Source organism: Homo sapiens, chromosome 11 (genome assembly GCF_000001405.40).
Source record: "Homo sapiens chromosome 11, GRCh38.p14 Primary Assembly".
NCBI lineage: Eukaryota > Metazoa > Chordata > Mammalia > Primates > Hominidae > Homo > Homo sapiens.
Window position 1 is genome coordinate 97,717,279 of NC_000011.10, and position 72,089 is coordinate 97,789,367.

Consider the following 72,089-nt stretch of genomic DNA (forward strand, 5'->3'; position numbering starts at 1 on the left):
TGTATCCGGAGTTTCTTCCTTCTGGTGGGTTCGTGGTCTCGCTGACTTCAGGAGTGAAGCCATGCACCCCCGTGGTGAGTGTTACAGCTCTTAAAGGCAGCATGTCTGGAATTGTTCATTCCTTCCAGTGGGTTCATGGTCTCGCTGGCTTCATGAGTGAAGCTGCAAACCTTCTGGGTGAGTGTTACAGCTTTTAAAGGCCACACAGACCAAAGAATGAGCAGCAGCAAGATTTATTGCAAAGAGCGAAAGAACAAACCCTCCACAGCGTGGAAGGGGACCTGAGCGGGCTGCCGCTGCTGGCTCCGATGGCCTGCGTTTATTCCCTTATCTGGCCCCACCCACATCCTGCTGATTGGTCCATTTTACAGAGAGCTGATTGGTCCATATTATGGAGAGCTGATTAGTCCATTTTGAAAGTGCTGATTGGTGGGTTTACAAACCTTTAGCTAGACACAGAGTGCTGATTGGTGCATTTACAATGCTTTACCTAGACAGAAAAGTTCTCCAAGTCCCCACCCATCCCAGAAGCCCAGCCGGCTTCACCTCCCACTGACACTCGCCCCAGGACTTTGTGGCACCTAGCCTGGGCACTCTGGCAGCCCAGAGGGATCTCGTCCCAGACAACCAAGAGGAAAAGAGGGGAAGGGAGAAAGACACGGAGACCTGCCATCATGGCCAACGACCCCATGAAGAGGGAACGGTGGTCCATGCGCGGGACCCAGCCTGTAATCAAGCCCAGCAGGCTCCGGCCTGCCGCACCAAGGAGCCCGCCCCCACCGGAACCCGCGCCGGCCCACCATCGCGGCACTCAGCCTGGGCTCCCGCCCACACCTCTCCCTCCACACCTCCCTGCGAGCAGAGGGAGCCGGCTCCGGCCTTGGCCAGCCCCAGAGAGGGGTTCCCACAGTTCAGCAGCGGGCTGAAGGGCTCCTCGAGCATGGCCAGAGCAGACGCCGAGGCCGAGGAGGCCCTGACAGTGAGCGAGGGCTGCCGGCACGTTGTCACCTCTCAACACCACTGCACTCCAGCCTAGGTGACAGAGTGAGACTCCATCTCAAAAAAACAAAAATGTAGTAAAATACATATAACATATAATGAACTATTTTAACGGTACAGCTCAGGAGTGTTAAGTATATTTATATTGTTCTGCAACAAGTCTCCAGAAATATTTTATCTGGCAAAACCAGTTAGTCACCAATGAATGTGCAGAATAGTGATGCAGAAGGAAATAAGTAAGATAATTTTCTATATTAGGACAATTGAGTCATGTAAAGGCCCAAAATGAAATATGACTTTTTGTGCCTCTAGTGGTAAAAGGTGATAACTTTAACAATACAACAGGGTGAATTAACAGGCACTCATGGGAGTATACATTGGTACAATTGCTTTGATAAAAAATTGGCATCATATTGATATTGACAATATATACTTTCACAGACACCCCATTCTTAGTATGTATATACTCAACAAATCTCTTGCCTATAGACAGCTGATACTCACAACATCACTGTTTGAACTAGCAAAAACTTGAAAACAAATCATATACACTGAAAGTATAACGGATAGATAGTGGCATAGTCACACATTAGAATATTCCACAAAAGAAATGAAATAAAGCTACCAACGACGTCGATGATAAATCTTAGCACTGAGTGAATCCTAGCACTGTGTAAGTAAATACATAAGTCTTAGTAAAATATAAATGCCATGTACATTTTAAAAAATTAAAGGAAAACCAAAACAACAGAGAAAAATTTTTCTTAGAATTAAACATATGATAAATTAAAGAGTAAGACTATGATGTAAGATTAATGATATTAATATATACCTTTAAAATATGATATTATTAAAATGTAATAAGGGATAAAAGATGGGAAAAGAGGTATCATACAAACAATAACCATAAATGACCTGCAATAGTTCACAGCTGAAAATAGCCACACAAATAGACTTGAAAGTGAATAAATGTTGAAAAAATAAAGCAAAATTTTATATTGATAAAAGGGACTGCCAAAGATGCAGATATAGCAATTATAAACATAATATGCACCCAACAGCAGAGCCTCAAAATATTTGAAATAAAAGTGACAGAATTAAAGGGAAAATTAGGTGTTTCTCTATTAATAGTTAGAAATTTCAGTACCCCACTGTCAATGCTAGATAGAAAAACTAGGCAGTATATTAAAAAGGAAATATAAGACTTGTACAATACTGTAAATTAACTAGATCTAATCTATAGAAAACTCCACCACTAAAAGCAGAATATACATTTTTTTCAAGTGTACAGAAAACCTTCTTAAAGATGAGCCATATACCAGACCAAAACACAAGCCTCACTAAATTTAAAACGGATGAAAAAATACAGAATATGTCCTTTGATCATAATAAAATAATTATACATCAATAATAAGAGGGAATTGGAAAATTAACAAATATGTGGGAATTGAATAAGATACTCTATCAAGAAAGTGAGAAGACAATCCATGGAATGGAAAAAACTACTTGCAAATCATACTTATAAAAAGGTACTTGTATCTAGAATATATGAATACCTCTTACAACTCAATAATAAAAGACAAAAATAATCCCATTAAATAATGAACAAAGAATCTGACTAGGCATTTAGCAAGGATGACATAAAAATGGCCAATATACACATACAAAAAAGATGTGCAACATAATCACCAGGCAAATGTAAATGAAAACCACAATATTGTAACACTTTACACACATGAGGATTTGAAAAATAAAAACATCAATTAACAAGTATTAAAAAGGATATAGAGAAATTGAAATATCCATCACTCCTAGTATAAATTTAAAATGGTACAGCCATTTTGGAACACAGTTTGGCAGTTTCTCAAGTGATTAAACATAGAGTTACTATGTGATTCAGTAATTCCACTCCCAGGTAAACACACAAGAGAAATGAAAACATATATCTAGACAAAAGCTTGTACATTAATATTTTAACAACACAATTAATAATAGCCAAAAAGTAGAAGCAATGCAAATGTCCATCAATAGATAAAAGGATAGACAAAATGTAGTATGTCTATAGATGAAATATTATTCAGCCATAAAATATAAAAGTACTGATATTGCTAGAGCATGAATAAATCTTGAAACATTATGCTAACTGAAAGTAACCAGACACAAAACACTTTACATTATATTATTTCACTCATTTGAAAGGCAAAAATAGGAAACGATATTATATAGACAGAAAACATACTAGTGGGTGCTTAGAACTGTGAAGGAGTGTTGGGGAGAGCTAGTGGGTATGACGTTAGTTTTTGAAATGATGACAGTGTTGTAAAATTGCCTATGGTAACCATTGCACATATCTCTAAACACACTAAAAACAATTGAATTGTATAATTTAAATATGTGAGATATACGATATGTCAATTATATCTTAAAAAACTGAAAAAAAATAATGACTATTACTAACATATATGTTTTGCTGTTCTGAATCCAGAGTTTCCCACAAAAGCTAATTACTCCACTTACAATGAGAAACTTCACACTTGACATAAATATGTGTAAGACAGGTGAAGAAAGGGAGTCCCTTGGGTATAATGTAGCTTATTAATAATAAATGAAAGTATCTTCACCCAACATGTATATAGTTAGAAAGCAAAATTTTCATTATGAAATAAAAGAGATGGAAGATGTTAAGAAAGAACCTATAATTTTCAGTCTTATATTTGAATTAGGATTAACAATATGATGTTATTGGGTTTTCTCTAAATATTATGTATTTTGAGGAGACCTTTGGAAAATGGCAGATAGGAAACAGGGCTAACATGCATCTCCCACTTGGATGGACAGAATAGTGTGTGGCAACTCACACTATGAACTTTTGCTCCAAGAGCTATTGCAGGAATGTACCAGGAAAACTGTAAGAATTTACAGATCCTTTGAAAAAAGCAGCACACCGCTTCAAATTCCATGAAGCAGGTGAAAAACTGTGTGTTCCCAAAGTGTGAGTGGGGGAAAACCTGCTTCTGAATGCACATTCCCGCTGGGGAATTGGAAAATTTAGACCACAGAAGAATTTAACCTTATCTAGAGCTGAAATGGATTTAAGGAGTTGTCTGAAATATACAAGTAGAAGCATCAGCAGGAAGAGCCTCAGAGGCACTTCCATTTTCCAGCTTAAGCCCAGGGAAGCCATTCCTGACTATATCTCACAGGGGCCCTCAGGGAAGGCAAACAATGGGATTAGGGAGTGTTAACAGGGTGAAAAAAGCTTCCAACTGAATTTTGTAATAATTTTGAATGTGCACAAACTTTTTGTGAGCAGAATCTGGGGGCAAAGGAGAAGTCCTGCAGATATGAGTGCAGGAGCCACCGCGAACATTGTGGACAGACAGGGAGGGGCAAGGCTGAAAACCTAGCTTGCTTGTTCAGTGGGGAAGCTTATAGTCTGGGACAAGGTCTGAGTTCCTCATGCAGGCTGCCTGCATCTAAACTTGATGCTGTTAGCGGGGCACTGTGGGAGCCAGAACAGCCTCACCAACTGCATGGGAACTGGGTGAGACCTTTTGCTACTGGCTATCCCCCACTTCCCTGGAGAACTATACAGCACAGCAGATTATTATTAACTATATAATCTTCTCTGGAACCTAATCCCATTGACCCGAGAATCACAACACCATCCCCCACAATGGTCATAGCAAGCCCTGCCCAAGGAGAGTTCAGACCTGCCTAACCCTGCCCCTACCTGATGGTTTTTTTCTACCCACCCTGGTAGCCAAACACAAAATACATATACTCTTGGGAGTTTTGTGGCCCCGCACATTGCCTGAGAAACCAGAATACCTACTCTGGCCAACTTAGGGCAAGTTTATATTACATTGCTAATACCAGACCTGGTGTTCTCTTGAAAGTACCACCTCCTGGCTGGAGGCCAATCATCTCAGGCCATTATAGCAACTCAAGACAGAATAATCCTGCTCCCAGGAAAAAGAAAACAATGACTAATACCACCAGCTGCAACATCCTGGCTAACCAAAGGTCCTGAGTCTGTCCATGTAACAACTTCACTGCTAGCATAGCCAGCATTTGATAAAGCCAGCACACTAAACAATCTACTACCAAGGACTCTGAATGAGTCTACTTCATTCCTCTGCCACCTCCACCAGAGCCAGTGCTGGTATCTATGGCTGGAAAACCTGAAGACAGGTCACATCACATGACTCTTTGCAGATATTCCCCAGCACCAGCTTGGAGCCTGGTAGCCCTGCTGGGTGGCTAGACCCAGAACAGCAATAAAGATCACTGCAGTCTGGCTCTCAGAAAGCCCCATTCCTAGAGGAAGCAGGAGAGCACCACATCAAAAGATCACCCTGTGGGATAAAAGAATCTGAACACCAGGCCTTGAGTTACAGATCTTTGCACTGGTGGGTAGTTCTTCACAGCAGAGACACAATTACAGGGCTGGGCACAGTAGAGAAAGTCTGCATCTATACCCCAACAGCAGGCAGCTTCTCTGATCATGAAGGGCCTTGGAGAAGGGATCCTTGTTCCCCTCTGACACTCCACCGCAGATACAGCTGGGGCTTCCCCCACAGGAATGCAGCCTGGAGGCACCTATAGTCAGACTTTCTGGAACAATTCAGGGTGAGTGCAGCCCCACAGGAGGAGCACACTCCAGATTCAGGCCTGCATGAGAGGCAGAGACACAATTCCCTCCTACTTGGAACATCAACATTCCTATAGATGAAAAGAGGTGCCTGTCTGATCTGAATAGCTGAAACAGTAGGACAGGAATGAGGCTGGGAGGTGAATAGCTTTCCTGCTGACCTGGCAAGGGAGCTGAGGTAGCTCCCACTCTTCACCCTGATAAAACCTTAGCACAGCTACTTGAGAGCTCCCCCAGCTACCATCATCAAGGCCGGGACGTTGGCCCACCATTCGGTATTACATCTACCCACCTCCCTTAGCCACAACTGAGCCAGCTAAAGAATTTATAAGGTTTGTTATTAAGCTACTCAAAGAGATACCAGAGGAAGGTGAAACCAACTTCTAAAAATTAAAAAAAATATATACAGGGTATGGATGCAAAATTTTCCAGAGAAATAGATATCATGAAGGAAAAACAGTCACAACTTCTGGAAATAACAGACACAATTAGAGAAATACAAAATGCACAGGAAAGTTTCAACAATAGACTAGAACAAGTAGAAAAGAGAAATCAGAGCTTGAAGACAAGGCTTTCAGATTAACCCAATCAGACCAAGACAAATAAACTTTTTTTTTTAATAACAAAGCCTGCAACTAATTTGGGATTACGTAAAGCAGTCAAATCTAAGAATAATTGGTATTCCTGAGGAAGAAGAGAAATCTAAAAGTTTGGAAAAATTATTTGAGGAAATAATTATGCTAAACTTCCCTGGCCTTGTTATAGATCTAGACATTCAAATACAAAAAGCTCAAAAAATTTCTGGGAAATTCATCACAAGAAGATCATCACCTAAGCACGCAGTCATCAGTCTAAAGTCAAGGTGAAGGAAAGAATCTTAAGAGCTGTGAGACAAAAGCATCAGGCAAACAATAAAGAAAACCTATCACATTAACAGCAGTTTTCTCAGCAGAAACGTTATAAGCCAGAAGGATTGAGGTCCAATCTTTAGCCTCTTTAAACAAGATATTTGGCAGCCAAGAATTTTGTATCTAATGAAACTAAGCTTCATAAAGGAAGGAAAAGCAGTCTTTTTCAGACAAATAAATGCTAAGAGAATGTGCCATTACCAAGCCAGGAGTACAAGTAATGCTAAAAAGAGTTCTACATCTTGAAACAAAACCTCAAAATACACCAAAATAGAACCTCTTTAAAGTGTAAATGTCACAAGGCCTATAAAACAATAATCCAATGGGAAAAACAAGGTATTTAGAAGGCAACTACCATGGTGAATAGAAAAGTACCTCACATCTCAATATTAACGTTGAATGCAAGTGGCCTAAATTCTCCACTTAAAAGATGCAGAATGACAGAATGGATAAAAATCCACCAACTAAGTAACTGCTATCTCCAAGAAACTCACCTAACACATAAGGACTCACATAAACTTAAAGTAAAAAGGTGGAAAACAATATCCCATGCAAACAGAAACCAAAAGTGAGCAGGAGTGCCTATTCTTATATCAGACAAAACAGACTTAAAGCAAAATCAGAAAAAAATAAAATAAAATAAAAAGATTAGTCCTACAGAAAAATATCACAATCCTAAATATATTAGGTTGGTACAAAAACAATTGCAATTTTTGCCATGACTTTTAATGACAGAAACTGCAATTACTTTTGCACCAACCTAAGTATATGCACCTAACACTGGAGCTCCCACATTTACAAAACAATTACTACCAGACCTTAGAAATTAGATGGACAGCAACACAAAAAGAGGGGAAGAATTCAGTAGTCTACTGACAGCACTAGACTGGTCATCAAGACAGAAAGTCAACAAAGAAACAATGAACTTAAACTACACCCCAGAACAAATAGACTTAAAAGATATTTACAGAACATTCTACCCAACAACTGCAGAATATGCACACTTTTTATCTGCACATGGAACATTCTAGAAGCTAGATCATGTTGGCCACCAACATGTCTCAACAAATTTAAGAAAGTGGAAATCACATCAAGTATCCTCTCAATCCAGAGTGGAATAAAACTGGAAATGAATTTCAAAAGGAACCCTCAAAATTATTAAAATATATGAAAATTAAATAATCTGCTCTTGAATGATCTTTGGGTTAACAATGAAATCAAGATGGAAATTTAGAAATTCTTTGAACTGAACAACAGTGACACAACTTATCAAAACCACTGGGACACAGCAAAAACAGTGCTAAGAGGAGAGTTCATAGCATTACATGCCTACATGAAAAAGTCTGAAAGAGCACAAATAGGCAATTCAAGGTCACACCTCAAGGAACTAGAGGAACAAGAACAAACCAAACCCAAACCCAGCAGAAGAAGAGAAATAACAATGATCAGAGCAGAACTAAATGAAACTGAAACAACAAAACAATACAAAAGATAAACAAAAAGCTGGTTCTTCAAAAAATAAAACTGATAGACTATTAGTGAGATTAATAAAATAAGAAGAGAGACGAACCTAATACGCTCAATTAGAAATGAAACAGGAGACATTACAACCGATACTATAGAAATGCAAAAGATCGTACAAGGCTACAATGAACACCTTCATACATACAAACTAGAAACTCTAGAGAAGGTAGATAAATTTCTGGTAATATACACCCCTTCTGGATTAAATCAGGAAGAAACAGATACTCTGAACTAACCAATAATAAGTAGTGAAATTAAAACAGTAATAACAAAATTGCCAGCAAAAAAAGTGCAGGACCTGATAGATTCACAAGTGAATTCTGTGTGGCATTCAAATAATTGGTACCAATACTGCTGAAACTATTCCAAAGGATAGATGAAGAGGGAATCCTCCCTAAAGCATTCTATGATGCCAGTATCACCCTAATACCTCAACCAAGAAAGGACATAACAAAAAGAGAACTCCAGACCAATATCCCTATTGAATATAGATTCAGAAATTCTCAACAAAATATTAGCTAACTGAGTCCAACAGCATATTAAAAAGATAATACATCATGATCAAGTCGGTTTTATGCCATGGATGCATGGATTATTTAAGACATGCAAGTAAATAAACATGACACATCACATAAACAGAATTAAAAACAAAAATCATATGATCATCTCAATAGACACAGAAAAAGTTATCTTACAAAATCTAGCATTGCTTTATGATTAAAACCCTCAGCAGGCTGGGCATGGTGGCTCACGCCTATAATCCAAGCACTTTGGGAGGCCGAGGCAGGTGGATTATGAGGTCAGATGGAGACCACCCTGGCTAACACGGTGAAACCTTGTCTCTAATGAAAATCCAAAAAATTAGCCAGGCATGGTAGCATGCGCCTGTAGTCCCAGCTACTTGGGAGGTTGAAGCAGGAGAATCGCTTGAACCCAGGAAGTGGAGGCTCCGGTGAGCTGAGATTGCACCACTGCACTCCAGCCTGGGTGACAGAGTGAGACTCTGTCTCAAACAAACAAACAAAAAAAACAAGTCCTCAGCAAAATTGACATAGAAGGGACATACTTCAAGGTAATAAAAGCCATCTATGACAAACCCGCAGCTAACATTATACTAAATGGGGAAAAGTTGAAATCATTCTCCCTGAGAACTGGAAAAAGAATTCCTACTTTCACTACTTCTATTCAACATAGTCCTGGAATTCCTAGCTAGAGCAATCAGACAACAGAAAAAAAATAAAAGGCATCCAAATTAGTAAAGATGAAGTCAAACCGTTGCTGTTTGCTGATCATATACCTAGAAAACCCTGAAGAATCATCCAAAAAGCTCCTAGATCTGATAAATGAATTCAATAAAGTCTCAGTTTACAAAATTAATGTACACAAATCAGTAGCACTGCTATACACCAACAATGACCAATCTGAGAAAAAAATCAAGAACTCAATACTTTTTACAACAGCTGCAAATAAGATGACATAAAATACTTAGGAATATACTTAACCAAGGAGGTAAAATACCTCTACAGGGAAAACTATGAAATGCTGCTGAAAGAAATCATGGATGAGACAAACAAATGGAAACACACCCCATGCTCATGGATGGGTAGAATCAATATTGTGAAAATAACCATACTGCCAAAAGCAATCTTCAGATTCAATGCAATTCCCATCAAAATAGCACCATCATTCTTCACAGAACTAGAAAAATAAATCCAAAAATTCATACAGAACCAAAAGAAAGCCTGTATACACAAAGCAAGACTAATCAAAAAGAACAAATCTGGAGGCATTACACTACCTAATTTCAAACTATACTATAAGGCCATAGTCACAATAACAACATGGTAGTGGTATCAAAAGAGGCACATAGACCAATGGAACAGAATAGAGAACTCAGAAATAAAGCCGAATACTTACAGCCAACTGATCTTTCATAAAGCAAACAAAAACATAGAGTGGGGAAAGGACACCAGGTTCAATAAATGGTGCTGGGATAATTGGCAAACCACCTGTAAAAGAATGAAACTGGATCCTCATCTCTTACCTTATACAAAAATCAACTCAAAATGGATCAAAGGCTTAAATCTAAGACCTGAAACCATAAAAATTCTAGAAGATAACATTGGATAAATTCATCTAGACATTGGCTTAGGCAAAGAGTTCGTGATGAAGAGCCCAAAAGCAAATCGCAACAAAAACAAAAATAAATAGATGGGACCTAATTAAACTAAAAAGCTTCTGCACAGCAAAAGAAATGATCAGCAGAGTAAATAGACAACCCACAGAGTGGGAGAAAATATTCACAAACTATGTATCTAACAAAGGACTAATATCCAGAATCTTCAAGGAACTCAAACAAATCACAAGAAAAAAAATCCCATCAAAAAGTGAGCTAAGGACATAAATAGACAATTCTCAAAAGAAAATATACAGATGGCCAAAAAAATATGAAAAAATGCTCAATATTACTAATTATCAGGGAAATGCAAATCAAAACCACAATGAAATACCCCCTTACTTCTGCAAAAATGGCCATAATTAAAAAATTAAAAAAAATAGATATTTGCATGGATTTGGTGAAAAGAGAACACTTTTACACTGAAGCCATAAAAATTCTAGAAGATAAAATTTACCTGAATGTTTGTTGGGAATGTAAACTAGTACAACCACTAGGGAAAACAGTATGGAGATTCGATAAGGAATTAAAAGTTGAACTACCATTCAATCCAGCAATCCCACTACTAGGTATCTACCCAAAGGAAAAGAAGTCATTGTATAAAAAAGACATTTGCACATGCATGTCTATAGCAGCACAATTCACTATTGCAAAAATATGGAACCAGCCTAAATGCCCATTAACCAATGAGTGGATTAAAAAAATGTAGTATATATACACCATGGGATATACACACCACACTCAGCCCTTAAAAGGAATGAAAGAATGGCCTTTGCAGCAACCTGGATGGGGCTGGAGAAGATTATTCTAACTGAAGTAATGAAGGAATAGAAAACCAAATATCATATGTTCTCACTTATAAGTGGCAGCTAAGCTATGGGGATGCAAATGCCTAAGAATGATATAATGGACTTTGGGGACTTGGGAGGAAGGGTGGGAGAGGGGTGAGGGATAAATACTACACATTAGGTATAGTGTACACTACTCAGTTGACAGGTGCTCCAAAATCTCAGAAATCACCACTAAAGAACTTATCCATGTAACCAAAAACCACTTGTTCCCCCAAAATTATTAAAATATAATAAAATAAAAATATACTATGTGTTTTCTAGCTCTGCCATTGAAAAGGCTTGGAATGAAATAATCAAGTGGCAGTGTTGGAGCATGAAAGAGACATTAACAGTGAATATAACCTGTGAGAATGCTTTGCATCCTGATGCAAACAATAGTAAAATAACAGTAAAAAGTTTCAAGGCAGAGAAATTTGGATTTGAATTAAGTGATATTGGAAATAGTTATTATTTTCAGGTGTTATGGAGACATCTTAGTTTATTAAAAGCACACACATATTTTCATATACATACATATTCACAAACACATTAACATATACATACTATGTGTGGGTATATATATATATATATATATATATGCAATTGTGTATGTGCACACTCACATACAAATTTGGAGAGAGAAAAATGAAGCCTAATTTACAAGGATTAATACTAATATTTGAAGCTGGGCCATGAATACAAGTTTAGTATATCTCTCTACTTTTGTCAACGTTTAACATTTTTCGCAATAAAATATTTTTAAATAATGTGCCACTAGTTTTTTGTCAATTTCAAACAGTATTTAAATGTTATTATTAAGTGATAAACAGCATTATTATTAATGTAGCAAGTTAAAAAGCATGAGATAAATTCAAATGCTGTGCAATTATGGGTTAAGAGTGCAAAATGGTCCTGAATCTCATCACAACCTGTGCATTTCTCTTTGTAACTATTTTTAAAAATACAGTAATCATTTATATGAACTTTTTTTGCATAAAACAGTAGCTGCCTTATTTTTGCCCATTCCTCCTATATTACTGTGGAAGAGGGATAAAAGTTGGTCAGCTCTGGGTAAAAATAAAATTGTTTTGTTATTAATTAACCAGTCTACGTATATTCATAACAGTGTACTTTTAGTTGCACTTCTAGCTTTGTAATTGCCTTTGAAATGTCAAGGACCTGACTAACACTATTTGGCAGACATATTATAGCCCATCTTATCCCTCTCCTATCACAGCTCATTTTTTCTTCCTTTGCTTTCTGAATATGAACCATGGAAATCTAACTCTAGATAATCCATAATACTTTGTTTCTCAGAGTATTGCAATGCATTTCTTCATCCTAGATATGAGTGTTACACAAAGTTTTCCAGTCAGCAAGACATAGCAAGATATCTGCGATTTCTCATATCCTGCACTGCCAAATTGAAGAACAATTATAATGATTTGAAATGTATTACACGTGGTTACCCATTCCCCAAAACATCTCTCAAATGACAAAACAAAGCTATGTTCTGGAAGCACAGAATGCTGATAAAGATTACCCAGACCTTTTATGGCTGTGGTTAAATTAAAAGTGAAATAAAATGCTGTAATCTAAGCTGCTGAATTTAAATTAATACAATGTTTTCTATGGCTCTATGCCTCTCTTTATGAAGAGGGTTTTCCCCCAGGGTTTGCAAAACAATGGGATAAATCAGGCATTACCCTGTGGTGGTAAAGAGCACGTGCATTTGATTTGGGAGAATCCTTACTTTCCACTTTAAGAGCCAAATGGCCTTGGGAAACTAACTGCTAAGCCTTTCTATGTTAATATGTTTGATCAGTAAAAGCAGACCTTATGATACTTCTAATAACAGGTTTTGAATAACGTCACTTCATAGCTTCCTCACATCCATTTGCATTTTCTAATGTGCAAGGGGCCTTTTGTTTTTGCTAAAAGGGTAGTGAAAAAATGCTTACGGATCAGAGGAAAAGACATGTATTAGTTAACACTCATTGCTGTATCAAACGATACCAAAAATACAAAATTGTTAAAACATATATTTATTATTTGCACTGTGAAAGTTGAAAAGGTGTTCTGTATCAATTAAAAGCTCCTTTCTAAGAGGTGATTCAGATATTATCCATTCTGCTTTCACCTGTTGGTTGCACCAACTGATGGTCCTCATAGTTGCCTAAGGTGATAGTATCCAGTTGGAGGATGAGAGAAAATAGTGCGGAAAAGGTTAAACTTTGTTTTAATTACATAAGCCAAAAAGTAATATAGAGCACTTTTGTTCACATAATATTTGTGAAGACTTGTAGGGCCCTACAAGGGAATTGGATAATATAATCTTTAGCTAGACTCTAGCTGCTTCTGAGCAATAACTCTACAATACGAAAGGTAATCACAAATATTTGATAGTCAGCTAGTTATTTCTGACACAAGAACATTTGAGGAAAACAACGAAGTGTGTTGGTTGATGTAAGTACTAGGATAGGGAACATATCTTATTTAGCAATGACTATTCTACGTGATTCACTTAATATAATATTTGAAAAGAAACAAATGAATTTCTCATTAAAGAAATCAGTATGTTTTTTACTTTTGAGAAGGTAGCTTCTGAGATGGAACATGAGAAGGGACGTTTAGGGTCTTGGCTAAATATATATATAAATATATATATATATATATAAATAAATATATATATATAAATATATATATATATAAATATATATATATATATATACACACACACACACATACACACACACACACAAATATATATATATCTCTTTTTTAAAAAACAGGGTATTAGTTAAGTGGGTGTGATCACCAAAATTCGTCTGCTATATATTTCAGGTTGTGTGTTTAATATATAAAATACTTCATTAACACATTTTCTTTCAAAATTAAATGCTTAAAAAATAAAGAATACTGAGAGCGTATTAATACTGATTACAGTAACAAAATGCAGTATGGTATAATACACTTTGAGCCAAGCTTTACCAGATCCCAGCCATTCACCTGAAGGCACTTGTGATAGCATTTCTAGTTGAATGTAAAAAGAATTCAAGTAGTTTGGGAAAGAACATTGTAATCTGGACCCTGGTTAAGTGGTTCATTAATTAGTCCTGGAAAGCAACACATTTTTGAAAGAACATAGAAAGCTGATAAAACGGGAGGGGATGATTTACTCCTAGTAAGAAAAAAAATGTTTTAAGTGTATCCTCTGTCTTTACCCTCATTTTTTCACTATATTAAACATATGCTGTCAAGTTAAAAACTGTCATTTAGTGAAATGATGTAACTGTCAAATGTTGCAGCACTACCTTGGCCTATCCTTAGATAGTTCAATAGTAGAATTGCATTTACTGTTATATCATTTGCAAATTCTTGAAAAATCTTGTGCATATGTACTATCAATTATGCACTAAAGGAAATGATAACTATTGTTCAAGGTCAAAACAAAGTTTTTATTTATAGTCAATCAACACTTTTATTTTAATTATTTTTTTTCTTCTGTGGTTTAGTCACCTCAGCCATTCCAGCCTTCTGGCTCTGGAGAGTCCAGGCAGTCCGGATAAGGAAGGGTCACCCCTAATTCAGCACATCTGCACTAACAAAATGCAGCCAGACAGCTTCTTTAAATGAGTCCCTGATCCCATTCCTTCTGACTGGGTGAAACCTCCCTACAGGAGTTTTCAGAGGGTTTGGGGTGGGCCAGCAACAGGGTAGTACCCCCCTGGGATGGAACTTCCAGAGAAAGGAGCAGGCTGCCATCTTTGCTGTTTTGTAGCCTTTACCTCCAGGTATGGGAAAAACTGAGGCAACCAGGATCTGGAGTGGATCCCCAGCCAACTGTAGCAGCCCTAAGGAAGAGTGGCCAGACTGTTCAGAGAAAAACAGATGAACAGAAAGCAACAAGAGCAATAACATTAACAAAAAAGACCTCACAAAAACCGCATTCAAAGGTCAGTAACCTCAAAGATTGAGGTAGATAAGCCCATAAAGATGAGAAAGGATCAAAGCAAAAATGCTGAAAACTCAAAAAGCCAGAGTGCCTCTTCTCCTCCACAACATCTCTCCAGCAAGGGCACAGAGCTAGGCTGAGGCTTAGATAGCTGAACTGACAGAAACTGGCTTCAAAAGGTGGGTAATAATTAACTGAACTAAAGGAGCATGTTGTAACCCAATGCATAGAATTGGGTTACATGAATCATGATAAAACAATAGAGGAGCTTGTAACCAGAATAGTCAGTTTAGAGAGGAACATAACCAACCTGATGGCATTGAAAAACACAACATAAGAACATTACAATACAATCACAAGTATCAATAGCAAGATAGACCAGGAGGAGAAAAGAGTGTCAGATCATGAAGACTGTTTTTCTGAAATAAGACAGGCAGACAAGATTAGAGAAAAAGGAACGAACAAAACCTCTGAGAAATGTGGGATTATGTAGAAAAACTGAACCTATGACTGACTGGGGTATCTGAAAGGGATGGGGAGAATAAAACCAAGTTGGAAAACACACTGCAGAATATCATCCAGGAGAACTACCCTAACCTAGCAAGACTGGCCAAAATTAAAATTCAGGAAATGCAGAGAACTCCAGTAAGTTACTCCATGAGAAGATCAACCCCCAGACATATAATTAGATTCTCCAAGGTCAAAATGAAAGGAAAAGTGGTAAGGGCAGCCAGAGAGAAAGGCCAGGTCACTTATAAAGGGAAGTCCATCAGACTAACAGTGGAACTCTCAGAGGAAACCCTACAAACCAGAAAAAGTTGGGAGCTAATATTCAACATTCTTGAAGAAAAGAATTTCCAAACCAGATTTTCATATTCAACCAAACAAAGCTTCATAAACAAAGGAGAAATAAGATCCTTTTCAGATAAGCAAATGCTAAGGGAATTTGTCTAGTATTGCCTTGCAAGAGCTCCTGAAGAAATCACTAAATATGGAAAGGAAAAGCCATTACCAGCCACTACAAAAACACACTGAAGTACACAGACCAGTGACACTATGAAACAACCATTTAAACAAGTCTGCAAAATAACCAGTTAGCATCATAATGATAGGATCAAATTCACACATAAGAATACTAACCTTAAACGTAAATTGGGCTACATGCCCAAATTAAAAGTAGCAGAATAGCAAGCTGGATAAACAGCCAAGACCCATCAGTATGCTGTCCTCAACAGACCCAACTCACATGAAAGGACATTCATGGACTCAAAATAAAGAGATGTAAGTAAATTAACCAAGCAAATGAAAAGCAGAAAAAAGCAGGGATTGCAATCCTAGTTTCTGGCAAAACAGACTATAAACCAACAAAGATAAAAAAAGACAAAGAAGGCTATTACATAATGGTAAAGGGTTCAATTCAACAAGAGGAGCTAAATATCCTAAATATATACGCACCCAATATAGGAACACTCAAATTCATAAAGCAAGTTCTTAGAGACCTACAAAGAGACTTACACTCCCACACAATAATAGTGGGAGGGTTTTATACCCCACTGACAATATTAGACAGATCATGGAGACAAAAAATTAATAAAGATATTCAGGACCTGAGCTCAGCTCTGGATCAAGCAGCCCTGATCTACAGAACTGTGTACCCCCTAAAAACAGAATATACATTTTTCTCATCACCCCACATCAGTTACTCTAAAATTGATCACATAATGGGAAGTAAAACACCCCTCAGCAAATGCAAAAGAACTGAAATCATAACAGTCTATCAGACCACAGCACAATAAAATTAGAACTCAAGATTAAGAAATTCACTTGAAAATGCATAACTACATGGAAATTGAACAACCTGCTCTTGAATGACTTGGGTAAATAATGAAATTATGGCAGAAACTAAAGAGAATAAAAGAGACAACATACCAGAATCTCTGGGACACAGCTAAAGCAGTGTTAGGAGGAAATTTATAGCACTAAATGCCCACAGCCAAAAACTAGAAAGATCTCAAGTTAACAGCCTAACATCACAACTGAAAGAACTAGAGAACCAAAAACAAACAAACCCCAAAGCTAGCAGAAGATAAGAAATAACCACGATCAGAGCTGAACTGAAAGAGACAGAGACATAAACAACCCTACAAAAAAATCAACAAATCCAGAAAATGATTTTTTTTTTGAAAAAAGTAATAAAATAGATAGGCCATCAACTAAACAAATAAGAAAAGAGAGAAGAATCAAATAAACACAATCAGAAATGATAAGGGGGATATCATCACTGACCCCACAGAAATAAAAAACAACCATCAGAGAACCCAACAAATACCTCTATGCACATAAACTAGAAAGTCTAGAAGAAATGAATAAATTCCTTGACACATACACCCTCCCAAGATGGAATCAGGAAAAAACTGAATCCCTGAATAAACCAATGACAAGTTCTGAAATTGAGGAAGTAATAAATAGCCTACCAAACAATAAAAGCCCAGAACCAGAGAGACTCACAGCTGAATTCTACCAGAGGCACAAAGAAGACCTCCTACCATTTCTACTGAAATTATTCAAAAAAATTGAAAAGAAGGGACTCCTCTCTAACACATCTTATGAGGTCAGCATCACCTTAATGCCAAAACCTGGCAGAGACACAACAAAAAATAAGAAAACTTCAGACCAGTATCTCTGATGAACATTGATGCAAAAATCCTCAATAAAATACTGGCAAACTGAATCCAGCAGCACATCAAAATGCTTATCCACCACAGTGAATTTGGCTTCATCCCTGGGATGCAAGGTTGGTTCAACATACACAAATCAATAACTGTGATTCACCGCATAAACAGAAATAAAGACATAAACCATAAACCACATGATTATCTCAATAGATGCAGAAAAGTCCTTCAATAAAATTCAACATCCCTTCATGTTAAAAACTCTTAATAAACTAGGTATTGAGGAACATACCACAAAATAATAGGAGCCACATATGACAAACCCACAGCATATATCATACTAATTGGACAAAAGCTGGAAGCACTCCCCTTGAAAACCAGGACAAGACAAGGATGCCCTCTCTCACCACTCCTATTTAATGTAGTATTGGAAGTTCTGTCCAGGGCAATCAAGCAAGAGAAAGAAACAAACTGTATCTGAATAGGAAGATAAAAAGTCAAATTGTCTTTGTTTGCAGATGACATGTTCTCATATCTAGAAAACCCCATTGTCTCAGCCCAAAAGCTTCTTAAACTGAGAAACAAATACAGCAAAGTCTCAGTAGACAAAATCAATGTTCAAATAATGCTAGCATTCCTACACACCAAAAATAGGCAAGCACAAAGCCAAATAATGAATGAACTCCAATTCACAATTGCTACAAAGACAATAAAATACCAGCCTGGCATGGTGGCTCATGCCTGTAATCCCAGCACTTTGGGAGGCCAAGGTGGGCAGATCACCTGAGGTCAGGAGTTTGAGACCAGCCTAATCAACATGGCGAAACCCCGTCTCCCCATCTCTACTAAAAATACAAAATTAGCCAGCTTGCTGGTGCATGACTGTAATCCCAGCTGCTTGGGAGGCTGAGGCAGGAGAATCATTTGAACCCAGGAGGCAGAGGTTGCAGTGAGCTGAGATTGAGCCACTGCACTCCAGCCTGGGCAACAAGAATAAACTCTCTCTCTCAAAAAAAAAAAAAAAAAAAAAGAAAGAAAAAAAGAAAGAAAGAAAAAAAAAAGAATAAAATACCTAAGAATTAAGAATACAGCTAACAAGTGAAGTGAAGGGCCTCTTCAAGGAGAACAAACCACTTCTCAAATAAATCAGAGAACACAAACAAATGGAAAAGCATTCCATGTTCATGGATAGAATCAATATCGTGAAAATGGCCATACTGCACAAAGTAATTTATAGGCTCAATGCTATTCCCATTAAACTACCATGACATTCTTCACAGAATTAGAAAAAAAAACTATTTCCTAATTTATATGTAACCATAAAAGAGCCCATATAGCCAAGAAAGTTCTAAGCAAAAAGAACAAAGTTGGAGGCATCATGCTACCCATCTTCAAATAATACTACAAGGCTCCAGTAACGAATTAGCATGACACTGCTACAAAAACAGACACGTAGACAAATGGAACAGAAGAGAGAACTCAGAAATAAGATTGCACACCTACAACCATCCGATCTTTGATAAACCCCACAAAAACAAGCAATGAAAAATGGACTTTCTATTTAATAAATGGTGCCAGGAGAACTGGTTAGCTATATGCAGAAAGTTGAAACTGAACCCCTACCTTACACCTTACACAAAAATTAACTCAAGATGGATTAAAGATTTAAATGTAAAACTCAAATCTATAAATACCATTCAGGACATAGGCAAGGGCAAAAATTTCATAATGAAAACACCAAAAGCAATAGCAACAAAAGCCAAAATTGACAAGTGGGATCTAATTAAACTAAAGAGCTTCTGCACAGCAAAAGAAACTATCATTGGAGTGAACAGATAACCTACAGAATGGGAGAAAAATTTTGCAATCTATCCATCTGACAAAGATCTAATATCCAGGCTCTACAAGGAACTTAAACAAACTTACAAGAAAAATCAACCCCATTAAAAAGTGGGCAAAGGACATGAACAGACACTTCTCAAAATAAGACATTCATGCAATTAAGAAACATGAAAAAATGCTCAACATCACTGATCATTAGAGAAATGAAAATCAAAACCACAATGAGATACCATCTCATGCCAGTCAGAATGGTGATTATTAAGAGTCAAGAAACAACAGATGTTGGTGAGGCTGCAGAGAAAAAACAGATGCTTTTATACTGTTGGTGCAAGCGTAAATTAGTTCAACCATTGTGGAAGACAGCATGGTGATTCCTCAAAGACCTAAAGGCAGAAATACCATTTGACTGAGAAATCCCATTGCTGGGTATATACCCAAAGGAATATAAATCATTCTATTATAAAGATACATGCACGCATATGTTCATGGCAGCACCATTCATAATAGCAAAGACATGGAATCAACCTAAATGCCTATTAATGATAGACCGGATTTAAAAAATGTGGTACACAAACACCATGGAATACTATGCAGCTGTAAAAAAGAATGAGATCATGTCCTTTTTAGGGACATGGATAAAGCTGAAAACTGTTATCCTCAGTAAACTAACACAGGAGCAGAAAACCAATTATCATAAGTCCTTCCTTATAAGTGTGAGCTGAAAGATAAGAACACATAAACATTGGGGGAACAACACAAACTGGGACCTGTCAGGGGTATGAAAGGAAGGAGAGCATCGGGGAAAATAGCTAATGGATGTTGAGCTTAATACCTAGGTGATGGGATGATCTATGCAACAAATCACTGTGGCGCACGTTTACCTATGTAACAAACCTACACATCCTGCACATGTACCACTGAACTTAAAAGTTGAAGAAAAAAATATTTTTAAAATTGTGTATATTTAAAGTGTACAATGTGATGTTTTGATATGTGCATGTATTGTTAAATTATTATCACAATTAAGCTACCATATAGTTACCATTTTTCATGTGTGTAATGAGAACAGTTAAGGCCTACTCTCAGCAAATTTCAAGTAAACAATATAATATTACTATCATTACTATGTTGTACATGAAATCTTCAAAACTTACTTATTATACATATTTGAAACTTCGTACAATTTGCCAAGAAAGCTTACAAATATGTATTTTTGTGTGTTTTATAATTACATAATTACCTTTATTTTTGCTTTTTTTCCATTTCAATAGGTTTTTGGGGAACCGGTGGCATTTGGTAACATGAATATGTTCTTTAGTAGTGATTTCTGAGATTTCTGTGCACCCATCACCCAGTGTACACTGTACCCAGTGTGTTGTCTTTTATCCCTCACCCTCTCCCACACTTTCCCCAAGTCCCCAAAGTCCATTGTATCATTCTTATGCCTTTGCATCCTCATAGCTTAGTTCCCACTTACGAGTGAGAACATACCATGTTTTGTTTTCCATTCCTGAGTTATTTCACTAAGAATAATTGTCAAAAGTTCCATCCAGGTTGCTACAACTGACATCATTTTGTTCCTTTTTATGGCTGAGTAGTTTGCTGAATCAAATGTTAATTCTGCTCTCTGTTTCTTTGTGTAGGTCACTTTCCTGCATTCAGAAGAAATTCTTTTGGTATTTATTGTATAACACATTTGCTAGTAACAATTTCTGTTAGTGTTTATTTTTCTAGAAAAGTCTTTATTTCCCCTTCATTTTTCATAGATAGCTTTGTTGGATGTAGGAGTCTTAGTTGACAGGAATTTTATGTTTGTTTGTTTTTTGTTTCTCTTAGCTTTTAAAATATTTTATCGTACTACCTTCTGACATCTTTTTAAAAAAATTTTTTCTGCCAAGAATTCAGCTTTAAACCTTATTGGGTTTTCCTTGTAAGTGATTCATTGTTTTTCTCTTGTTGCTTCCAAGATTTTTTTTTTTTTTTTTGCTGTTAACTTTCAATATTTTTACTATAATGTGTCTGTTCGTAGATCTCTTTGCATTTATTCCACTAAGAGTTTTTTCAGCCCTCCCTTTTTTTGAGACAGTGTTTCACTTTCACCCAGGCTGGAGTGCAGTGGTACATTCACAGCATACTGCATCCTTGACTTCCCAGGCTCAAGCAGTCCTCCCACATCAGCCTCCTCAGTAGCTGGAACTAAAGGTGCATGCTACCATGCCCAGCTAATTTCTTATTTTTTGTAGAGATGAGGCCTCACTCACTTGCCAAGGCTGCTCTCACACTCCTGTGCTTGAGCAGTCTTCCCGCTTCAGCTTCCCAAAGTGCTGGGATTACAGATATGAACCACCACATCCTTATTTGTTTGAATATTTTTTCTTCTCCTTTGTCTTCTCTCCTGGTAACTCTCATTACATGTGTGTTGATGCTCTCAATGGTGTTCCACATTTCTTTGAGGCTTTGTCTATTTTCTTTTATTCTTTTAATTTCTTTAATATGCATAATGTCTATTGAAATATCTTCAATGTTGGTAATTTTTTCTGCCAACAGAAGAAAAATTTCTTTTTCTTCTATCAATTCTACTACCAAGTCCCTCTTATGAATTCTTAGTTGTTTTACTTTTCAGCTACATTCAGCTACATGGTTTTTATTTAATTTTTTTTTGTTGGGGGGAGACAGGGTCTTACTCTGTCACCCAGCCTGGAGTGCAGTGGCACGATTTCAGCTCACCACAACCTCCACCTCCCAGGTTCAAGCAATTCTCCTGCCTCAGCCTCCAGAGTAGTTGAGATTACAGGCACATGTCACTACTGCCTGGCTAATGTTTGTATTTTTAGTAGAGATGGGGTTTCACCATGTTGAGCAGGCTGGTCTCAAACTCCTGACCTCAAATGATCCGCCTACCTCGGCCTCCCCAAGTGCTGGGATTGCAGGCATGAGCCACCGTGCTAGGCCTTAAATTTTTAAAACACAATTTCTATCTCTTTATTGATATTCTCTACTTGATACAACATTGTCATCACACTTTCTTCTAATTTTAATTATAGTTTTCTTTAATTCCATGAACATATTCATAATAGCTACTTTGAAGTCTTTTCTGTTAAACCTGACATCTGGTTTCTCTCTTACAGGCAGTTGCTGTTACTTCTTGTTTTCATTGTATGGGTCATGATTTCCTGCTTTTTGTTTGTTTTTGGAGTCTAGTAGTCTTTTTTACTGGAAACCAGCCAATTTAGATAATATATTGCAGCAACTCTATGTTTAGTCTCCCAGTGCTGGGGATTGTTGTTTTTATTTTCTTGTTCATTCACTTAATACCTGGCTAGATTATTTTAGTTTATCTCTCCTCCTCCAACAGTGTTAAGCCTCTGATGTTGATCTACAGATTGGTACAGTTTTAGGTATGTCCACGATCACTCTGGGACGACTCTCGTACTAGTAGGACCCTCTTTCACTCCTTCTCTGACAACATCCAGCTGTTAAGCTCCACTAATTACTACCAGATTGCTATGTTGTTTTTAACAATGTCTGGGACATAAATTCCTCTAGAAATTAACCCAATCACATTATGTCTCCTATTACAGGGTAGATTCTGGGGTCAGTGTCCAATGTTTGTTCTGATTCCAGGAAGTTTTTTTCCCAGTTGTCTTATTCCCCAGATATTTCCTGCAAACTAATTGACTTACAGTCTAAGTTGTATCATCCACAAATTTCCTCCCAACTGTCCTTTGCCACAACCTCCACTGATCCACACCTCCACTTAGTACCCATAGACTTAAACTTTTCTAAGCTCTGTTGCAAATGGAGTCAGTTCAATTGGGAAAAGACTGGGAGCTGTTTTATGGCCTGCTTCTTCTCTGTGGCAAAATTTCTGGAGCTGGATGTGGGAAGAATGGCAAGCTTATGTTGAGTGCTACCACCTCTCCTGGAGCGAAGCCCTTAGTGGGGAAGGGGGAGTGCATTAGCCTGAGGTCCTCCCCTGTGGCCATTCCTGACAGACACCTCATGAGCCAGACAAAGGCTATTAGACCCCCAGTGTTCTCAGTGGGTCATGTCCAAGGTAGAGCCACTGTTCCAAGAGTGGGAATTAGGCAGAAGGAAGCTCTCATCTCTTAATTATGCTTGTCAAGCACACAGCCTCAGCAAGAGACCACTGGGTACATCATAAGAATGCGAAATTCTTGCTTATCTCAGAAAGAGATATTTCTGGCTGGGAGCTGGGGGTACAGTTTTGATAATTCTTTCTTGCAGGAATATGGAATAGAACCTCCACCTCCTTGAGTTGGGTTAGGAGAGAGTAGTCTCAGTGCAAATACCAGTCCCTTGCCTTTCTCACTGAATTTTCATAGATTTTTAAAAATAGATATTTCTCTGTTTGTTGTTTGTCCTTGGGACAATTTGCAGAGACTGAATTTTTTTTTTTCAGTAAATTTTACCAGTTATAGTGGGAAGCTGGTTGGCAGAACTCTTCATATAGTTATGCCTGAAGTCAATCTCAGATAATGATCAATTTCTAAAAATATTCAACGTAATAATTTATATTTTCTTTTAGTATCACTCTAATAGAAATGAAATAAAAATACCAGTGTTAAGACTAATTTTATAACATTTTCAAATTGTTCTTCAACAGTAAAATTACCAGACATAGCCTATCATTCATTTGCAAGCTTTTTCTATTCTTAAATTATCACACTAGAGATGTAAAGAAAAAAACCCAACCTCTTTTTTTTATTATTATTATACTTTAAGTTCTAGGGTACATGTGCACAGTGTGCAGGTTTGTTACATATGTATACTTGTGCCATGTTGGTGTGCTGCACCCATTAACTCATCATTTACATTAGGTATATCTCCTAATGCTATCCCTCCCCCAGCCCCCCCACCCCATAACAGGCCCCCATGTGATGTTCCCCACCCTGTGTCCAAGTGTTCTCATTGTTCAATTCCCACCTATGAGCGAGAACATGCAGTGTTTGGTTTTCGGTCCTTGTGATAGTTTGCGCAGAATAACGGTTTCCAGCTTCATCCATGTCCCTGCAAAGGACAAGAACTCATCCTTTTTTATGGCTGCATAGTATTCCATGGTGTACATGTGCCACATTTTCTTAATCCAGTCTATCATTGATGGACATTTGGGTTGGTTCCAAGTCTTTGCTGTTGTGAATAGTGCCACAAGAAACATACATGTGCATGTCTCTTTATAGCAGCATGATTTATAATCCTTTGGGTATATATCCAGTAATGGGATGGCTGGGTCAAATGGTATTTCTAGTTCTAGATCTTTGAGGAATCGCCACACTGTCTTCCACAATGAAAAAAACCATTCTTTAAAAAATTAAAGTAATTATTTTATCTGTGAGGTTATGCCTTTAACTTGACATGCAGTTAAATTTGTCTCATTTTGTGACTTTTTAGTCTTTAGAGTTGGCAATTTTGTCATTCTTTAGAGTTAAGTTTATGCTTTTTAACTATTTAAAAGACATACCAATATTAGAAAATTGAAATAATGTGAATATGCACACGCACATTCTTTTTATTTGTGTCCTTTTTCCTAATCCCTCTTTACTGATAGAATAACATTTTTTTTTTTTTTTGGAGATGGAGTCTCACTCTATTGCCCAGCCTGAACTAAAGTGTAGTGGTGCAATCTCGGCTCACTGCAACCTACGCCTCCTGGGTTCAAATGATTCTCCTTTCTCAGCCTCCTGAGTAGCTGGGATCACAGAAACCTGCCACCACGCCTGGGTAATTTTTGTGTTTTTAGTAGAGACGGGGTTTCGCTGGCCAGGCTGGTCTCAAACACCTGACCTCAAGTGATCGCCCACCTCAGCCTCCCAAAATGCTGGGATTACAGACATGAGCCACCGCACCCGGCCAACATATCTTTTAGTTTTAAATTTAAATATGTGCATACACGTTTCTTTCCTCCCTTGTATGACATAAGGGAGCGTAACATAAACTCTTGTGAATACAATTTTTTAAACTTAACAATATATGGAGATCACTTATTATCATAATATGGCAATAAAACCTTTCTCATAACTCTGTATCACTTTGTTACATGTGCTATGACATCATCAACCAGTACTCTGGATATTTCTGTTGCAATAGTATAATACTATAAACAATATTGCAGTGAATAGTTTCACATATCTCATTTCCTTCCTTCCTCTCTCCCTGCCTGCCTTTATCTCTTTCTTCCTCTCTCCCGTTTTTTCTTGCTTCTTTTTCCTTCTTTCTGTCTTTATTTTTCCCCCTTTCTTTTTTTTTCTTTTTTCTGGTAGCTCTAGTAACATCAAAAGCTAGAAGTCATTCCTAGTTAGGTTATTTCTTAATATAAAACAGTGTTAGCCTTCTGAAAATTCCTACTGTAGAAAATAGAAAAGTTCCTCTTCAAAGTTTGTTTTAGTTTAAAAATAATAGACACTAGCAATTATAGCTTCTTACTCTAAAGCCTCCTATCGACTGTTAGTTCTTACACTTTAGCCCAATTAGTTGCTTTGGCTTACTCAGGCATGTCTAGACAGGCCCAGGCAACTCTTAGCTCATACCTTATGCCCCTTCCTTATTTGGAAATGTTCTTGCTTCCTTAAACCTTTCATAAGCAACTTCCTCTTCTTCTTTGTTTTCCCTTGCACTTACCTATTTAGGAAAGTTTTAGGTTGTTAGCAAATCCGGTATCAGTTTAGACTGTGAGGTCTGGCTCCAGCCAATGGATGCACAACACATCAGTAAGGATGACCCAAATGCATAAGGGATAAATATGTATGCTTTACCTTTGTTAAGATGTGCTCTTGCCATTGTTCCATCTGCGATGAACACCCTTTCTGAAAAAAGTAAAGATTGCCTTGCTGGGAGAATTAAATTCATGTTTGAGTGCTATTTCTTTGTGGTACTGGGGAACAAGCATTTCTAAAACCTACTTTAATGTAGCCTTGGTTTTTTTTGTTGTTGTTTTGTTTGTTTTTTGAGTTTCCTCTGTTGCCCAGGCTATGGCGTGATAATTTTTGCAAATTTTTTTTGGTAGAGACAGGGTTTTGCTGTGTTGCCAGTCTGGTCTTGAACTCCTATTCCTGGGCTCAAGAGATCCACCCACCTTGGCCATCCAAAGTGCTAGGACTTCAGGCATGAGCCACTGTGCCCATCTTTGGTCTTGAGTTTTAATAGACTGTTAAAGTTTAATAATTAATCATTCTAACTTAAAGACTTCATACTACCAGTACTAGCAAGAGGCAGCCTGTATAAGTGGTAATTACTAGGGGACAAGGGAGAGAAAGTATTGCTAGGATATGAAATGAAAAGACAGAATTAGAAGAAAAACCTTTGAGCAACCAAGAAGCTATATAGGGAAAGGATATTTAGAAGGAAAAAGGAGGACCACAAGAATAAAGGCCCTAATTATTTAACCCATAGTGTGCAAAATATTCTGATCAGTGGACTGAACAATCTAAGATCCAGCTACCTCATTCTCATTTTCTTTTTTATTTTGTGATGTTTAAAAACTTATGTGTATGTTTTTACTTTCTTGAATTAATTTACACTGGGCCAGCTACTCTAGAACTCTAGGCCACTCAAATTTTTTATTTGAGATTTCAGAGATTATTTGTAATAGTCATAATATTGTGTCCGGAATTGGGTTCTTGGTCTCACTGACTTCAAGAATGAAGCCACAGGCCCTTGCCGTGAGTGTTACAGTTCTTAAAGGCGGTGTGTCTGGAGTTTGTTCCTTCTGATGTTCAGATGTGTTTGGAGTTTCTTCCTTCTGGTGGGTTCGTGGTCTTCCTGGCTCAGGAGTGAAGCTGCAGACCTGAAATGTGAGTATTACAGCTCTAAAGGCGGCTGTCTGGAGTTGTTTGTTCCTCCCAGTGGGTTCGTGGTCTCGCTGGCTTCAGGAGTGAAGCTGAAGACCTTAGCGGTGTTACTGTTCATAAAAGCAGTGTGGACACAAAGAGTGACCAGTAGCAAGATTTAGAGTGAAAGAACAAAGCTTCCACAACGTGGAAGGGGACCCCAGCAGGTTGCTACTGCTGGCTCAGGCAGCCTGCTTTTATTCTCTTATCTGGCCCCACCCACATCCTGCTGATTGGTCCATTTTACTGAGAGCTGATTGGTCTGTTTTACAGAGAGAGCTGATTGGTCTGTTTTGACAGAGTGCTGATTGGTTCATTTACAATCCCTGAGCTAGACATAAAAGTTCTCCACGTCCCCACTAGATTAGCTAGATACAGAGTGTCGACTGGTGTATTTACAAACCATGAGCTAGACACAGAGTGCTGATTGGTGCATTTACAAACCTTGAGCTAGATACAGAGTGCCGACTGGTGCATTCACAATCCCTTAGCTAGACATAAAGATTCTCCAAGTCCCCACCAGATTAGCTACATACAGAGTGCTGATTGGTGCATCCACAAACCCCAAGCTAGACCCAGGGTGCTGATTGGTGTGTTTACAAACCTTGAGCTAGATACAGAGTGCTGATTGGTGTATTCACAATCCCTTAGCTAGACATAAAGATTCTCCAAGTCCCCACCAGATTAGGTAGATACAGAGTGTCAATTGGTGCATTCCACAAACCCTGAGCTAGACACAGGGTGCTGATTGGTGTGTTCACAAACCTTGAGCTAGACACAGAGTGCTGATTGGTGCACTCACAATCCCTTAGCTAGACACAAAGGTTCTCTAAGTCCCCACTAGACTCAGGAGCCCAGCTGGCCTCACCCAGTGGATCTCCCACCAGGGCCACAGGTGGAGCTGCCCGCCAGTGCAGTGCCATGCACCGGCACTCCTCAGCCCTTGGGCGGTCCATGGGACTAGGCGCAGCGGAGCAGGGGGCAGCGCTCGTCGGGGAGGCTCAGGCTGCACCAGAGCCCACCGCGGAGGCAGGGGGAGACTCAGGCATGGAGGGCTGCAGGTCCGGAGCCCTGCCCCGTGGGGAGGCAGCTAAGGCCCGGCGAGAAATCGAGCGCAGCGCTGGTGGGCCAGCACTGCTGGGGGACCCGGCGCACCCTCCGCAGATGCTGGCCTGGGTGCTAAGCCCCTCACTGCCCGGGGCCGGCAGGGCCAGCTGGCGCTCTGAGTGCGGGGCCGCCAAGCTCACGCCCACCTGGAACTCTACCTGGCCCGCAAACGCGGCAGACAGCCCCAGTTCCACCGTTGCCTCTCCCTCCACACCTCCCTGCAAGCCGAGAGAGCCATCTCCGGCCTCAGCCAGCCCAGAGAAGGGCTCCCACGGTGCAGCAGTGGGCCGAAGGGCTCCTCCAGCGTGGCCAGAATGGGTACTGAGGCCGAGGAGGCACCGAGAGCGAGCCAGGGCTGAGAGGGCTGCCAGCACGCTGTCACCTCTCAATATGAGGTAGATAGGTTTTATAAATATGACATTTGGTTCTTGCTTTGAGATGTTGAAAGAGATACTGTAAATGGGACGACTGATTGCCAGCATCAATTTAAAGGAGAGGGGCTACCTGAGAGATAATCAGAGATTACTGACTTTTTCTTCATTATTCATTATTTCATTTTGTTCACAAATTAATGGCTCTTACTATGTGGCGGGGTAGCCCAATTAAAAAAAAATCTGTTTGCATTGATTCTACCTTTCTGTTTCTTATAATTTCCTAGATGCACTTTGTATTCATTTTCTTTACAGACTTCTCTTTTAAAAAAAAACTCTACATCAAAACAACATAGCATACATAGGTAGAAAATTTAGTTGGAAGGTGGGTTACTGGATGTTGATTTTTATCCCTTGGTGTATCAATTCTGTGGAATATTCCTAGAGGTGCATCGTTGTTTTCTTCAAAATATTTTCCTGGCTGTTACCTTTTCTCAGCAGCCTCACTCCTGCTATGTGACTGTTTGAACATATGAGTCTCAGTGCTCTTTTCTTATGCCAAATAGAGTAAAAAGTGACTGAAAAATCATTCTAAAGAGACAAGCACACAATGTCCTAGGTTAAACGAGTTTAGTGATTTGTAATGCCATTTCTATTATATTGAAATAGGTTTGGCACGGGGGACATTCTTTGCCTAGAAAAGACAGAGAATGGGGATTTCTGTGCATTTTTATCTCAGCAGAGGGATCCCACTGAATGCAGAGCAAAATCAGAGAAAACTGCTAACTGGAGATTAAGCTCTGACAATTAAGCTGCTTGCCAATAAATTTCAAACCCATCTATGCAAGTCATTCAATAACAGCAGACTTGCAAAGCAATTAAAGTCAGCCCTTCCTGTTTAATTTCTGCAAAACTGGGCTGGACTGCCTGAGCTTTCATTTGCTGTGTAAAATGGTAAATGAAATGAGCCAGGGACATACAAAATCCTGGTGAACACCTGTGCCTTTTCACAGATTCTTTTGACAAAAACCTTCCCAGCAGAAAAATTAAAACAAGAAAACCCACCTTAAGTATAGCTTCTGTTTTAAACAAAATCAAATATTTGTTTTATCATCTACAGCCACTTTCTTTTGGGCAATTGTACTTCTGTTTTGGGGTTTTTTTTTTTGTTTGCTTGTTTTTTTTTTTTAACTAATTTCAAAGTAACGTTGCAGACATTTTAATATATGGAAGATAAATAAATAAACTATTTTGACAGACAGAATCTAAGTTTACCTGCATAAACCTCTATCTTCTCCTCTCTCTACCCCAATGTATCTATGCCTATTTCTAGTACTTCTTGCAATTATTAACTTTCTGGAGAAACTGGGGTTGAAGTGAGTGTAGAATAGGGAAAATTGGTTTTAAGGCTTTAATTCAGAACCTGATGATATACTGACCAATTTAGTGGATAAATTATTCCACAAACAAACATTCTGCTGTATATTTTTAGTGATTTACTTTTTTGTTATTTATGTGCTAATAATGTTTATATCCTTGTACCCAGGTTGTTTTAAAGCACAAACTTTCTCATTAAATATACTTCAGTTTCAGTGTCAGCTCTGCCACTAACTGGGTGACCTTGTGAATTTGTGCACAAAACTTAAGTCTTTGGGTGTCATTGTCTGTAGCTTCAAATTGGTGATAACATTACTATCATACATAAATGAGATAATGTTTAGAAAGCCCTTAATTTAATATCTCTTTTTGAGCTGGTACTAAATTTATATCAAATATGCATCTACATATTTGAATAAAAAAAGTCATGCTGCACATACTGTTTTATGACTTACTCTTCTTATTTAAGAGTATATTGCAGACTTTTGTAATGATCTGAAAATACGGTGCATAACATAGTAAATTGTAATATTCATCACAACTTTAACTCTTGGCTTAGTATTTCAATGTATGAATGATTTTTCAATTATCTGTATTAAATGTATGAAATTATTTCAATTTCATACATTTCAATTGTATGATTTTCAATAATACAAATGTTTCAATGAGTGAACTTTAACCTAAATTTTTGTACTTTTTAAATTTTGCATGTATACGATGACAAAAGAATCATGTCACATGACCTGTAAACATATAAACTTTCTATTAATATGGAAGATGTAAAGAACAGATATGATAGTATAACATTTTTCCAAAATTACACCCTTTGGCTACTCAAATAGTGATGTGTGCCATTCTATGAACACATACAGCCTGCTCAGTAATTTAGGAGAAAAGAAACACCAAAAGAGGTTCATCCAGTTTCTGCCTCTTGCTCAAAGTTCAGAGTTCTGGTATCACATTTTTCTCTACTAGGTGTGAAAGTAGCTTCTCATGATGCAGAGATTCCTAAACTAAAGGACAAGAAATCTGCCTTCCACCACACTCATCATAACCAGTATGTGATGGGTAAAAGTAGAACATGATAACTACAATGAAGACTTTTTCCTGGAAGAAAATCAACACCTGTCAATCACTGGTCTCCAAATATTTTCACATCCTGTTGGACAGAAATAGAAATATCTGTTTTGTAGTAGTGCAGTTTATTTTGTTAGTTCATCCAGAAGCTTCTGTGGGAAAAACAATTCATCCTAACTCTGTGGGAAAAACAGTCTTGTTCATTGTCTGCCGTTGATCCTGATCCTCTTTTCTTAGGGGTTAGGGAGGGGGTATTCCGGGTCTTTTTATCATCCATAGCTAAAACTGAAGTTATCATTGAAAACACACACTTCTGGAATATTAGAAGCTTTTACAGTCTCCTTACTACTGGTGTAAATTTGAGACTCCAAGAGTTGTATTAAGGATTTGAATGCAGGCTTTTTTCAACCAGGCCTATGGTTTCTTTGGCAATATAATCCTCCCCAAATCTTAAAAGGCAGAGCTGCAAGTAACCACAATGAAAGATCTTGCTTAGATCCTAATTTTAAACTTTATATTTGTTTTATTTTTCCTCTTGGCATCAGTGATAAGGTAATAGCCTTAGCCTGATATTTGCTGCTGGACTCATCTTCCTCTAATTGACAGAGAGATATTAGTGATAATTTATTGAAAAAAATGGGGGAAATAGCCTCAACTTCTTCATTGTTATTGCTTTTATATGTGCTTCATTTTGGAATCCAAGCGATGAGCTTTTTCAGTCCTCTAAGATTCCAATTTGTTTAGACTCTCTCAGCTTAGACTGCAGGCAGCAGAGAAGAAAAACTCTTCCTTGGCAAAGCTATAATCCCTTCCACCTGTGTTTTCAGATGAACTGGTAATAACCTGAGTTTTTCTCTCTTTTTGGGACTTTGCTAAAAGCTATAAAAAAAAATACACCATTTCCAGGTGCTCAATTCTGCTTCAGTTAGAATAATATTTAATCCAAAGGGGAAAACGTGTTTGAAATAAGATGCAATACGTTTTCTCTCTCTTTCATGAACAGATTCTAGAGCTAAGTGATCAGGGCAAGGATGGAGACTCAAATCCAGGGACCCAATCTTCATGCAGCTTTTTAGGAATAAGTTAATCCTGGTCTTCATCATCTATTAAGGATCTCTTATCATCATATTCATGATCCAAACAGCAAAATGCATGAAACAGGGTTAAAAAGTGAGCAAAGAACATGCATCCCATCTCTCTTAAGTACATTTCCGAAAATCTGATATTTCATGTTTCTGAGGATATTCTATCAGCTGGAACATAGACATGTGGCCTCACGTAAATGTAGTGGAGATTGGTAAATTAATATTTGCTGTCACTGACCACATCTAAGCTAAGCCTCATCATTGTGCCAAGAAAACCCCATGAACATTATAGAAAAAAATCCTATTCTCTGCTATATTACATAAACCACCATTGCTATCCATCAGTTTTCTTCCGATTATCAACCATCCTCCTTTTTTAGCCAGTATATTCTGAATTGTAAGATTTAATTATTCATTTAATTACAAACAAAATTGCGCATCATTAGGCATATATAAAGAAGTAAAAGAAATACTTGCATTTATAAGCCAACAGTCTACCCTGATAAGTGTCAATCTCTCTACCCTCTGAAAACAAAAACAAACACAAAACAAAAGCCTTTTGTTTTCCTTCTCAGTAAAATAACACAATTTCTTTATTTGGTCTGTATTTGGGCAAGAAGACTACTGGAAGCAACTTAAGCCATTTCAGCATCTATGTGATTGATCAATTCCCATTTTATATTTTTCCTGACTCTGCCTTTAAACCCTGATGCATTTTATTATCTTATACATCACATAGTACTCTCCAGGATCTCCCGTTCTGACTGATATTGCTCCACAGGATAGGTTTCCTGCTGTTATCTTTTTATAGGAACACCTATTACTGTGCAAGAAAGGGCAGAATGAACAAATCTTACTTTCTTTACCTTCACTTCTGAACAAGTTAGAAAATCTCGTTGAACAATCTCTAATATAAAGAATGCTTGACATTTTCTTCAATTTTAAATTGGCCGTCATTTATAATATTTCTATCATAAGTTTAGGTCTGTCATGAGAAGTTTATCAGAAATAAAGGATTGTTTAGTGCTTCCAAAAGTTATGTAGTATAATAGTGTAAAATTAAGCTAAGTGACTTTTCACCATAAAAGTCAAGTAAACTCACTAACACCAAGCATAAACAGAAAAACTCACAGACCTGTATTATAAGGCATTCCATCTGAGAAACATTTTAAAAACCATGAAAATTGTGTCCAGATTCAGATAAGTGTTTGGGATATATTTAACCAAACCTTAATTCAAATAACTGGAATTCATTTTCAGCTCAAGTGTTTCTTAAACTATTAGGTATCAAGAAAAGTACTACAGGTAAATTTTTGGTTTGCTGCTATTCTGTGTCTCCTTTCATTCTGACAAGTTCTATATACTATGTGCTTTTATATAGAGTAAAAACAGAACACTAGTGACACTAATAATTACTGGAAGAATTTATATTTCTTCTTCAAAATTACCCTTATGTCTTTCCTGATGAGAAAAGAGACATATCTTTCTTGGAATATGGTTTCAATATTTCCCTCTTATTTCAGACTTTCATCTTTTATAATCTTAATCTTAATTTTAAATTGCCATTGACCATTGTTTTGTGAAGAGCTGGACTATTCACTTTGTGTATAAATAATGGACACTAACATAATAAAAATATACATTTAGTATTTTAATCTGTTATTCTCTGTAATAAATTATCTACATCATTTATATAATTAAAATAACTTTATGTTTAGGTGTCATAGTCATGGGATCCTTCAGGGGTCACTTTTCCAGCCAGAAACCTCTGTGGCTGGTCATGCCTTTGCCTAAGTGTTTGCTCAGCCTGCTAGGCTCATTCTGCCAACTCAGTCTGGCATGCTGCACTCGGCTCCTGCTACTGGTCTGAATCCAATGCTTGCCAAGAATAAGCCAGGTGCAGAGTGGCGAGTATTGTATCAGTGAGTGAGCATGGGATCCGGCCCCTGTGCACAGCCAGGCATGCCAGCTGCTGCAGCGGAACAGGCAGCTTCAGGTGCCAGCACAGGTGCGGGTTCCATGCCAGCCTGTGGCTGGATCAGATGTGCCACAAGTGACTTCTGCTGTGGGCACTCACATCTGAATGAGGGGAACATGGTGGCACCCAGAGGCTTGGAGGTTTGTGCCACAAATCACAGACCCCCAAAGAGAGTGCCACAGTCCTGGCTCAGGGATCCCCTAGGTTGAGGGGCTGCACCTCTTCTTTCCTTCTCATTGCCCACAGTGTGGCAAGTTGGTAGGGGAGGTGGGGGGTGTGTTTCCGCCTGTTTGTGTTACAACCCTTTCAGTCTTGCCAATTGGCAGGTCCCAAGTTTTTGTCCCACATCCAGGAAGAATGACATGCATGGATAACTGGAGGGTGTGAAAGGCAGAGAGGAGCTTCATTGAGTGACAGCATGGCTTTCAGGAGACCTGAAGTGGGTAACTCCTTTCTGCAGGCAGGTCATCCTGGCAAGTATCCAACTATCAGTGGAGAGGAGGCCCACAGTGGGTAGCTTCTTTCCACAGATAGGTCATCTTGACGTCTGTGTAGCTTTCAGCCAAGAGGAGACCTGCAGTAGGTAACTCCATTCCACAAGCAGGTCATCCTCATATCTGTCTGAGTCTGGCTGAGTCCAGGGTTTTTATGGGCTCAGAAGGTAGGAGGTACATGCTAATTGGTCATGGGTATGTTTGAAAAAAGCACCATAAGTTCTCACTCTTATGCTGCCGTGGACTCCACCAAGAACTGGCAGTCCAACCCCCAGACTTCAGGCCATCCTTGGCTTGAAGGCAGAGTATCACTGAGAATCTGCCCCTTTCTGCCTAGAAGCCTGTCTGCCTCTTGCTGCCATCAACATGCCATCCATGGCACCCAGGCTGTTCATGCCAAGGATGTGCCTGCAGGCCTGCACTAAGCTGCCTCAGCCTCCACCTCAGCCTCCCTCCCATGCTCGTCAGTGCCCAAAGTCCAAAGGAGTCTGAGGTAGCAAGGGGTGGTGTGTCAGTGCTGCCCTGAGTGCTTGCTCACCTGGTCAGGTTGAGACAGCACCTGGCCTTGGCCACAATTTTGCTCTGAAATCGAAGCAGGTGCCAGGAGCAGGGAGAGGCCAGGGATGGGAGCAGGCACTTCAAAGCCTATGTGGGGAAGGGGGATTCCTGGGCCCCTGAGAACACAGGGATGCCTGAGTTCAGAGCCACATCTAGGCAGCTACAGCTGTTGCCCTGCCAACTCAGTAGGGGACAGGGCTCCTGCCTATTCCCGGTCCCGCACTGGCTTTGTGGAGCACACAGCCATGGCCACACCTCTCCTGCTGCAGCCAGCATCTTCACAGCAGCTGCTCCAGATGGGCCACCACTGCAATCAGTATCTCCAATATACCCTGTAGTATTTCTTAATAATCAAGCCTGATCTTTGAATATCTTATGATAATTAAGTACCCTCTTATTTATATATTTTCAAAATACATATATAATAATCTCATGGACATTGCATTGGGTAGAATCATAGCTCTTTGCAAATCTTTCTTTGTATATTTCTAACACAGAATAACACATAGACAGAAAGATTCTTAAGGCTTCACTTTAAATGATTTAGTAAAGTAGGTTATACAGGAACTTTTTCTTAGGCCGTATTCACATTCATGAAATAGGCTGACCAATGGATATGAGACTATTCTAGCAGCAAGTCGATAAGGTAATGCTTTGAAATAAGTTGTTTTCAAGATAAAACTTAGAGAATTACTATACAGACTCTAAGGTACAAAAGGTAGTAGTATCACCAGGAGTCCTCGGGAATGGGGTTCATATGTCGTTTATCTTTAAATCCTGGCTTTACATCTTAGTGCCATGTCTAACACTTGGTATCGCCTCAATAACTGATGACTTAATGCAAATGAATGACTGTGTTTCTGTGTATGCGTGCGTATGTGTGTGTGTGTGTGTGGTGTTTGAGCATGTCAACCAAGGCATGTATGTAATTCATTATATGATGCATTAAACATATGTGGTCCTTATTCAACTGATAATCTTCTTACAATAGGAATAAGTAAATGTTTCTCATCCTGACTGGAGACACAGCTCTGGTCTTGGTCATACTTCTAACACTTGAATGAATATAATTTATTTTCAGCCTCATATTCATTCTTACACAGATAGCTATCTTTTCTATATTTTTTTCAGGAGAATTTCATTAAAAAGCTCTTTAGAAAATCCAAATGTTAATATGCACAGTCGTAACTGTTGGTCTTATTGCTACTGTCATATTTTTGCTATTATACTTTTTTCAGCTCTTTATAATCTGCCCATTTGTTTCTGCTAAATCATAAAATATATATGCCTTTTGTCTCAGACACATTGTACTTGGTACACTCTATTAATCTATATGGGGATTAGTTTCTTCGGTGTTACAATAAGTAATAAGCTTTGCTATCGTGCACTTTCTTATACTCTCTTTGCAATCATTTTTCAAAGTTTTTTTTTTCTCTTTGGCCTTGGCCATGACTGTCTAATGACAGCTCTAAAAACACCTGTGTTTTTTGTTTGTTTTTGTTTGTTTTTGATATGGAATCTCACTCTGTCACCCAGGCTGCAGTGCAATGGCATGATCTTGGCTTGCTGCCACCTCTGCCTCCTGGATTCAAGCAATACTCCCACCTCAGCCTCCCAAGTAGCTGGGACTACAGGTATGCACTACCATGCCAGGCTAATTTTTTTTTGTATTTTGGTAGAGATGGGGGTTTCACCATGTTGCTGAGGCTGGACTCAAACTCCTGGACTCAAGCAATCTGTGTACCGCCGCCTCCCAAAGTGCTGGGATTACAGGCGTGAGCTACTGCACCCAGCCATAAAAACACCTGATTTTTAAATAATTGTTAAGTTTAGCCAAGTGCCCACAGGACCAAAGACATCACTAGTGACTCTTACGATTTTACGTGCCACATTGTCTGTACTGAGCAACAGTGACATGGGTAAGTGACATATGCCTTCAAGACCAACGCTAACTTCACTCTACCATTATTACATCTTTTTACTTCACTTAAAAACTTGGGTCTAGATCATTTCTCTTTCTTCTCCCTTGTATTAGGGTTCTCTAGAGGGTCAGAACTAATAGGATATATGTGTATATGAAAGGGATTTTATTAGGGAAAATTGGCTCACAGATCACAAGGTGAAGTCCCATGATAGGCCATTGGCAAGCTGGGAAAGAAGTTAATAGTGGCTTAGTACAAGTCCAAAAGCCTCAAAAGTAAGGAAGCCAACAGTGCAGCCTTCAGTCTGTGGCCAAAGCCTTGACAGACCCCTGGCAAACGACTGGTTAAGTCCGAGAGTCCAGTGGCAAAGAACCTGGAGTCTGATGTCCAAGGACAGGAGGAACAGAAGGAAGCATCAGACATGGAATAAAGATGAAAGCCAGAAGACTCAGCAAGCCAGCTTATCCCACATTCTTCCCCCCTGCTTTGTACTAGTTGCACTGGCAGCCAATTGGATGCTGCTCACCCACAGAGAGGGTGCGTCTTGCTCTCTCAGTCCACTGACTCAGATGTCAGTCTCCTCTGGAAACACCCTCACAGACACACCCAGAAACAATACTTTACCAGCTATCTAGACATCCTTCAGTCCAATCAAGTTGACATCTAATATTAACCATCACATCCCTCAAGCATGGAAGATTTATTTAACAAGTCTTCTGAGAAAATAATATATTTTCAGTGAGGTTATTTCTGTTAGAAAAACTGTTCTGTTTGGAAACAATAGACAAGATTTCAGTCTTTTACTGTTTCTTTCTTAAATCTTCTTTGCCTACCTTATTAGGAGAAAGATATAAAGGTTCTCATTCATATTCAAAAATTAATATTTCAGCAGCAAAATCCCTTTCTTAATCATTTCCCAAATGTCAGCCAACTGAGTGGTAAAATAAAATATAGTTGTATGGATTAAGTTACAGGAAATAATAAATGTATATATATAAAATACATTTACAGAGATGAGCATGACGTCATGTTCCCTAAAATGGCAACTACTATTTACATGTAGATTACAGGAAACAAAAATCAAATACAAATATTTTCATGCGTAGGTTCACATGATTTTCTATAAATGCATTTTTGCACATTTCTGATGATTGTGGATAATATGAAAACATTTCAATTAATACCAACACGCATGTACTTTGTATTTATATATACCACTCCCAAGTTTAAGGAAAGGACATTGATGAGTTGTTATGGTGGCTTACAAGAATTTGTACTCATGTTCAAAAATTATGTCCTTACATTTATCAGGACTTCCACTGAAGTAAAAGCTAATTTATGATCCTAGCATTTCCATTTCACTTTAAACACCCCTGTGACTAGTTAGTTACATACAAGGCTTTAACTGTATTTTTCTCCTAGTTTTCTACTGTGTAAATGATTTTATAGTTTGACACTTTTAAATGCATGGCAACAGCACACCACAACGGTATAAATTACTGATACAGAAATCCTTAAATGTTTCGAAGAAATTGTTTTCTACTATGGAATAGCAAACTCATTTTACCTGTGACACTTCTCCTTTTCTTCCCTTATTATTCTATTCACATGGTTCTGAGGTATGATGTATAATACCATTAATTTTATCACTGATAAAACTTGGTTTAATCTTCTAATATTTTAAATTTGTCCAGGAAGTCCTATGTATACATGGCCCCTGTTTTCCATGAGGATTTTGATTAAGTTGACTTTGGAGTTATTTTGAATACTCCCTTCTGTTTACCACACATCTTACATTTGTTACCAAGCTCTATTTCACCTCCCTTAGAAATTCTCTTTGACTCTCTTTTTTCATGACTTTTGAGTCATCAAATGCACTGATTAATGACCTAGTCACTTTGTACCAACATATACAAAAAAATCAAACTTAGGCTTACTTCATTTTTTCCTCTATCATTAATCACATATTTTTATAATATGAATCTTTCCAAGCCTATTTTTAATAATAACCATTGCTTTTATAAATGAACCTAAAGTGGTTCCATATAGGTTACTCTACCACAAAGGTTTCTGTGTGAATTTCAAAGCCCTGAGTCATTTTGTTTCCATATTCCCTCTTTCCTCCTACTTTATAGGACCCACATCTATTCCAACAAAGCCTGTCATCTACATGAGCCTGTGGCAGGCATTGGCTAAGTACTCCCAATTCTGTTTCCTTTTCCTGGGTACACATGAAGTTATGTTCCAGGTTCCTTTGCAGTTACGCCCAGGTCATGTGACAGGCGTTAGCTAATTGGTGCAACTAAATATGATATTATGTTAATTCGAGTTTTGACCCCTATTATTTTCAGAGATATCATTGATGAATTCTCTTTCTTACTCATGTATCTGGAAGTTAAAACTTCTGAGATGGTGGTCCCTGACAGAGGAATCTAACTTTATCAGTAAACTAGTCAGAAGAAAGACATCCAAAAAATTTACCTGACATGTAAGGGATTATGACCAGAATTACAAAGTGATGAGAATTACATGTACCAACACGTGTTTGGTAAACACCATCTGAAAGAATGCATAGAACAATTATTGTGGCACAAACAGGACAATTTATTTTTCCCAGTAATCAAAGTGGAAATGTCTTGCAATACACAGGTCATCAGAGTATTCAGATGGTTATCTTCTCAGTAGTCAATCACAATTAGGATTAGACCAAATGTCGCCCTGGTCCCACCTAAAAACCTTTACCATTCATTTATCTTTGGGAGGTAAATAAGTACCTCCAAAAGATATAAATGTTTCAAAGTACCTTAACATACAAGGAAAAAAAGCTCCAAAATATTTAAAATAATATAAATATATCCAGCATCAAAAAGATACAATTTCTGGTGTTTGGCCTGCAAAATAAAAAATTACCACTCCTTCAAATAAGTAGGTAATACAACTTAAAAAGAGAGAAAGAAATCAAGTGAATCCAACCCGAAATAATACAGATGATACAATCAGTACAAAAGATATTAACATTTATTATAATTATGTTACAGAGCTTCAAGAAGATAGAGGGACACTAGAACATATTAAGTAGACATATGAAAGATATTTTTTGTATCTCGAATTCAGAGTTTGAGAAACTTTAAATAATATCTGATATAAAAATCAGGGGCTTGCATTTTTAAAAGTTAGATTAAATACAGAAAAACAAAGGATTAATGAACTTGAAAATACAGAAGCAGAAACTATTTTAAATGTAACACAGAAGAATAAAGAGACACAACAAAAACACAACAGTAATTAGCTCTGGGCCTAATACAAGTGTAACTGGAGTAACTGAAAGATGGTAAAGAGAAAGAAAAAGAAAGTGAAAAAATATTTAGGAAGTATTTCCTGAAAATATTTCAAATGTAATAAACTATAAACCTGCAAGTTCAAAAAGCTCAACAAGCCCCAAGCAAAAGTAACGTGAGAAAACCACAGTAGAATACATCATAATTAAATTGCTTAAAACCAATAATAAAGAGAAAATTAAGAGCAGCCAGAGGAAAAAAAAACAGCATGTTACCTACAAAGGAACAATAACAAGAATAGCAGCAGATGTCTTCTCAGAATCCATGCAGTTCAGGAAAGAGTGAAACCACATATTTAAAGTATTGGAAGAAGAAAAAATAATATGTAAGCCTAGAATTCTCTTTCCTGCAAAAATATATGTTTAAAAATGGAGGCAAAATAATTTTTCAGATACACAAAAGCAGAAATAATTTATCAGTGGTATCTGGTATATCTGCATTATAGTAAATGGTAAGCAATATCTTTTAAGCATAAGGAAAGTGATGGCAGATAGACAATTGGATATTCGCAAAGAGTAAAAAGCAGTCAAAATGGCAAATATGTGGGAAAATAACATAATTTAACTTTTTCATCTACCATTTTTCCATCTTTAAATTGTGAATAAATAATAATCAAAGTAGAAAAGACCTGTAATACACAGGTGATCAGAGTATACAGATGGCTTTAACCTCAGTAGTGAATAAAAATTAGAGTTAGACCAAATGTTGCTCTGGTCCTTCCTAAAATATTTTAAATAAATTTCTCAAAAAGATAAAAAAGCTTCAAAGTAACTCTGAAATGTCAATAACTGTGAACTTTGAATTGTGAGTAAATAATTCACAATTTAAAGCAAAAATCATAACACTATATTGAGGATCTATAACACTGCAAAAGTGAAATGTTTGACAATAGTACCAAACCTGAAGGAGGGGAAATGCAAGCATATGCTTGTAAATTTCTTAAACTATGTGTAAATTGATAGAGCATTAAGTGAAGGTGGACTGTGACCAGTTAAAAATGTACAATATAAAGCTTACAACCACAACTAAACTATTCTAAACCACTGGGATGTATCCTTTGTCCAATAGTTCATTGCATATATAATAATCCTGTTATAATATTGGAGGATGAAGCAAGAAAAAGTAGATTATTATTTTATTTCTTATGATTTTCCTACACTATGTGTTATGACACTCTCCTCATAAATTATTTCTCTATGAGAGAAATAAATTACATTCTGACAATATTTAGTTCAGATACAGTGTACATTTTATTTTAAAATTTTATTTTATTTTAAAATTTAACCATGACTTGAAGGTAGAGTCTTACTGCTTTAAATGCCTTTGCTAGCCAATTTTCTTCCTGTAATTAAATATGTGTCTCTTTCAGAAAAACATTAGGGTTACTGGTGCTTATAATAGTAATATTCTAGCATGTAGGAGAAAATAAGCCAATCAGTGCAAAGACCCCACTTGTGTTGTAATCACCGGGGAGTAGACTGAGCACCCAGGAGGTTCCATTTCAGATGAGCAAAAGGAGGGGGTAAGTGGTGGGATGAGAGCCCTGAAAATGGGCAGCCATTTGTTCTGGTGAACAGCTTGCTCTTTTCAGATAATCTTCTAGGACCCATTCAGGACTCTGATGATTTCCTCAAAAGGAATAACCCAAACAATAAAATTGGGCAACAATAAAATGGGGTCTATAAGGAAATATTAATCTCCTTATATGGATCATTAATATCACATATAATGTCAGTAGTACCTATTCAGAGAAAAAAATTCTTAAAGATAATAAGGCTTTAAAACGGGTGATAAAGAACTCAATGGTAAGGCTGTAGAAGAAGAGAGAGAGAATTTTTATCTTTTCTCTGGTATATGTTATACTTACATAAAAGGGTTTGTTTTATTTTAGGTGTCTTGTGTTCTTAAAACATTGCTTACATTTTAGAGTCATGAATAGTTAAAAAGAATTTAAATAGATGCTCTATAAATTCTTCAAGATTAGCTAAAACTATTGTACCACACAACACTTTTGAATTCACTGTTATTCTCTAACTTTTCTGAATTTGTTATTTTTCTTCTCTGCCTGTATCATATACTTGTTCTTCAGCAGAAGAAATCATGTGTTATATACTTACATTCAAATGCCTCTCTAGGTGTTTATAATTATATTTATATAAATGATAATGAAGAAAATACAACTCTTTGAAGTTAAAAAACATAGGAATGAAGGTGTATATGTCGCTTTGAAATATAGAATAAATATAAATTAAGCTTTAGAAAAGGAGTACAAAATTTACAACATTCCTAGAGAACAGAAGATCAACTGAATCTGATGAGGCATGAAGAAAATAAACAGCCAGTCTAGCTTCATTGTGACTACTTTAGAAAGGCTTCAATTTGGTGCTTAGAATTCAAAATCTGCATGAATAAGGACGGCATATGATTTTATGGTCTTGGGTTGGACAACCTAAAAGTGAAATATAACGTTGAGATGTGCTCAACGTCGAAATAAGAAAAAATGTATTATAATAATCTGAACAAATGTGTTTGAAAAGACCAATGAAGACAGGGACTTCAGGAGGATTGTGGAAATGGGATTGTTAAAGGTCTCTAGAAAAATTGTGTAAAGAAACGGTAATCTTGACTTGAAAGTGAAATAAGAGAGTCCAGCTTTCTGGTGTGGACTCCAGAAAGTTTGACCACATTTATGACACACATTACCCAGAGAAATTTACTTAAACTCTGTTTCTTGATTTCATTATCTGTAATAATAGATTTTAAAATAGAATTTATTTAATATTATTAGGTGGATTAAATGACTTATATGTAAATTAAAGTACTGTTTTGCACATGGCAAAGATTTAATAAATGCCAGTCACTGTTACTAACTAATAGTAGACGATCAAAGTTGGAAGTAAAGAGATTGATAGACTGTGATAACCATTTGGTAAACTACAATTAACTGAAATGGCTTCCCAGAGTGATGTGTTAGGATGTATGATGAATTTGTTTTAAGCCTGAGCAGGAAAGATTACAATTATGTAAAGTAATGCACAGAAAGATACGGTGGGGTTTGGGGAATAATAATGTGTGGACCACATTTACCAGTCTAGTTCTAGGCCAATGCTGACAATAACCTAGAATAAGAATTAAGAAGTATAATTGGGCATATATAAAATAAATGATAGAGAAAGAAGATCTAGATTTGGGCAAAATCATTGAAAAATATATAATGAAAAAGGTATTTTAGCTTTTTTTTAATTTTTAACTTGTAAAAATAACAATAGTGACTATCACATACACAAGTAGTTATAAATGGTGTCTCTGAGTCAACTTGTACTTTCTTATAAGAACTGATTATATTCTTCTGAAAACTACTGTATCTGATGATGTCATATTAATCTGTCATTGAAATACTTACACCACAGAAATCGTCAAACATTATAAATCAGGCTTTTTCCATCCCCCACTTTGGAGAGCTGGTTATTAAAGTTTGCCAGCACACCATTGTTTATGGAGCTGAATGATCTAAACGGGTGCAATGACACTGGTTATTAAACTTAAAGAAACATGCAGAAATTATGCTCCTGCATTTATAATATGATGTTTATTTATTTTAAAAACTTGAATATGATGCTTTATGTGTATAATGCTTATATGATGCTCTATGTGCCATGCAATGTTATATGTACTTCACAAATATGAGACTATAAAATAGATAATATAGGTAGAAGTGCCAAAGGTTAGTAATTGTTGCAGTTACTTACGGAACTTGAAATACCATTGCAGAAAAATGCAATAAAATATATTGTTGTTGTTTTATTCCTGCTCTTAAAAACCTTGGAAGTATCAGAATGAGCTGTCTAGGATGAAAGTTAAATTTCCCAGCCCTAGAGAGAATCATGCTTGCTCTTTCAATGCATTTCATGAGTCCTAGAAAAATTGCTACTATTATTTACAATTTTCGATTTTTTTTCCACTGGTAAGATATTGAGTTAGCTGGCAGAATTTCCTCCTTCTCTTAATCAGAAAGAACAGAATCCTTATGTGAACTATATGGTTTATAGACAGAGATGACATTAAAGGTGGAAAAACTGCCTTAGATTTGAGAGCTAAGGTGTTTATTCTGTAGATTAACCTGGTTAGTGCTCAAAATTCAGTCTCCCTGCTGAGTTTCACATGCTGATATCAGTATAAGACACAGTCTCCAAAGTTCACTTTTGTATGGCCTTAGCCATTTATATGCCTGATCCCACAAAAAAGGCTTTATAATTGTTTCAGATATGATTTTCTTTCCCAATATATGAGTCTTTTTCATTGATCATGTGCTTATGAGCAGGTTTTATCAACTTAATAGTGTACTGGGAAAGTTTTTGAATATAAAATACATTTTAACTATTTTCCAGGCCTTACAGTCAGTTCAGGGTTTACAGAGAAAGAGTATGGATTAAAGAAACAGTGAATGATTGTTTGAGAAAATAATGAAACATTGATTAATACGATATTTTATACCTAGAAAAGAGTCTGTGTTTTGAACTGCAACTTATTAATCAGCATTTATTAGGCACTTGCCATTAAGGGTATTAGGCATTTGCAGCAAAGATAAATAATAAGACTGGTCTCTGGCTTTGATAAATTATAAATATTGACACATATATTAAATTGAAATTAATGTTTCTAAAACATATTATTCTTAATACCACATATGGTATTGTATCCTGGTGAGGTTGGTCAACAATGACATAATTTCTGAAACAAATCAAAAATGTTCATAATCACTGCAAAGACTTTTTTCCTTCCCCTAGCACAAGGGAATTGTGCCTAGATGCTTCACCAAAGAAAATGGGTTTTCAACCCCAAGTCCAAATTTGTGATTACTTTCAGTGCTGCTGACTGTGCTCCTTCTGTCTTCCCATTCATCCAGATACTTAGGTCAAAACCCAGAAGTTACCCTGGATCACTCTCAGTATTCTATCAAGAAAGCTTGTTAGCTTTGTCTTCAAAATGAATCCTGAATTCAGCTAAGTCACCATTCCCTGCTCCTATATCTTAGTACACATCAACAGTGTTTCTTTACTGGGCTACCAGAAGAGCCACCTGCCTGATTGCCCCATTGTTTCTTTTGTGAAGCACCTTCTACAATGAAATCAATCAGCCTGCATTGGTCTTTCCATATGGTGAAGTTATTAATTACTTTCATGAATCACATAATTTAGCTCTCATTTAAGTTATCTTTTATTGGCCATCTTATTTTATAATATATGTTTATTAAAGCCAGGAATCATATACATAATTTTTTTTTTTTTTTTGAGAAGGAGTCTCGCTTTGTCACCCAGGCTGGAGTGCAGTGGCGCAATCTCAGCTCACTGCAAGCTCCAGGTCTTGGGTTCATGCCATTCTCCTGCCTCAGCCTCCCGAGTAGCTGGGACTACAGGCACCTGCCACCACGCCCGGATAATTTTTTGTATTTTTAGTAGAGATGGAGTTTCACCGCGTTACCCAGGATGGTCTCGATCTCCTGATCTCGTGATCCACCGACCTCAGCCTCCCAAAGTGCTGGGATTACAGGCGTGAGCCACCGCACCCGGCCTACAATCCCAGCACTTTGGGAGGCCGAGGTGGGTGAATCACGAGGTCAGGAGATTGAGACCATCCTGGCTAACACGGTGAAACCCCGTCTCTACTAAAAATACAAAAAAAAAAAAAAACAATTAGCTGGGTGTGGTGGCAGGTGCCTGTACTCCCAGCTACTCGAGAGGCTGAGGCAGGAGAGTGGCGTGAACTCAGGAGGCAGAGCTTGCAGTGAGCTGAGATCACGCCCCTGCACTCCAGCCTGGGTGACAGAGCAAGACTCTGTCTCAAAAAAAAAAAAAAAAATTGTATCTATAATATAATACCTGGAAGAATCATGTAAATATAGTAAAATGTAGTTGATAAATACTGTTTAAATTAATTGTTTCTGAAAAATAAGTTCTTCATCAGCTATGATCCATATAGTCAATATTTTCCAAATTATTTGCAAGATAATTTTTTGCAAAATAGAGTTGGTGAAGTATCTTAGAAACAAATTTAAATAAGCAGGGTTTAAGAAGGAAAATCCAACATGAAAACACACTTTCAAAATAAAAATAGGAAATAGTTTTGCAAAGATTCAAAATACGAGGAAATATTTGTTGAATTGTATTGGTGTTGTAAATCAAATTGTATTGCAACATGTGTTTAACATTGTATTATTAAATGGCACCTGCTAATCCTACTACCAGCAGAAAAAAATAATGTCGCATACTCTCATGTCATCAAAATGTAACAATACTCAGGATTTTTTATTGTTGATAAAAAATCAATGATACACATTGATAAAAACAATGATACACATTAAGTATTTTTACATTTTTCAACTTTTTTTTGCTGATGTGAGAGAAAATGTGTTTCTTATATACAAAGCATTAGCATGCTACTGGACAAAAGTAATTTGTCTCCAGTTTCTGTGAATTTTTGATGTAATAATCTGATTGTATATGGTTATGGGGGGAAAATAATAATTTTCTTAACAAATGATTGAAAAGAAAATTTTGACCTCTTAAACTAGACTTTCTTTGAAAATTCTTAAGACTTTAAAGAAGGGCCTTCATCTCAGCCAATAGCAGCGTTGTAGCCAACATTCAACAGTTTTTGCTTTTCTTATAGTTCACTATTCTCAGCACTTCCCTAAGGTAATGAGAAGAAAATGACTAAAATAATGAGTTAAGCCCCACTTTCCTGAAACCAGGCATTCATAGCTTCTGACTGCTCTGTAGGCTATATATGGCATTGTCTACAGAGTGTTCTGCATGTCAAAGCCAGCACAATACTTTCTCATGTCAGTTGCTATGGTGACTGCCTTTTTAAAGAGTGAATTGCAGATTAAATAGCTTCGTAAAACATAGATACATGGTTAGCACATAAACTACAGGTGTCCTGCAGCTATAGAAATTTAAACAACACTTTTTGAAACTTTTAAAAACTTCACTTCTCAAGGGAACATCTAATAATAAACCTATAGTTGCTTGCCCCCCTTGTCAGTTGAGGGCAACACATTTCCCTCAGGGGGGAGTCCTCCTTGCCAAGTTCCAAAGGAAATTACAGTCAGAAAGCAAAAAAGGTTGCACAAGAGGAGTTGTCACGTCCTTCTCAAACTTCGAGGTTCCCTACCTTCCACTTATCTCCCCAGGGCAACACCAGCACACTGACCCTCTGCATTTCCAGATGCCAGTTAGAAATGTAGAAGCAATTCTCTATTCCCCAAAATTGAACACCTGAACTGACGATATGCAAAAACTGTGTTATTTTGGGGAGTGCTTATGTGTTATTACAGTACTGCTTGAATCTTCATAAACATAATTTTAACTGTTAATTGATTTCAAATATTCCAGGATTGAGAATGATAGAATTCTTAGGAAATGGTAGCAATAATTTCTCATAATATCAATATAGCCAAACTTCCTAGAGATTCAAGAATATCTTACTTATATCAGTGTTTTGCATTAACGATGCAAACTTTTGTGACAACTTTCTTCCTGTTAATCTGTTCCTGAAATAGGAGAAAACCATATAGAGTTGCCCTCAATATCTGTGGGGGATTGGTTCCAGGACCCCACTCACTAAACGCTAAAGACACTAAAATTTGCAGATGCTCAAATACCTTACACAAAATAGAGTAGTATTTGTATATAACCTGCACACATTCCCCTGTATATTTTAAATCCTCTCTAGATTATTCAAAATACCCAATACAATGTAAATGTTATGTAAATAGTTGTTATAGTGGTTTTTTTGGTTTTTGTTTTGTTTTGTTTTTGTTTTTTGAGACAGGGTCTCTCTCTGTCACCCAGGCTTGAGTGCAGTAGAACAATCTTGGCTCACTACAACCTCCGCCTCTCAGGTTCAAATGACTCTTGTGCCTCAGCCTCCTGAGTAACTGGGATTACAGGTGTGAACCACCAAGCCTGGCTAAATTTTCTGTATTTTTAGTAAAGACGGGGGTTTCACTATGTTGGCCAGGCTGGCCTCGAACTCCTAGCCACAAGTCATCCAAATGCCTTGGCTTCTCCGAGTGTTTGGATTATAGGCATGAGCCTCCGTGCCCAGCCTGTTATAGTGTATCCTTAATATTTGCCTTATTTTTATTGTTGTGTTGTTTTATTGTTATTTTTATTTTTTATGAATATTTTTTATCCATGATTGGTTGAATCCAGGAATGTAGAACCCACGAATATGGAGGGTTGAGAGTATTAAGAATGGTTGTATTTAGGCCAGGCATGGTGGCTCATGCTTGTAATCCTAGCACTTTGGGAGGTCAAGGCAGGCATATCGTTTGAGGTCAGGAGTTCAAGGCCAGCCTGGGCAACACAGTGAAACTCTGCCTCTACAAAACAATACAAAAATTAGCCAGGTGTGGTGGTTCACGCCTGTGGTCCCAGCTACTTGGGAGGCTAAGCTGGGAGGTCAAGGCTGCAGTGAGCTGAGATCACACCACAGGACTCCAGCCTGGGGGACAGAGGGAGACATTGTCTCAAAAAAAAAAAAAGTTTGTATTTTTTAACCCTCTTTTATGGGTATATATTATTTTTTCAGTCCTTTTGCCTCTTCTTTTATGTCTTTCTCTATACACACAAACTCTCACATAGAATATATACCTTATCCATTTTTTTGACCTCATGGAACTCAACACAATGTTGCATTATGTATAAACCTAACTCTGTTGCAATTTTCATATGCACGTTTTCTTCTACAGAAAAATTACTCAGCTTTTTTTTCTAGTGGGTTGTCCTGGCTTTGTCAAGTTTCACTCTGCTCATAATGTCTAAGGTGGAAACACCTAGTGTGAAAATGCAGAGACTTTGGGCTTCTGAATGTCGGCACTTTTACCTGTATCGTTGCTCTTAAATGTTGCATCTAAAATCTTAAAACTTCAAATTAACAAAAATAATTTAAATTAAATACCTGCTAGTCACCTCATTTAAAAAATATAGCCAAAAACACCCTTGCATTTACTATCTAATGACAGCATCTACCATGCATATTTCATACCTCCTTGATTGCTTTAACAGTTTGCCTAAAACCTATGTTACAAGATTCTCATGAAGATTAAATGTGATTATATATGTGAGGAATATTCTGAAGCTTGTAAAGCATTTAAAATTGCTAGCCACATGCTGTTAAGTTGTACAGATACAACACTGGAGAGATCTGGTAGATGTGGAGATGCCTTGACCAGGTAATCTTGTAAAGAACTTGCTGGGTATCTAGAACAATTGCAGTCAGCAGACAATATTCAGTTGTCAGTTCCTTCAGGTTTGCCCTAGCTACAGAGAGGCTCCTTTTCCCAAAGTCATGCCATCAGGGAAAGCCCTCATCTGGTAAAGGAGAGAAGGGTGTAAAGGCCTGTCCATTTCAGCCCAGTGCAGGATACTTAGATGGGCAATACTCATGCCAGAGTTCCCGCCATGTTGGCTGAGGATTTACCAGTTCTGCATAAGAGTTTAACTTTGTTTTCTGCCTAGTCCTCTTCCTTCTCATCCTAGACAGGTATCGATTTTTAGTAAGCCTATTGCATCCATCTCAGCACCTGCTTTCAGGGGACTCAACCTGTAACAGGGGAACTGTCAGAGTCCCTAACACTCAGGGACCTAAAAAATAAGTAATCTGTCCTTAGTTAACTATCATTGCCACATTACCAGCACAACCAGTTTTAGTTGATTAAGTGAATCTTAAATTCTGATTCCCCAGAAATAGATAAACAAATTTGAAAACGATGATTATGATAGCTAAAACTTGTTAAAGGTACATAATGAACAAGCAAATACAATAATTATTTTATATAACTTAGTTTTTTTAAAGTTATTGATTATTGTAGGTTATTTGTATTTTCTTATAAATATTAGAATCAATTTGTCAATTTGTCACTGTTTTTAAAAAAGCCTGCTAGGATTTCTGTTTGGTACCACATTGAATCTATAGTTTGATTTGGGAAAACCAAAAACCTGATAATATTGATTCTTTGCCTCCATGAATTTGTTATATCTTTACATTTATTTACAGTTTCTAATTGTATGGGAGGTACACTTTTTCTCTAACCTCAGGATCAGTGGCTGGGCTTGCAAAATAAACTGATGAAAGACAGATTTACAGGAAAAAGGTACACAGGTTTATTTGATGTTAAAAGTTTTACATGGCATGAGAGGGAGGAGGGGAAGGAGGATTCTTAAAAAATCTTCCAAGGAAGCGACTGGGATTGGAGATATTTAGGCTATGCAGAGAAAGATTATGAACTTATAGAGAAGTGACTAGACAAAATAAAGGGGTTTCTGAACACTTTAGGGGGACTAAATTGTGGAAACTTAAAGACATGGGGGACACTAACGGTAGGAAAGGTAGATAAGGGTAGAGGTTCATATAGGCTCTCTCCTTCTCTGGTGGTAAGGTTGTTCTCCCCTTGCTACTCAAGAAAAAGTGGGCAGGGAGATTTTCACTAGGGGAATTTATGCCTTCTTCTCAGCTGGTTGCGGGAGGGCAGAGAGTCAGTGCTATCTACCTTTTCCCGATTGCCTTAGCTCAAAATAATCCTCATGACAGCGTGACATATTTTAGGGCACCACATTCTAAACTCCTTCATTGTTCTCTTAGCAATGTTTGCAATTGACAGGGAACAGGTCTTGCACATACTTTGGTAGAAATATAATTGTCTTTTTTTATTTCATTTTATATTGTTCATTGCTAATTTTACAAATACTTTTTTTATTCACCTGTGTTCTTCATCTTTCTAAAGAAATTTATGTGTTCTAATAGACTTTTTTCTCATTTTAGATTTTTTGTATTTTTCTGTGTAGATGGTAATGCCTCTCCAAATGAAAAGTTTTACTTTTTTCCTTGCTAATTTGCATGCCTTTTATTTCCTTTTCATCCCTTATTGAATGTGCTAGAATCTCCACGTTGCTGAATAAGTGAGGGTTCATTCCTGACCTTGTTCTTGCTAACAGAGAAAAAGAATTCAGATTTTTACCATTAAGAATAATAGTAGCTGTTAATATTTATAAAATCTCTGCATCAATGCAAAGTTTTTCCCCATTCTGGTTTCCTATGAATTTTTATAGTTACGCATTGTTAAAATTCTGTCAGATGTATTTTTGTCACCTATTAATATTATATTGTTCTTGTTTTCTTTATTTACATTTACCTTTTTATATATTTTTGATCATTTGATAATATTTAGTTAAGGACTTGGTTTCAATGTTTATAGAGGCTGATGGTTTATAGTATTATTTTTGTTGTGATATCTTCATCTTTTTTTTTGAAAGATATTGTTTGTGGTGGATTTATGTTGTTTATTTTCTATAAATGTCTGATAAAATGAACACCAATGGAGCCATCTGGGCTTGAAGATTTCATTGTAGAACGTTTTTTAAATTATGGACTCAATTTTTATAGTAACTAGAGGGTTAGTCAGATTTTCTAGTTCTTATGTCAGATTTCTTATTATCATAATAACTTAGGATTTTTTAAGATATTAGTCCAATTCACCTAAGTTGTTGATTTTTGAGGAACAAAATGTGGCTTATAATGTATTCTTGGTATTTTCTTTTCTGTAGGATTTGTAGCACCATACCCTCTTTTACTATTGATATTGACAATACGGGTCCTCCTTTTCATTCTTGATCACTCTAGCTAGAGGTTTATAAACTATAAGAATATTTGGTTGCCTTGAGTTTTGTCTATTTTATCTTAGTTTTCTATTAATTCAACATCTGTAAAATTGACTTCAGTTATTATTTTTATTACTGTAATTCCCTTTCTTGTACTTACTCTAGGTTTAGTTTGCTGTCTCTCTCCCTCTTTTTTTTTTTTTCCTAAGAAAGAGTTTTGCTCTGTCACCCAGGCTGGAGTGCAGTGATGTGATAATAACTCACTGCAGCCTCAAACTCCTGGACTCAAGCAATCCTCCCACCTCTGCCTCCCTAAGTGCTGGGATTACAGGAGTGAGCCACTGTGCTCAGCCCTTGCTCTTCTTTTTCTAGTTAACTAAGGTATGGTATTTGATTATTGATTTATACTTGCTTCTTTTCTAGTATAATCATTCATAACCACAACTTACCCTCTAAACTCTGCTCTGGATGCATCCCACTAATGTTCATATTACATGATTTTATATCGTGACCAAGTTTTTATTGTTGCAGTTACAAAAATAGAAAACAGGTGTTACTTTTCACTGAAGTATCTGTATTTCTATTTTAATGGGGTCGTTTTTCTCTTTTCTTAAGTATTCTTAAGAATTCATTCAAAATTAGTTCTTTGTATATGGATTGCAAATAATTGTACACTGCCTTTAATCTATGATAAATTTTTGATAAAGAAGTTTCAATTTTTATGTAGTCTGATTTATTTAACGTTTCATTTAAGCTACTGGCTTTCAGGGCATGTGCATTTTAAAAATATTCCCCAACTGATTCTGAAATGCACCCTGAAAAAGAGACATGGCACTTTTATGAATTTGTCACATCCTCTAATGAGTTACACATCCTTCCTTTTTTGGGGGCTGCTCCATTGCTTGATTGGCACTTGTTTTAGTCCATCTGTGTTCCTATAAGGGAATACCTAAGGCTGGGTACTTTATAAAGAAAAGAGGTTCATTTGGCTCATGGTTCTTTAGGCTATACCAGAAGCATGGTGCCAGCTTCTGCTCTTGGTGAGAATCTCAGGCTGCTTCTACTCATGGCAGAAGGCTAAGGGGAGCTGGCTTGGACATACCACATAGTGAAAGAGAAAAGCCAGAGGGAAGTAGAGAGGTGCCAGACTCCTTTTAACAATCAGCTCTCTCTGATACTAAAAGAATGAGAACTAACTCATTCCTGACAGGACAGTACCAAGTTATTCGTGAGGGATCTGCCAACATGACATAAACTCCTATTAGGTCCTACCTCTAACATCTGGAATCAAATTTCAACTGGAGACTTGAGGTGGTCAAACCAATTATATTCAAACCACAGCAGCACTAAATCTGTAAATAAATAGTTTACTGAAGATAGTATTCTGATATTTGGAAAATTTGTGACATTATTTTTTGACTCTATGTTTATATATAAATTAAACATGCAGTTCATATATCATGGTGAATTTTTATATATATATATATATATACACTTATATATAATATTTTAAAAATCTTATCTATTACCATTATTCATTCCATTAGTAGATAAATTTTCTGGAGGAAATTATCTGTCTACATTGTGTATTACCTCTAATCATCTATATCAGTAGCATGATATTTCAATAATGGTGAAAGAGTCTTGGAACTAATTTGCAAGTCAAAGGAAAAATGTGCCCCTGCTCTTTTGCTTATTCATTACATTTAAGAGTTATTTAACAGCAGCCTTTATTCACACACATTATTGAACTCAGTCCATCTGACTTGTGCTCCACTAAATTGGCATTTTCAGAATCATAGGCTTCAGTTGTAACAGGAAATTTCTGAATTACAATGTGGTATTTTGCAAAATATGTATGGAGTTTTATGCCTCATTCTTCAGTAAAAAATCCTAGGTGATCTGAGTCTTAATAAGATAACAATCATTAAGTACGTAGTTTTAGTCTCAGATTTTGGCACTTCCGTATGACTGTTACTCTGGGAAGACATGGTTCTCCAAACGAAAAGAAATGCTATTTTGTTTGAGCTATCATAGCTCCCAAACCTCTTCTTGATCATTTGAATCACCAGTTTAAAACACCAGGTGGAAGATTTCCTGGTGGGTTTTACTGAAGCCAGGAAGCAAACAACAACAAAGAAATTGTTGCTGCAAAAGTTGCTATATTTTAATAACACTCAAAAAGAAATACATTAGAAACTTTTAACTAAAAACAAATAGAAACCTACATTTTTGCACAGACTTTCAACTATTGACATAATAATGTAGGTACGGATTGGGGTCAATACATTGGATCTAGCCAACATTAATTTCTTTTGTGTACCAACTTTGCTTATAAACTTTCTAAGTATTATTATGATGTAGAATATGTCCACAAATCACAATTCACTCATTTTTCAGCAACAAGGTACACTAAAGCCCTTTCAACAACCAATGAACTGTGATGTTATATGCTTTCTGAAAAAAGAAGTTACTATGTACATTTTCATATGCTAAAGTAAAATTACCTTTTTCTTAAGGCAAGAACACCTATATCCCATGAAAAGAGTATAAGCGTTCAAGTATAAGTTATGAAATCTGAAATGTAGTGGTGATTATTTTCAGTTCATCACTTTGCATATTCTTCTATAGTAACACACTAAGTTGTCTAATTTCTGTAATTAATCTTTCCTAAAACACTTTTTTATGAATTCAGATGTAGCCATCCTATAAAAAATGCTAACAAGCTACAAGCATTTTGAGATCCCCAGATAAAAGTAGCTAGCCATACATCTGTACACCAAATCTACTTTAATTGTTAAAAATAGCTTTATAAAACCTGAGAAAATGATTTACTTATTGGTCAGTTTTAATATAGATTTGATATATACTCATATTTCTGATGTTAAATAGCTGTGAAAATGAGGCACTGATCCTATGGTGTCTCAAATAGAATACCTATGTCTGCATCTTTCTTTGACGAAGAAATCACTTGTGAGATGTTAACGTTGTATATATAACTGTAAATATTAAAAAGAGGCATATTTACAATTCCCTTTTTTTCACTCATTCCTATTCCCAGGATAAGCCATCAAAGCAAAAAGTTGGCAGTTCAATGTTATTTTGTCTTCTATTTTTGTATGCCCTGTTTAAAACAAATGTCCTTAATTGACTTGTGATAGTAGCAAATCAATTGTAGAACGTCAGGAATGTCTGCGAACAGATGGCGGTGTGGATCTCATTCCTCCTAGGACTCACTCAGAGTTACAGCTGTCCAGGGTTATGTGTAATGTTTGCAGCCCTGTTTTCTGTTAGCTGGCTATTTCGATGATGAATATGTGTGCAGATAACCCTTCTCCTTTGAGAATTCTGCCCCTCTGCATGGCTTCTATTTTGAATGCATAGCACTCTATGCATTCATGGAATACCAATAGGTTTTATTTAAAAGGTGACCGCATTAAAAAAAAATCAAAATGTCTCAATTAATGATTGCACTTTTTTTGTGTATCTAACTTGAATCTGGTATAGAATTGGAGGCAGTAAAATAGTATACAATAATTAAGAAATGCCCTAATATACTCCAAGTTGATTTTACTCTTTTGCTTTTCAAAATAATGTGTACAACTTTTAGTAGCCCTTGCTTGAAGAGTAAAAAAATAATTTTACACAAATATAAAAGTATAGTGAATAAATATCTTGGTGGCAATACTTTTGAAAAACTATTTATGTTTTTGTTGAGATTGTAATTATATAAACATATTGAGATATTTTCCTCCTCCATAAATATAGATTTATAGAATAAAAATCTTGAGTAAATTTAAACATGTTATTAATATAAAACACTGATAGAACACTTAAAATTGAATTATGTATAATTATAAAAATTTTATTATTTTCTGTATATAATATGCCTGAATAGTCCTGTTGTATTTGAACACATGTATGTGTACAAAACTTATGTTGTAAGTATATAACATGAATTTATATGAAGTCACAGCATAGATAAAGAAAATTCCCTGGGCCTTTTCTCCCAGCTTTGAATACTGTTCACTAGAACTTCATACACAGATATCTCTGATGAATTATTTTCTTTTAAGAAATCCTAATTTGAATGTCTGATCTATACTGAATGCTTTCCTCAATTGTCTAATTAACATTTTTATTGTATTGAAATTTCATAAAATCAGCCACATTCTATTTCTTAACTTGGTTTCTTCTCTTAGAATTCAAAGAAAGGTATCAATGAAAGAAAATACCTATCTCTTTTTTTTGCCATTTTTGCTAAACAGATCTCTCCTTAAAGCAATATATTCTCTTTCCTTTTTCTTTTTGAAGCTACCTTTTTTTTGAAGTGGAAATTTACATAATTAGCATGCACAAAGATCTCAGGCTTTCAACTTGACAAAGTGGGAATTTTCTTTATTCCTAATTATTGATTTAGACACTTAGGAGATGAAAGCAATTCAAGTCATGACTTTCACAGACATAGAAATATGAATTTGATTGGTTGGTAAATTGCCAATGCTTAATAAGTAAACTTAGAGTCCCTGCCATAACACATACCTAAGTGGCAACAAGCAACCTGCCACACTGACAGTTTTCTTAAAAATATGAATATTTTGACAAATACTTGAATATCATTATTTGTGAGAAAAATTGTGGAAGGGACACATCAACTAGGGTCTCCCTAGAATACTTTGTATATTTCTAGAGGCAAACAGAATATTCAATATGTAATATCTCCTACCTAGAAATCCACATATATGGTTGAGAAGAAATGTGAATTGGATTAAATTCATGAACTGGTATTGGGCATGGACACTCCACTCAGTGGACAGAACTCAAACTCTCCGAGCTTGAGTTGCAGATTAAGGACACATCTTTGGGAATACAAACTGTAAAATAAAATTGTGGTTGCTGCTCAAGCTGCCTGGATGGGTGGCTCACATAGATGCCCATGGTAATGGTCAGTTCACTGATGAAGCAGATGGGCATCCAGCTCCTGACAGTGCCTGTGCTGTCCCTGCTGCTCCAATTACCACATAAACTCGTCACCACACTGGACATGGCAGCACACTCACCCTCCTACACTGGGCACACACACACAAACGCTAATGCAGAGGCTATAATTGCATGCCAAATTTGTGATTCCTGCCAAAAGCTGCAAGATGGAGGGGCTGACATGGCCCTCTGCCCACTCTTGGCAGATTTATTACACCTGGTTATTGACAAGTATTGGTGTTCTCTGTGGTATTTTCAGTGTTAATTCTTTTTTTTTTTTTTTTTTTTTTTTTTTTTTTTTTTTTTGAGACGGAGTCTCGCTCTGTCGCCCAGGCCGGACTGCGGACTGCAGTGGCGCAATCTCGGCTCACTGCAAGCTCCGCTTCCCGGGTTCACGCCATTCTCCTGCCTCAGCCTCCCGAGTAGCTGGGACTACAGGCGCCCGCCACCGCGCCCGGCTAATTTTTTGTATTTTTAGTAGAGACGGGGTTTCACCTTGTTAGCCAGGATGGTCTCGATCTCCTGACCTCATGATCCACCCGCCTTGGCCTCCCAAAGTGCTGGGATTACAGGCGTGAGCCACCGCGCCCGGCCAATTCTTTTGTTCTTGTTACTGATCAGTTAATTTCAGTCATGCTAATAGGGCTATTGAAATTAACGTGTCTTGTGTTCAACTTCTCAGACTAATTGCAGTTTGTCAATCTGTGATTTTTACGGCAGAAGCTACTCAATGAGCTAATAGTGTAACTTTACTTCTCTCACCCCCTTCTGATCTACGTACCATAGTAAGACAGTTTGATCATTAAATACAACTGTTTCCATAAAGAGAACATCTCCTCTTGATTACTTCTTACATACTGATATGAACAAAAGAGGTTGGATGTATAGACTTATTTTGTATATTCACAATTTTACCTTGACCATTTCTGAACTTCAGGCTTCTTTACTTTCTCTAATGGGAAAACCAGGCAGTCTGTTTTGGTATTTTTGCTTGGTGGCATCCAGCTTTAAGAGGGTTAGGGGATTCAAAAGTAATTCTGGTCCAGCCCTGGATTCTTGTTAGGGTGACATGATTTTAGGTTGTAGGATTAAAGACTATGAGTTGAGTGTACTGCCCACTAAGTGGTTCATCCAGGGGTTACTCAACACCACCACCAAAAATAGATTAGGTAGTTGTGATATCTTCACCCTCAGTGAGACCAGAATAGGTCCAAAAGAGGGTAGTTAGGTAAATTCTGAAATCAATGAAGAACTTATCCTTTTTCTGTTTATAGATCAAGTAATTTTAACAGAAAATACCTAAGGATAAATATAGCTGCTAAAAGGTCTTGTCCTATTTTTATATTATTTTGTATGTATCCATTATCAAATATTGACCCACATATCCACAGTCCTTTTAGTAATCAATCTATCTTCCTTTATTTTAACAAAGTCTTAGCAATTTGGGGGCTCACAATATCACTAATTCATAGAAATAAGGGAATCCTGAATTATAATTTCTAAAATCAATCCTATTTTTTTTTTGTCTTTCCATATGAGGGTTTGAAAAGATCGTGGCCAGGCGCAGTGGCTCACATCTGTAATCCCAGCACTTTGAGAGGCCAAGGTGGACGGATCACCTGAGGCCAGGAGTTCTAGACCAGCCTGGCCAACATGGTGAAACCTCTTCTCTACTAAAAACACAAAAATTAGCTGGGCGTGACAGCGAGCGCCTGTAATCCCAGCTACTTAGGAGGCTGAGGCAGGATAAACAGTTGAAGCCAGTAGACGGAGGTTGCAGTGAGCCAAGATCACATCACTGCACTCTAGCCTGGATGACAAGAGTGAAACTCCATTTCAAAAAAAGAAAAGATATTAGCTGGGTTTTGCAAATCTGATCTTTGCCAAGTTCTAGACTATAGGACTGATGAGGCTGGTCATTTTCTCTACCCAAGTTACACATTAGGAGGGTATATTTCTCAGCGACAGGGGAGGTCAAAGAAAGAGCAAAAATGTTTGGAAAAAGCACAGAAGAAAAAGGAGTAGAGTAAGAGGAAGGAGGAAATCAAATTACAAGAGTCCAGGAGGGAGACCAATTTGCAGGTGGGCAGAAAGAATGAGAGGAAGTATGTACTGTTTTTACATTTCTCTAAGGAATTCATAATGAAAAGAATTTTAGAATTTTCATATATTGTTGAGACATCTTTGTACCAGTAAAAAATGCTGACCATTGATATCTATAATCTTTGAATCCTTTCATTCTAAGGCACCTCACAAATGGCTTCCTTTGTTCATATATCAAATTCCACAAGTGGCTATAAAAGTTCTAAATTGTCTTTGGTAACATTCTACAGAGCTTCAGCTATTTTGTGCTAAATATTTAGTGTCATTGGCACCATAATGATTGTACATGTAAGAGGATGGGCAACAAACTGGGGACACGTTGAATGATAGATAATTGCTCATATTACAGTGACAACAATAAATGAGAGACAAATAATCACATTCAGAAAGACTTGTTACTTGCTCCTGCATCATGCATGATCTCCCTGAAATAGTGAAGCAAATTACAATAAAGATTTTCCTAAAATGCTTAAGCCAGAGGAGTAAACATTTATGTGGTACTTTAATGCAAAGGGAGTGGAGCGCTAGTTCATCAGGAGCAAAACTTACTCAGGTGTGCAGACGCTGGGCCGCTAAGGAAGGAAACCATCAAAGAATCATTGGCATGATATGTCCTGTTGAAGTGGCCTGGACTGAGCATAAGGGGGCCCGGTCCTGATTCAAGCCACAACACTAATAACTGTAGAACAAAATCAGCTAGAGCCTTGGCTAATCATAAACGTTTATTTGAAAATCCTGAGCACAAAAATATTTTGAGGGAATGTTTTGTCTTGGGAGAAAAAAAAAAAAAAGTTGGGAAGGCAGAGGGCTTTATCCAGAAGGGTGAATTGACTATTCCACTTGTTTTAGGAATAGATGATTCTTCAAAATGGTGAGTTGAAAGGAAGAAACTGTTCTTGAGGTGTTCATATCCACTGGTTGAGCAATTCGGGTTTAAGACGGGGAGAGAGGATGGGAAGGGGAAGTCTGAGAAAGTGACTTTGAAGGTCTCTTATATAATCTTTTTTAAGGCATAAAAATTAGTACAGTTTTAATAAAATGGATTAAATTTAAAGGAAAATACTTCCAATGTCCAGGGATGATTCAAAAATCATTTATAAGGCTTTAATTTATTCTAATAGTTAAATCTCTTTGGAAACTATTAAGCCTGTATTTTCTTTTTTGATATTTTTTTTTCTAAAATATATTCTTTAATAATAATGTTCGTCTAGGTTCCTTAATATTTATTCCATGAATTTCTTCCTCCTTCCAAGTGATCTCAGCTACTTCCAACACTTCAACTATTACAATTTAAAAAATCAAATCTAAGTCATTTTGAATTCTTCATGCCTAGGATATGTTTTCTTCTCTTTTCCTACAGTAATATCCGGCTCATGTGTCATGTCTCACCATTTTTATCATAATTCTTTATAGTGCTAAGCATGCTAAATTTCCCTTATACCTGTTTATATGTTAACATCCACTTTTGAGTCAGCTTTTTGAGCGTGTCATTCATATTTTTGGGTTTCAGTGTATAGCATATATCTGACACATAGGACATATTTAACAAGTGTTAATGATTGTTTTCCTTTAAAACATCGGTCAAATGCTTCTTCTTTTAAGAAATCTTCAACTTAGTTCATTTAGGAAAGATTCCTTTGGTAACAATGAACAGAAAGATAACTTGAAGTAGCTCAAAGAGAAACCAAACAGGAAGTACAGGACATATGAGCTTCAAGCAAGCATGGAATCAAGCTTTTGAATATCCCCATAACTCTTGCCATATTACAGCTCTAGTTCTTTCTTCCTGTCAACTTCACTATTTCACAGAGCTTCCTCCACATAGCTTAATACACAGTCTCACAACACTCACAACTCGTATGTCCCAACTTTATATAAGAGATGTAAATTAATTGCTATTAGTTCCAAGTAGAAAAAACATCCTAAAAAGTTTTAAAGATGCAGGTTAGTTAGCCTGTCTCAATCAGTGTCTACTTTTGAGCAACCGTGCTCAAATGGTTGGGCTTTGCATGGAAGCTCCCATTCAGAGCATAAAGAAAAGGGGACATTTCATCAAAGAAGGTAGTGCTAAATTGGGCAGATTTTTAAAAAATGTTTATATCTATGTTACTTTTAAAATATAATCATTCTTTCTTTTTGAGTTAATGTAACAACTTCATTTTCCTTTATTAAATCACGGATTTTTTTAATTTTTTTCCTTCACATGAATATCTTCTCTATAATTTTATATTCCTTAGGGTCAAGTATCCTTGCCCTATCATTTAATTTTTCTTTGTTATATTCCTGGGAGCTTCAAGTACAAATAAAGATTTATTTTTATGCAATAAGTAGTTAGTTCAGTAGGCCTGGGTTGCTAAAACCCCGCATAGTCTAAAGGCAGGCCTGTCTTCAGAAAGACTGACACTTGACTAGCCCCTGAGAAATAACCTCTGAGCCCTTGGAATGTGCTGCCTGATAGAGTGTTTTGGTGTGTCTGAGAATTTGGGCCACATGGTATCAATTTAACCTCCAGGCAGATGGAAACTGAGGAGTTAAGTTCAGTCAAGCTGCTGCTGCATGCTTATGGGACTGATCCCCAATAAAAATCTGGATTGCAAGGCTCAGGTGAGCTAGCCTGGTTGGCAAGACATCACATGTGTTGTCACAGGTTGTTGTCAGGTGAATTGAGTGCAATTCTTCTGGAAGGTGACACCTGGAAGTTTTTGTCTGATTTCACCCATGCGCCTTTCCTATGTCTTTTTTTTTTTTTTTTATACTTTAAGTTTTGGAGTACATATGCAGAACGTGCAGGTTTGTTGCATAAAAATACACTTGCCATGGTGGTTTGCTGCAGCCACCAACCCGTCATCTACTTTAGGTATTTCTCCTGATGCTACCTTTCCCCTAGCCTCCCACCCCAACAGGCCCTGGTGTATGATGTTCCCCCGCTGTGTCCATGTGTTCTCATTGTTCAACTTCCACTTATGAGTGAGAACATGTGGTGTATGGTTTTCTGTTCTTGTGTTAGTTTGCTGAGAATGATGATTTCCAGTGTCAACCATGTCCCTGAAAAGGACATGAACTCATCCTTTTTTATGGCTGCATAGTAATCCATGGTGTATATGTGCCACATTCTTTATCCAGTCTATCATTGATGGGGATTTAGGTTGGTTCCAAGACTTTGCTATTGTGAACAGTGCCACAGTAAACGTACAAGTGCATGTGTCTTTATAGTAGAATGGTTTATAATCCTTTGGGTATATACCAGGTAATGAGATTGCTGGGTCAAATGGTATTTCTAGTTCTAGATCCTTGAGGAATAGCCACACTGTCTTCCACAATGGTTGAACTGATTTACACTCCCACCAACAGTGTAAAAGCGTTTCTATTTCTCCACATCCTCTCCAGCATCTGTTGTTTCCTGAATTTTTAATGATTGCCATTCTAAATGGCGTGAGATGGTATCTCACTGTGGTTTTGATTTGCATTTTTCTAATGACCAGTGATGATGAGCTTTTTTTCATATGCTTGTTGGCTGCATAAATGTCTTCTTTTGAGAAGTGTCTGTTCATATCCTTCACCCACTTTTTGATGGGGTTGTTTTTTTCTTGTAAATTTGTTTAAGTTCTTTGTAGCTTCTGGATAGCCCTTTGTCAGATGGATAGATTGCAAGAATTTTCTCTCATTCTGTAGGTTGCCTGTTCACTCTGATGATAGTTTCTTTTGCTGTGCAGAAGCTCTTTAGTTTAGTCAGATCCCATTTTTCTATTTTTGCTTTTGTTGCCATTGCTTTTGGTGTTTTATTCATTAAGTCTTTGTCCATGCCTATGTCCTGAATGGTATTGCCTAAGTTTCCTTCTAGGGTTTTTATGGTTTCAGGTCTTACATTTAAGTCTTTAATCCATCTTAATTTTTGTATAAGGTATAAGGAAGTGATCCAGGTACAGCTTTTGGCATATGACTAGGCAGTTTTCCCAACACCATTTATTAAATAGAGAATCCTTTCCCCATTGCTAGTTTTTGTCAGGTTTGTCAAAGATCAGATGGTTGTAGATGTATGGTGTTATTTATGAGGCCTCTGTTCTGATCCATTGATCTATATATCTGTTTTGGTACCAGTACCTTGCTGTTTTGGTTACCGTAGCCTTGTAGTATAGTTTCAAATCAGGTAGTGTGATGCCTCCAGCTTTGTTCTTTTTGCTTAGGATTGTCGTGGCTACGTGGGCTCTTTTTTGGTTCCATATGAAATTTAAAGTACTTTTTTCCAATTCTGTGAATAAAGTCATTGGTAACTTGATGGGGATAGCATTGAATCTATAAATTACTTTGGGCAGTATGGCCATTTTCACAATACTGATTCTTCCTATCCATGAGCATGGAATGTTTTTCTATTTGTTTGTGTCCTGTCTTATTTCCTTGTGCAGTGGTTTGTAGTTCCCCTTGAAGAGGTCTTTCACATCCCTTGTAAGTTGTATGCCTAGGTATTTTATTCTCTTTGTAGCAATTGTGAATGAGAGTTCACTCATGATTTGGCTCTCTGTTTGTCTGTTATCAGTGTATAGGAATGCTTGTGATTTTTGCACATTGATTTTGTATCCTGAAACTTTGCTAAAGTTGCTTATCAGCTGAATGAGATTTGGGGCTGAGAAAATGGGGTATTAAATATGCAATCATGTCATCTACAAACAGAGACAATTTGAATCCCTCTTTTCCTAATTGAATACCCTTTATCTCTTTCTCTTGCCTGAGTGTCCTGGCCAGAACTTCCAATACTATGGTTGAATAGGAGTGGTGAGAGAGGGCATTCTTGTCTTTTGCCAGTTTTCAAAGGGAATGCTTCCAGTTTTTGCCCATTCAGTATGATATTGCCTGTGGGTTTGTCATAAATAGCTCTTACTATTCTGAGATACATTCCATCAAAGCCTAGTTTATTGAGAGTTTTTAGCAAGAAGTGCTGTTGAATTTTGTTGAAGGACTTTTCTGCATCTATTGAGATAATGTTGTGGTTTTTGTCATAAGTTCTGTTTATGTGATGGATAACATTTATTGATTTGTATATGTTGAAACAGCCTTGCACCCCAGGGATGAAGCTAACTTGATCATGGTGGATAAGCTTTTTGATGTGCTGCTGGATATGGTTTGCCAGTATTTTATTTAATATTTTTGCATCGATGTTCATCAGGGATATCGGCCTGAAATTTCCTTTTGTTGTGTCTCTGCCAGGTTTTGGTATCAGGATGATGCTGGCCTCATAAAATGAGTTAGGGAGGAGTCCCTCTTTTTCTATTGTTTGGAATAGTTTCAGAAGGAATGGTACCAGTTCCTCTTTGTATCTCTGGTAGAATTCAGCGGTGAATCTATATGGTCCAGGACTATTTTTGGTTGGTAAGCTATTAATTGCTGCCTCAATTTCAGAACTTGTTATTGGTTTATTCAGGGATTCAACTTCTTCCTGGTTTCGTCTTGGAAGGGTGTATATATCCAGGAATTTATTCATTTCTTCTAGATTTTCTAGTTTATTTGCATAGAGGTGTTTATAGTATTCTCTGATGGTAGTTTGTATTTCTGTGGGATCACTGGTGATATCACCTTTATCATTTTTTATTGCATCTATTTGATTCTTCTCCCTTTTCTTCTTTATTAGTCTGGCTAGTGGTCTATTTTGTTGAACTTTTCAAAAAACCAGCTCCTGGATTCATTGATTTTTTGAAGGATTTTTTAAGTCTCTATCTCCTTCAGCTCTGCTCTGATCTTAGTTATTTCTTGTGTTCTGCAGGCTTTTGAATTTGTTTGCTCTTGCTTCTCTAGTTATTTTAATTGTGATGTTAGGATGTCGATTTTAGATCTTTCCTGCTTTCTCTTGTGGGCATTTACTGCTATAAATTTCCCTCTACACACTGCTTTAAATGTGTCCCAGAGATTCTGGTATGTTGTGTCTTTGTTCTCATTGGTTTCAAAGAACATCTTTATTTCCGCCTTCATTTCGTTATTTACCAAGTAGTCATTCAGGAGGAGGTTGTTCAGTTTCCATGTAGTTGTGCAGTTTTGAATGAGTTTCTTAATCCTGAGTTCTAATTTGATTGCACTGTGGTCTGAGAGACTGTCATTATGATTTCCATTCTTTTGCATTTGCTGAGGAGTGTTTTACTTCCAATTATGTAGTTAATTTTAGAATAAGTGCGATGTGGTGCTGAGAAGAACGAATATCCTGTTGATTTGTGGTGGAGAGTTCTGTAGATGTCTATTAGGTCCACTTGGTCCAGAGCTGAGGTCAAGTCCTGGATATCCTTGTTAATTTTCTGTCTTGTTGATTGGTTTAATATTGACAGTGATGTGTTAAAGTCTCCCACTATTATTATGTGGGAGTATAAGTCTCTTTGTAGGTCTCTAAGAACTTGCTTTATGAATCTGGGTGCTCCTGTATTGGGTGCATATATATTTAGGACAGTTAGCTCTTCCTGTTGCATTGATCCCTTTACCATTATGTAATGCCCTTCTTTGTCTCTTTTGATCTTTGTTGATTTAAAGTCTGTTTTATCAGAGACTAGGATTGCAACCTTTTTTTTTTCCTTTCCATTTGCTTGGTAAATATTCCTCCATCCCTTTATTTTGAGCCTATGTGTGTCTTTGCAGGTGAGATGGGTCTCCTGAATACCTGAATACAGCACACTGGTGGGTCTTGACTCTTTATCCAATTTGTCAGTCTGTGTCTTTTAATTGAGGCATGTAGCTCATTTACATTTAAGGTTAATATTGTTATGTGTGAATTTGATCCTGCCATTAAGGTGCTAGCTGGTTATTTTACCCGTTAGTTGATGCAGTTTCTTCATAGTGTCGATGGCCTTTACAATTTGGTATGTTTTTGCAGTAGCTGGTACCAGATTTTCCCCTCCCATGTTTAGTGCTTCCTTCAGGAGCTCTTGTACAGCAGGCCTGGTGATAACAAGATCTCTCAGCATTTCCTTGTCTATAAAGGATTTTATTTCTCCTTCACTTATGAAGCTTAGTTTGGCTGGATTGAAATTCTGGGTTGAAAATTCTTTTATTTAAGAATGTTGAATATTGGCCCCCACTCTCTTCTGACTTGTAGGGTTTCTGCTCAGAGATCCACTGTTAGTCTGATGGGCTTCTCTTTGTGGGTAACCCAACCTTTCTCTTTGGCTGCCTTTAAAATTTTTTCCTTCATTTCAACCTTGGTGAATCTGACAATTATGTGTCTTGGGGTTGCTCTTCTTTAGGAGTATCTTTGTGGTGTTGTCTGTATTTCCTGAATTTGAATGTTGGCTTGCTGTTGCGGGAAGTCAGGGACCCCACATGAAGGCACTGGCTGAAGCCATGGCAGAAGAACATAAATTGTGAAGATTTCATGGACATTTATTAGTTCCCCAAATTAATACTTTTATAATTTCTTACACCTGACTTTACTGCAATCTCTGAACATAAATTGTGAAGATTTCATGGACATTTATCACTTCCCTAATCAATATTCTTGTGATTTCCTATGCCTGTGTTTAATCTCTTAATCAAGTCGACTTCATAAGCTGAGGATGTACATTACCTCAGGACCCTGTGATGATTGTGTTAACTGCACAAATTGTTTCTAAAGCATGTGTGTTTAAACAATATGAAATCTGGGCACCTTGAAAAAAGAACAGGATAATAGCGATGTTCAGGGAACAAGGGAGATAACCATTAGGTCTGACTGCCTGAGAGCCAGGTGGAACAGAGCCATATTTCTCTTCTTACAAAAGTGAATAAGAGAAATATCGCTGAATTCTTTTTCTCAGCAAGGAACAGCCCTGAGAAAGAGAATGCATTCCCAGGGGTAGGTCTCTAAAATGGCCGCCACTCTGGGAGTGTCTGTCATATATGGCTGTAGATAAGGGATGAAATAAGTCCTGGTCTCCTGTAGCGCTCCCAGGCCTATTAGGATGAGGAAATTCCTGCCTAGTAAATTTCAGTCAGACCAGTTGTCTGCTCCCAAACCCTGTCTCCTGATAAGATGTTATCAATGACAATGTGTGCCCAGTGGGACATGAAACTTCATTAGTAATTTTAATTTCGCCCAGGTCCTGTGATCTCGCTCTGCCCCCATTTGCCTTGTGATATTTTACGCCTTGTGAAGCATGTGATTTCTGTGACCCACACCCTATTCATACACTCCCTCCCTTTTGAAAATTGCTAATAAAAACTTGCTGGTTTTACAGCTCATGGGGCATCACGGAACCTGCCGACATGTGATGTCTCCCCTGGAAACCCAGCTTTAAAATTTCTCTCTTTTGTACTCTTTCCCTTTATTTCTCAGACCAGCCGACACTTATGGAAAACAGAAAAGAATCTACGTTGAATTATCGGGCGTGGTTCCCCCAATAGCCTGCCTTGCTGAGTTGGGGAAGTTCTCCCAGATAATATCCTGAAGAGTGTTTTCCAACATGGTTCCATTCTCCCCATCACTTTCGGGTACACCAATCAAATGTAGATTTGGTCTTTTCACATAGTCCCATATTTCTTGGAGGCTTTGTTTGTTTCTTCTCACTCTTTTTTCTCTAATCTTGTCTTCCCACTTTATTTCGTTGAGTTGATCTTCAACCTCTGATATCCTTTCTTCTGCTTGATCAATTTGGCTATGGATACTTGTTTTGATTGATGCTATTGATTGGCTATTGATGCTTCATGAAGTTCTCATGCTGTGTTTTTCAACTCCATCAGGTCATTTATGTTCTTCTTTAAACTGGTTATTCTAGTTAGCTATTCATCTAACCTTTTTTCATGGTTCTTAGCTTCCTTGTATTGGATTAGAACATGCTCCTTTAGCTTGAAGGAGTTTGATATTACCCACCTTCTGAAGCCTACTTCTGTGAATTCATCAAACTCATTCTCTGTCCAGTTTTGTTTCCTTGCTGGTAAGGAGTTGTAATCCATTGGAGGAGAAGAAGCATTCTGGTTTTTCTAATTTTCAGCCTTTTTGCAGTGGTTTCTCCCCATCTTCATGGATTTATCTACCTTTGCTCTTTGAAGTCGGTGACCTTCGGATGGGGTCTCTGAGTGGATGTCCTTTTTGTTGATATTGATACTATTCCTTTCTGTTTGTTGGTTTTCCTTCTAACAATCAGGCCCCTCTGCTGCAGGTCTGCTGGAGTTTGCTGGAGGTCTGCTCCATACCTTTTGCCTTGGTATCACTGATGGAGGCTGCAGAACAGCAAAGATTTCTGCCTGTTCCTTCCTCTGGAAGCTGCATCCCAGAGGGGCACCTGCCAGATGCCAGAGCTCTCCTGTATGAGGCATCTGTTGGCCCCTACTGGGAGGTGTCCCCCAGTCAGGATACATGGGGGTCAGAGACCCACTTGGGGAGGCAGGCTGTCCCTTATCAGAGCTCAAACGCTGTGCTGGGAGATCTGCTGCTCTCTTCAGAGCTGCCAGGTAGGGACATTTCTGTCTGCTGAAGCTGTGCCCACAACCGCCCCTTCCCCAAGGTGCTCTGTCCCAGGGAGGTGAAGGTTTTATTTCTATGTCCCTGACTGGGGCTGCTGCCTTTTTTCAGAGATGTCCTGCCCAGAAAAGAGGGAATCTAGAGAGGCAGTCTGGTTGCAGTGGCCTTGCTGAGTTGCAGTGGGATCCCGCCTTTTCCATTTCTAATGTTAATCTATTCTCTTTCTCTGTAATAAACCATAACTATAAATATGACTGATTTACTGAGCTCTGTTAATCCTTCCAGCATATTGTTGAGTCTGAGGGTGGTCTTCAGGACACCCAACATAATTACAATCCTTTTTTAGTAAAGCTCTCTCATTAATCGGCTCATGGATGGCCTAATTTTCCTTTGTATTTATTTTAGTTTCCCTTTAGTAATTTTTTCTTTTCTTTTTTTAAATACAACTTCCACTTCACAATATGTTTAGATTTACAGAAATGTAAACTTAGAATTTCTGTATCTCTCTCACTTTTTCCTGTTTTAACACCCTACATCATTACTGGATGTTTGTCACAATAAAAACCAATTTTGGTGCATGAGTATTACTAAATTGTACAACTAATTCATAATTTATATGTTCTTCCCAATGTTCTTTTTTTTTTTTTTTCCAAGATCTCACTCACGGTACCACTTTACATGTAGTCATGTCTGTCTGTCTAGCCTCCTCTGATCTGTGACAGTTTCTCAGCCTTCTCTTGTCCTTAATAATTTTGTTTTTAGGAATAGTATTTAGGATTTTGAATAATGCTTCTTCTCAATGCTGTGTACTGAATTGTGTCCCTCTCCAAAATGTGTATGTTAAGCTTGAAACTGCCGGGTGATTGTATTTAGACATAAGGCCTGTAAGGAGGCAATTAAGGTTAATTGAAGTTATAAGAGTGGCGATCTGATCCCATAGGACTGGTGTCCTTATAAGACAAAGAAAAAGCACCAGAGCTCACACTCTCTCTCCACACATGCTCACAGAGGAAAGGTTATGTGAGGGCACAGTGAGAAGTGTTCAACTGCAAGCCAGGAAAAGAGGTCTCACTGGAAATACATAAAGCAGGGACCTCGATGTTGGACTTTCAGCCTCCAGAACTGTGAGAAAATAAATGCCTGTTAAGTTACACAACTGTGATATTTTTTATGGCACCCCAAACAGACTAAAACACTAAATTTGGTTTGTCACATTCTTTATCTCATGGCTAGACTGAGCCCATTTTTATTTTTTTACCACATTTTCATTGCCGCATAATAGAGTACATCATTTTGGGGTACATGTGATATTTAATACATTCATATAATTTGTAAAGATCAAATCAGTGTACTTAGGATATTCCTCACATTAAATATGTATTTTTTTCTTTATGCTAGGATCACTCAAATTCTTCTCTTCTAGCAAATTTGAAATATGCTATACATTATTGTAAACTGATGTCACCCAACTAATCTATCTAACACCAAGTCCAATTTCCTCTATCAAATTCTATATTTGTACCTATTAAGCACTTGTTTTTCCTCCCCTCCCTCCCCTCCACCCTTCCAGCCTCTGGTAACCACCAATCTACTCTCTTAGCTCCCACATATGGGTGAGAATATGCAGTATTTCTCTTTCTGTGCTCAATTTATTTCACTTAACATAATGACTGCCAGTTTCATCCATGTTGCTGCAAATGACAAGATTTCATTATTTTTATGGCAGAATAATATTTCATTGAAATATATAGCACATTTTCTTCATCAGTTGTTGCACTTAGGTTAATTCCATATTTTAGCTAGTGTGAATAGTGTTACAATAAAAATGAAAGTGCAGATGACTTTTCAATACATTGATTTTCTTTATTTGGCTATATACCTAGGAGTGGAATTGTTGGACCATACGATAGATCTATTTTCGGTTTTTTCAAGAACCTCTATATTGTTCTGTAAATTGCCTATACTAATTTACATTCCCACCAACAATGTACAAGGGTCCCGCTCTCTCACCATCTTCACCAGCATCTATTATTGCCTGTTTTTAGATAAAAGCCATTTTAACTGGGGTGAGATGAAATCTCATTGTAGTTTTGATTTACATTCTCTAATGATTAGCAATATTAAGCATTTTTTATATACTTATTGGCCATTTCTATGTCTTCTTTTAGAAATGTTTCTTTATTTTGCCTATTTTTAATTGGATTATTCGGGATTATTTTTGTTATTGAGTTGCTTTTGCTACTTACATATTCTGGTTATTAATCCCTTGTCAGATGGATAGTTTGCAAATGTTTTCTCCAATTCTGTGGGTTGTCTCCTCACTTTGTTGGTTGTTTCTTGTGCTATGCAGAAGCTTTTCCACTTAATGTAATCTCAGTTGTCTATTTTTGCTTTGGTTGCCTGCGTGTTGTTGACTTTGGTTTGCAAGTATTATGTTGAGAGTTTTTCTATGTATATTTGTATTAGTCAGGGTTCTCTAGAGGGACAGAACTAATAGAATATATATATAAAGGGGAGTTTATTAAGTATTAACTCACACTATCACAAGGTCCCACAATAGGTTGTCTACAAGCTGAGGAGCAAAGAAAACCAGTATGAGAACTTGAGAACTGAAGAACTTGGAGTCCGATGTTTGAGGGCAGGAGGCATCCAGCATGAGAGAATGATGTAGGGTGGGAGGCTAGGCCAGTCTAGTCTGTTCACATTTTTTTCTGCCTCCTTTATATTCTAGCCTTGCTGGCAACTGATTAGACGATGACTGCCCACCCAGATTAAGAGTGAGTCTGCCTTTCCCAGCCCATTGACTCAAATGTTAATCTCTTTTGGCAACACCCTCACAGACACACCCAGGATCAGTACTTTGCATCCTTCAATCCAGTCAAGTTGACACTCAGTATTAACCATCAGAAGTCTACCCCTTGTCAATGTAAACCCATATGCATCTCCTGAGATTACATGAAATCTTCAAATAAAGACAATAAGAAGGTCAAATTATGCCTAACATAACAGAACTATCCTTCATATATTGTTTTTGATTTACTATTTTTCTAAGTAGAGCCAGCTCTAATGGCTTACATTTGGCCTTTCCCACCATAATGGTACTCATCATACCACTCAGGGAACCAATGTGGGGGTTCTTCTCATTGCTAAGTATATCTATGCCAATTGTGCATTCTGGCACTGGGGAAGTGACCACAGGATGAGTCTGGGGACACACTGG

At 37.3% G+C, this 72,089-nt stretch overlaps 3 annotated features.

The window, feature by feature from the left end:
* Window positions 5,409-6,059: an enhancer, noted in NCBI's record as "OCT4-NANOG hESC enhancer chr11:97593687-97594337 (GRCh37/hg19 assembly coordinates)". NCBI's record gives its function as "activates a minimal SCP1, AML or CMV promoter by ChIP-STARR-seq in naive H9 embryonic stem cells {active_cell/tissue: H9 hESC(naive)}" and the evidence as "EXISTENCE:reporter gene assay evidence [ECO:0000049][PMID:30033119]".
* Window positions 25,655-26,854: an enhancer, noted in NCBI's record as "MED14-independent group 3 enhancer chr11:97613933-97615132 (GRCh37/hg19 assembly coordinates)". NCBI's record gives its function as "activates an origin of replication core promoter dependent on BRD2, BRD4, P300/CBP and CDK7 cofactors, and independent of MED14, by STARR-seq in HCT116 cells {active_cell/tissue: HCT116}" and the evidence as "EXISTENCE:reporter gene assay evidence [ECO:0000049][PMID:35650434]".
* Window positions 47,240-47,741: an enhancer, noted in NCBI's record as "NANOG hESC enhancer chr11:97635518-97636019 (GRCh37/hg19 assembly coordinates)". NCBI's record gives its function as "activates a minimal SCP1, AML or CMV promoter by ChIP-STARR-seq in naive H9 embryonic stem cells {active_cell/tissue: H9 hESC(naive)}" and the evidence as "EXISTENCE:reporter gene assay evidence [ECO:0000049][PMID:30033119]".